The sequence below is a fragment of the Arachis hypogaea genome, chromosome 16, assembly GCF_003086295.3.
Source record: "Arachis hypogaea cultivar Tifrunner chromosome 16, arahy.Tifrunner.gnm2.J5K5, whole genome shotgun sequence".
NCBI classification, from domain to species: domain Eukaryota; kingdom Viridiplantae; phylum Streptophyta; class Magnoliopsida; order Fabales; family Fabaceae; genus Arachis; species Arachis hypogaea.
Window position 1 is genome coordinate 24,557,387 of NC_092051.1, and position 72,089 is coordinate 24,629,475.

At 37.6% G+C, this 72,089-nt stretch overlaps 4 protein-coding genes across 9 annotated transcripts; 3 read left to right on the forward strand and 1 right to left on the reverse strand.

Annotated features, from left to right (window-relative positions):
* Positions 1-23,900: 23,900 nt before the first annotated feature.
* Positions 23,901-25,754, reverse strand: LOC112756879 (uncharacterized). Its single transcript, XM_025805491.1, has 6 exons — positions 25,654-25,754; positions 25,344-25,548; positions 24,743-25,244; positions 24,636-24,649; positions 24,406-24,548; positions 23,901-24,276 (listed from the first exon to the last, which is right to left on the reverse strand). Exons 1-6 carry the CDS (start codon positions 25,752-25,754, stop codon positions 23,901-23,903), a joined length of 1,341 nt encoding a protein of 446 aa, XP_025661276.1.
* Positions 25,755-28,069: 2,315 nt separating this feature from the next.
* Positions 28,070-33,220, forward strand: LOC112758562 (two-component response regulator-like APRR9). 6 transcript variants are annotated; one of them, XM_072220067.1, is made up of 9 exons: positions 28,070-28,637; positions 28,785-29,042; positions 29,763-29,924; positions 30,013-30,143; positions 30,276-30,425; positions 30,744-30,852; positions 30,939-31,344; positions 31,808-32,586; positions 32,773-33,220. In XM_072220067.1, exons 2-9 carry the CDS (start codon positions 28,865-28,867, stop codon positions 32,814-32,816), a joined length of 1,959 nt encoding a protein of 652 aa, XP_072076168.1. In that variant the 5' UTR covers positions 28,070-28,637; positions 28,785-28,864; the 3' UTR covers positions 32,817-33,220. The 6 variants fall into 6 exon arrangements, with proteins under 6 accessions (XP_072076168.1, XP_025663052.1, XP_025663051.1 ...); XM_025807267.3 differs by having other exon boundaries at positions 28,075-28,637; positions 30,744-30,855; XM_025807266.3 differs by having other exon boundaries at positions 28,121-28,637; positions 30,744-30,855; positions 31,808-32,604.
* Positions 33,221-34,388: 1,168 nt separating this feature from the next.
* On the forward strand, positions 34,389-35,315 carry LOC112758563 (NDR1/HIN1-like protein 12). The gene has a single exon (XM_025807268.3). It carries the CDS (start codon positions 34,389-34,391, stop codon positions 35,142-35,144), a length of 756 nt encoding a protein of 251 aa, XP_025663053.1. The 3' UTR covers positions 35,145-35,315.
* Positions 35,316-42,022: 6,707 nt separating this feature from the next.
* LOC112758923 (metal tolerance protein 1-like) lies at positions 42,023-43,957 on the forward strand. The gene is made up of 2 exons (XM_025807717.3): positions 42,023-42,197; positions 42,531-43,957. The coding sequence occupies exon 2, from the start codon at positions 42,604-42,606 to the stop codon at positions 43,669-43,671; it is 1,068 nt and encodes a 355-aa protein (XP_025663502.1). The 5' UTR covers positions 42,023-42,197; positions 42,531-42,603; the 3' UTR covers positions 43,672-43,957.
* The last annotated feature ends 28,132 nt before the right edge of the window (positions 43,958-72,089 follow it).

A 72,089-nucleotide genomic window follows, 5' to 3' on the forward strand; every position in this document is an offset into this window, starting at 1 on the left:
ATCTTCTCTCCCTTTCTGGTAATACTCCTGCTACTTTTTCGACTCCTCTAGGTAATTCTAAATGGTATTTTGACTCCGGTGGCTTTAATCACATGTCTCCTTTGCGTCATCTTTTCTCGTCTTTGTCTACCACTACAAATGGACCTTTTGCAATACTGCTAATGGTTCCCTCTTGCACGCGATTCCCATATTAAACTTTAATCTTATTTCTATTGGTCAACTTGTTGATATCGATTTTGATGTCAATTTTTCTATTTCTGGTTGTCATGTATAGGATCATCCTACGGGACATATCATCGGGACTGGACGTAAGGTCGAAAAGTTGTTTGAACTCGAGAATCTTCATATTCCTTCTATGTCAAATATATGTGCTGCTTTTTCTCCATCTACCCTTTCCTTATGGAATAAATGTCTTGTCCACAGCTCCTTGGAAAAATTGCGTCCTCTTGTGTCTCAGGGTATTTTGGATCAGGTTAATAATGAGCTTTTTAATTATATTTCTTGTCAAACAGCCAAACAACCTGCTTTATCTTTTCATAATAATTCCTTTCTTGCTTGCTCTCCTTTTGATCTTATCCACTCTGATGTTTGGAGCCCCGCTCTTATCGCTTCAATGGGAGGAGCTCGATACTTTATCATTTTCATTGATGATTATTTACGCTTTACTTGGATTTATTTGATGACTAATCACCATGAGTTATCTCAGATTTATATTAACTTTGCCACTATGATTAAAACTCAATTTTCCAAGGTCATTAAGGTTTTTCGACGTGATAATGCTATGGAATAGCGTGATTTCAAACTTTTAACTTTTCTTGTAGAACAGGGTACTTTGTCTGAGTTTTCTTGCCTTGGTACGTCTCAACAAAATGGACGAGCTGAACGTAAACACTGTCACATTCTTGACTCTGTTCGTGAAATGATTCTTTCTTCTTCGTGTCCGAAGCATACTTAGGGTGAAGCTATTCTTACTGTTGTTCATGTTATCAATAGACTTCCTTCTTCTGTTTTGGTAATTTTACTCCCTTTGAGCGTCTTTATCATACCTCTCCAAACTATAGTTCTCTTCAAATTTTTTGTTGTGTCTATTTTATTCTTTTTCAGCCTCATGAACATAGTAAACTTGAACCTCAGGCTCGCATGTGTTGTTTCCTTGGTTATGGCACTGAACACAAGGGTTATTGTTGTTGGATCCTCTCTCTAGAAGTATTCGTATATCTCGTCATGTTGTCTTTTGGGAGCATCACATGTTTTCTCGGTTCTTCTCCTTTGAGTCCATTCCTCCTACTCAGTCACCTTTTTTCACTAATCCCAATGTTGATCTTTTTCCTAGTGATGATTCTAAATGTTCTATCTCGAGTCACCCTCTACAGCCTCCTACTCTTCTGCCTTCTCCATCTCCCGATGACTCCAGACCAAACGACGATCTTGCTCCTACCGTCATGCTTCCTCCTTCTACTCATTCTTCTAGGGTAAGAAATCTACCTCCTCATCTTCTTGATTATCATTATTTTTCTACTATTCTTCATCAACATGAACCTAAGTCATTCAGAGAAGCCTCCACAAATCCAAATTGGCAACAAAGAATGCAGGAAGAAATACAAGCACTTGAAAAAGCACACACTTGGAATTTGGTTGATCTTCCTTCTAATCAGGAAGTTGTGGGCAGTCGATGGATATATAAGATCAAGACTCGCTCTGATGGCTTTATTGATCGTTATAAGGAACGATTGGTTGCTCAAGGTTGTACGCAAGAGTATGGTATTGATTATTAAGAGACTTTTGCTCCTGTTGCTCGTCTCACATATGTTCGAGCTCTTCTTACCATTGCTGCGGTCAAAAAATGGTCTCTTAGTAAGATGGACGTGAAGAATGAATTTTTTAATGGAGATTTGAAAAAGAAGGTCTATATGAAACCACCTCCGGGTTATTCTTATCCTTCTAGCAAAGTCTTTCTCCTTCGTAAGGCACTTTATGGTCTTAAGCAAGCTCCTCGTGAATGATTTGACAAGTTCAGCACCACTATATACAATCTCGATTTCACTTGCAGCCTTCATGAGAATGCTCTTTTTATTCGTAAAAGTGAATGTGGAGTTGTTCTTCTGCTTTTGTATGTTGATGACATGATTATTACTGGAGATGATGTTGATAATATCTCTGATCTCAAAGCCTCCCTTCATCGTACTTTTGAGATGAAAGATCTTGGTTCTCTCAGTTATTTTCTTGGTCTCGAGATCATATCCACAGATGATGGCATCTATCTCTCTCAAGCTAAGTATGCTTCAGATCTTCTTGCTCGTGCCGGGATTACAGATAGTCGCACTGAGTCTACTCCCCTTGAGCCTAATGTTCTATTTACCTCTATGGATGACACTATTTTGGATAATCATACTCTTTATCGACAGTTAGTTGGAGATCTCGTCTACTTGACTGTCACCCGACCAGACGTCGCCTATCCAGTTTATGTACTTAGCTAGTTCTTGTCAGCTCCTCGTACTACTCACTATGCGACAGTTCTTTGCATTCTTCGCTACATCAAAGGCACCCTATTTCATGGCCTTTATTTTTCTTCTCATTTATCTTTGTCCCTTCAGGCATACTCAGATGCTGATTGGGCTGATGATCCCACTGATCATCGTTCTACTACTGGTTATTGTTTGTTTCTTGGCGATGGTCTCATTAATTGGCGAGTTAAGAAGCAAACGTTCACTGCTCGATCAAGCACAGAAGCTAAATATTGTGCTCTTGCTAACACCACTACTGAGGTTGTCTCAATTCGTTGGCTTCTTGCAGATTTGGGTGCTCTTCAGTCATCCCCAACCGATGTTTTTTGTGACAATCGCAGTGCTATTCAGATTGCGCATAATGACGTGTTTCATGAACACGCCAAACACATTGAGATTGATTGTCACTGTTTGCCTCGTCACTGTTGGAACTCTGGATTAGACTGCTGATATCTTCGCGAAGGCTCATCATCCTACTCGTTTCCGAACTCTAGTATCCAAACTCAAGATGGTAGCTCCCACTTGAGTTTGAGGAGAAATGTTAAAGAATAAATTAGAATCAATTTAGATCAATTAGTATCATTTATATTTATATAGAATATCTGTATATTAATTATAGGATTGTATGCTTTTATTACTTTGATTCTTCTAGCACTTATATATACTCCTATGTATTGTACCTTTCAACTCACTTAATAATACACTTTTCAGATTATTCTCTTGTTTCTAACACTTAGAATATTTTTCTTTAAATTCATGATAGAATTTCTCAAAAAGGTTAAAAAAGGTTCTCTTTGGACTACCTCGAAAAGAGATAAATTGGCGATCTTAAAAGTTGAAAGCATGGTTAAAATAAAAAAATTGAAAAAGACTCTAATAGTGACATCTAAATTGAGAAAAGAGCAAAAAGTTCAAAACTTCATATGATGGTCTATTTATTTGGATGAAATTGGAAAGGGACACATCCAAAAAATTTTAAAACATTTTTTTGAAACTCAGTAAAAAAATTTAAAGAGAACTCTATCAATTTAAAGAGAACTCTATCAATTTCTAGAAAACTAAAAAAAGACAAAAAAAATTAATTAGCACTATTTAAATGAGGGAAAACTAAAATAGTAATCCTCCTACTACATTTGTCTAATCAAAATTACTATGATAGTGGGCAAAAGATGAAAAATTCTATCAAAATACATGCTAAAGTAGCAATAATTTGGAATCTAAAATAAAGAGTAAGATTCATAAAGGAGAGACTGAGTAACAATCATGAAGAAATAAAAAGTAATAGTCGTGATAAAAGTAAAAAGGAAATGATGAGATTCTTACTTAAATTTGGTTGAAAATTAATGATTTGTTGGCTTAAAATTTGGAGAAAGGCGAAGAACCTGCTGCTTCAGGATGCAAGGATGCGAAGAAGACAATGAAAGAGAAAGTTGTAGAACTCTTTTAAATAAAGAGGAGTTTTAAAAACGCATTTTATTTTTATTATGGAGAGGGCCTTGGGGTAGGACCGGTATATGGATAGTGTATGTGCTTTACCATGGTGTGGGATCAGATGTGAACAAATCACACGGTCCGAAATCTTCTTGACAAATCGGAGGGTGCGTATTGCTTCAACAGATCGGTGGGTCCGATCTCTTCCTCCCCCGCCACGTGTTGAATAGCCGTTGTTCCCAGAACGGTGCCCCACTAACCCCAACTTCCCTTCACTGCATGTATTCGAGCCATCTGAGTTGAGCTCATTCTTCCTCCCAACAGCAACCTTTCTCCCATTCCCTTTGTAAGACCCGGTTAATTAATGGCCAATTAATCCATAAATGAGAATTTATTCTAGAAAGCCAAAAAATGTGATTTTTATGGCTAAATATGATAGAAGAGATTGAGACGAGAATTTTGGTACCAATTTTATAGAAATCGGACCAAGATTGGACCGAACGGGCCAAACCAGGCCAACCGGACCCAAAGTGGGCCCTTGGCCCAACTAAACTAAATCTAATACACTCATTTCAGCACTCTCTCTCCTCACTACACTCAAGAAACACGCTGAAATGGAGGCCATGGAGGGAAGAACACTCTCTTAAGTTCTTTCTTTCATTTGATCTTCAAACCACCATAACTTTTGATCTAGAGCTCCGATTATCGCACCGTTTATGGCCACGCGTTCACCACGGAGAGCTCTACAAAACCCATACAATCAATCTTGAGGTAAGCCACGTTTTTCTCTTCGAATGTCCAGCTTTGATTTCGAGTTTCATGAGAAAAAATGTTGAGATTTTGGGCTCTTTGATGTTATAGGACCCAACTCTCTTGAAGAAGAAGGTTAATCTTGTCTTCTTGGACCTTGGGTGTGGTAAGATTCTAAACCCTAGTGTAATTTGTTGTTCTATAATGTTTGGGTATTGAGATGTTGTGTATAGATATGATGATTGTGGCTTAGGTTGTGTATATATGAATATTGGGGCTTGATTGAGACCTTGGAAAGCTTGAAAAGGGATTTTTGGTGGTAAAAATCTGTTCTTGGAGGTGTTGAGACCTAGAGGACTTGTGGACAAGTGGTTTGGAAGTGCTCCGGTTGAGCTTGAGAAATCGGCTAAGGTATAGTCTCGATTTCCCGTATCTAATATGTAATGTGGTAGGAAATACTTAGGCTAGAGGCCCTAAGATAGGCATTGAATTGATGATGTTGTTGAATGGTTGAGATATATGATGTGATCATATATGTGATTATGAATATTGATGCCTTGATTGTGTGATATATGAGAAACTGCATGTTGTGATATATGCTTGATGAATGATTGAGGTTGAATTGGTGGGTGGTACCATGTTGATGGTGAGTATGATGATGATTATGTATAATGATGTTTGATTTGGAAATGGTATTATCGGAAATTGGGATGAGGTAGGATGTGTGATATGATATTGTGTTTTCCCTGTAGCCATTTGATTGAGAAGTGTTAAAATGGTTGGACGGTGGTTTTGGGAATTTTGGTAAAGTGTCAATGTGTGAGTTGAGGATGGATTGATGTTGATTTTGGTACATTTTGATTGATTTTGAAAAAGGCAAAATTGGCATTTTTGGTTGATTTTGAAAAGAGTTGAAAATGGTTTGTTTTGAAAATGGCACCTTGTGGTTTTGTATGAAAACATGGTTTTTGGGCATGTTTTAACGGGACATAACTTGGACTACGGATCCCCATTTTGTACCAAACTTGTTTAGAAATGAAATTGGATCCGGGATGTCCATGCCGCTGGAAGAACGGGGAAAACGATTTAAAATGAGAAAGTTATGTCCGTCGGAAGATTGGGGGTTGAATCTGTGAATTTTGCAGCTTTTAACTTAGAAAATTTTTAGCAGAATGTCCCACTGCGCGTAGGCGCACTTGGCGTGTACGCGCCGTTCTTCAAGAAAGCACCATCTACGCGTGCGCGTGGTGTGCGCAAACGCGTCGATGCGCTGCACCAAATGCCCAGCTATTTTTTCGAGAGTTGTGCCAGAGTTGTGCCAGTTTTGTGCCAGGGGCGCAAGAGCACCCACGCGTACGCGTGGCTGACGCTTATGCGTCGTTTGGCTATTTTTTAATCCGCACGTATGACGCTTGCGCGTCAATGAGTTTTGTGGCCATCCACGCGTGCGCGTGGAGTGTGCGTACGCGTGGCCTTGTTTTTATCCCAAAGTTGATTTTTGAGTTTTAAAGGCCAAATTTCATACTTCTAAGCCTCCGATCTCACCACTTATGTCTTAAATCATTACGATATGCCTAGCAATGAGACAAGGAGCTAGTCACTACAAGATTTTTATTCATTTGTGGCAGTTTTTTCTCTTATTTGTGGAGGTTTATAACCCCCACCAAATGGTTTGTGGATGTTTCTAAAACCCCCAAAATTTGAGGTGCCACGAGGTCTTTTGTGGGGGTTTTTAAAAACCTCCACAATCTATTCAGTGGAGGTTTTGTGTGTGTTTAGTGGAGGTTTTATATTGGTCTTTTGTGGCAGTTTTTGGTCAATGTTTATGGCGGTTTAAAACCCCCACAAAAAGACTTTTCATTTTAAAAATAATAGCTATTCTATGGAGGTTTCAAACCTGTCAATATAATTTTTAAAAATTAATCTACACTGTTATTACACTACTAATCATTTATTATTAAAAAGAAATATTTAAACAAGACATTAAAAATGTAGAAGAAAATTAAAATAAAAGAAATACATTAAAACAAAATATAGCATTGTACCACTATTTTCCAATCACATTAATTACAACTACAAAGTATTAAAAATACCAATCACATTAATTACAACTAGAAAATATTAAAAATAACATGATAAAATACAAACTTATGTCCAAACTCCCGAACAATGAACATAATTAGATAAATGTATTTGCAATATCATTATCATCTAGAAATAATGACAAACTAACAATGTAGTTAACAAGTCCTAATGCTTACACTAGCTGTTTCAGTAGCTGTTAAAGCTAAAACAGAAGTATTTAGGAATTTCTATTACAATGAGGAGCCTTTCTTTTAATCTCTATAGCCATTACTCCAAACAACAATTTCTGTTCATGTTCAATGCATCATATCAAATCTCAGGCTTACTTCACTTTCTAAATTCCAAAATTTAGGAGGATTGAAATTTGAAAAAGAAGAAAATAAAAAAACAGCAGCATGCAGAGAATATATTTAATGTAATATAAGATTCATGCCTGAATTATTGCTCCACTAGCATACCAGAAAAGACCACTGACCCTATATTCCCAAGCAACATTTGAGCTTTGCAAGATTGTAGCATGTCCACTACACCACCAATTCATAGCAATAATTAACAACACATGTTAATTATATACGTGACATTTCTCTTCTCCAACCATATCTGATCCATAAGAATCAAGGTTTCTATCAATAATTTCAGCTTGATGAAAAATTAAAGATACACATGAATAATTATATATGTAAGCGATAATTAGATAATAGGTTAACTAATAATATAGCATGTTTATATATAGCTTAACTATGCTTGGATGATTTCTTCAGCCAGTGTTTAAGAAAGAAGTATATTCTCCGTCAAGTGGGAATGGAATTGCCTTTGCGGTCATCACATCTTCAATTTTTTGGCTAAGATTGTCATACATATCCTGCAAATTAAAATACACACAAAGAGACATATCATTTTTTTATTCACTATATACATGTTCTTATCTAATAGTATTGTATTGTAGTATTAGTATACCTGCATTTTTTAGCGTTCTTGTGTGAATTCATGTGAGCAATAAAGTCAATTTTAATACCTAAAAGTGCAAATACGTGGTACTGTGGGTCTCTTAGGACCATAAAGTCAATTTTAATCTTAGAAATTTGTACACCGCCAAGCCTGGCGCAATGTACCAAATGGACAGCAGCCTCTGACCTATAAGTCATGCTAACAATAATTTGTATGACTTCAACGCTCATTAGAAGATAGTTCTTTATTATGTATATCATAGTGTAATGCAATACATAGTTAGTTCTTGTTTGAACTCACATGTTAGCACCAGAAAATATTAACCTCAAATTATGTTCACTTACAAGGTCTGGAAACTTATCCTTGAGCAAACGTATTGACCGAGGCACTAAACCATTATCATTGTATGCTTCATTCCCTGTGGAAGACTATAAGGAAAAATGCTTCATTCCCTGTGGAAGACTATAAGAAAAAAATCTGTCATACAGGACTGAAATCACACTACAGAAAATCTACAGTATGTAAGTAACAGAATAGAACCTTCAAGGCATCTGGAATTTTAGGAAAAAGTACCACACTATTAATACTATAAAATAACATGATAAAATTCAGGACAGGAAGTAGAATACCCAAACAAAACTAGCCAAGTTCTTTCCAGCCTAGATATTTAAAGAAACAATTAAATCTATCTAAACGTCTTGAACATATTTAAACAGCTTCAAAGTTCTGATAAGTAACTCAAATAAATGAATAATACTAGAAAACATTAAAGCCAATCCATAAAAAGGGAATTAATCAAGTGTAATGCTAAGGAGGATTACTAGAGCACTTTTAGTAGGAGATACAGAAACAAGAGTAAATAACAACCTCTTGCACAAGTCCATGCCTCCATCCAAGCCTGTAGCATCCCGGCATAGCCCCAGTTGGAGTGTCCTCCTCACCTGCAAGTTCAATTGCTACGAATCAAAACAGATCCAGCATAGCATATTACACTACCTCCACTACACATGAACAATGCATAAAACAAGTAAAAACAAGACCAACCTTCATGAATGAAAATTGGATACACGAAATTCGCAGGCGATATTGTTGTCTCCTGAAAAGCTTCCCTCAGCGCGCGGCATCCTCCAGTTGTGTCGAGGACGCCTGTTAAGTGGCTGATACAAAATCAAATCAAATCAATTGCTTAACTCAACAAGTTTTTCTAAATCATCAGCAAGAATGCGCAAGGCTAAAGTCAACACATTTGGTTCCTATTCAAAAATTGAATCGGAGACTCACAAGTGAAGGGACGACGGGAGTTCCAACCAGAGAAGCTGGTTTAGGGGGAATCGGAGGTGCCTCCGGGACGTTACTGGCAACAACGGCGGCTTCGCATTCTGCGTCGGAGAGGCCAAGCTTGTGGAGTAGACCTGCATGGTTACCGTTGTGGGAATCACTTGCTCTAACGGCAAAGAGGTGGAGAGGGCGAGGAAGGCCCTGTTGCATAACTACTCTCTTCTATTTTTGAATTGGACTTCACAGTCTCTATACAATACTGAAACAATATAATATGTATTAATACACTCAACAAGCTTGCGTGATATCTTTCCCTCTTCTCTAAAGAAAGAAACCAAGATAGGACATTTTATATCTTAGAAGCAATGATGACTCTCTTGGGGGTAATCTTCCAGATGTTATACAACTTATTCTAATTCTGGCAAAAAATTGAGAATGCCACCCATTAGCAAACTGAAAATTGAACTAACAGGAAGAAAGGAATGAAATGATTGTTTATATGACATGATAGTACTTAACATTGACAATTAGAGAGCTTGAAATCTTTCAAAGCAGAGAAATTAGTGTCGATGATAACATTGAAAACAAGAATACTCACCTCAAAAGATGAACCAAAATATGTGATTTCATTGTTAGCACTGGTCCACCTATGCTTTCTAGTAACATCAGTACCTGTCCAACAATGTTGTAAAGAAAAGTTCTTAAGTTGTAATATTCAATCTACTAAATCAAAACTATAAACAAGAATAACAAACAAAACTTCCTATATATACTATAACACTACAAGAACCTGAAAAGATCACAATATACTCAGGGAATTGAACTTGAATAGATCAAACAAAAAATTCATTACAATGAACTACTAAATTCATTGCTCGTAAATATATAGTGGCCAAATATATAGTATAGTTGCTGCCACTTGCAGTATGACACGAAATAGGGGAAATGCTATTATCAGGAGAGTCTAATTATGATATGATCATATTTAATTTACAGTGAGCAAATAAGACACAGTATCGGTTCACCGAACAATAATTAATACAATGATTAAGAGAATAAACAATTCATCAAACACTTGGAGTGCTTGCGAATTTGAAACAATGTTTATCAATTAAGAGATAATAAAACTCATTGAATGTTATATCATATAGCAAAGCATTCAGAATCTGAAAATGAAAAATAAAGAAATGAATAAAAAGGAAAAAGAGAAAGAGAACCGAAAATTGAGAATGAGTGGAACGAAGAAGAGCATGCAGAAGCGAGAGAATGCCGATGGAGAACACGAGAGTCATTTGCGGAGGAGAGTTGACAGAAGAGGTGCTTTCTCAAGATCTAGAAACGCGTTGATAAAGGAGGCGTCTTGGCTCGATCTCAGTGGCAACAGCATAAAGGAGATGAACTTTAGTAGTGACGACGGCAGCAATGGCGGAGGAGGCGGCGACGGCGGCGGAGATGGCGGTGGTGATGGCTATCGCAATCTTAGGGTTTCAGTGAGCTCTCATGCTCTGTTCTTTCTCTTCTCTTCAAGTTTTTTTTTGGATTTTGAGAAGAGTTTTAATTATATGATAATTTAAGTGATAACAATGGGTTTTATTGTTAGTTATTTTGTGGGAGTTTATAAAAAATGTCATAGATAAAATATATTAGGGAGGTTTTAAAAACTCTCACTAAAAAACACCCACAAATATATATAAATTTTGTAGTGAGTGAATGTGGTAACTTGCGAGTGAAGCAAGGGAAAAATGAATGATCAATGAGGATCAAAGATGATTGTGTGAGATGCGGAGGATGGCGGTGGAAGTGCTTGTTATGCCATGGGCCGAAGGGCCGTAATTGTTAATGAATTGGCTGGTTATGGATTTAACCATGAGCCGGATGACTGGATCATTGCCGTGTTACGGTGGAGCCATGATTATGGCTAAGTATAAATGCATATATGCTGTTGAATTAATTGTGAATGTTTGCATTTCCACTATCGGAGATGAGGGTTTCCCTAGGAGGAAGTAGTGGCTAGCCACTATGTGCGCCAAGTTGAGACTCGAAGCTCTTTTGACCCTATGTCGTCAGGGTGGCCAGGTATTGTGAAAGCCCCGGATGAGCTCACCCCCATAAATATTCACCAGTGAGGGTGATGGATATGGATCATGATTATGATCACGATTTGTTGAGTATAACTCAAGTTAGGGAGACACGACAGAGGGACAGTCCAATGGTTAGCTACCAGGACTTGTCGGGTTGGCTCTATAATTGACAGATGATATCATCAGCCACTAGGGACATGCATTCATCATATGCATACTATATGAATTATTTGAGATTGCCTATTTGACTGCATATTACTTGCTAATTGTCTAAATGCCTTATCTGTTCCTATTTGTATATCTCTTGTTTGATTTAGCTGTGTTTGCTACATTATACTCCTGTTGATGGTTGGGAGGTCTGAAGGAATTGGAAAGGGAAGTATTAGTTAGACTGAAGGATCTTTAGTCAGTTGCCACTTATGGTTTAGCTTGTTTATAAGCTTTGATATTATCTGGAGGAAGTCCTAGGATTGCCTTCAGCTTTCCTCTATTATTACATGTTATATATGGGGAACTGTTACCACGCTGGGGACCTCTGGTTCTCACCCATGCGGATTTTGTGGTTTTCAGATGCAGGACGCGAGGCTTCTTGTTGAGGCATGCTGGAGATTTCTGGATTAGCGAAGATCCTTGTTCTCGGGACTCTGTTTTTATTTTATGATTTCTCTTAGATACTTTTATCTCCATTGAATAATACAAACTGTGATGACTCCTCTTAGAGGAGATTTTGGAGACTAGGTTCTCTGATTTTGTGTCCCTTTGGGTTTCCTTTGGGGTTTCCTTATTTTATTATATGTATATATTGCTATGCTCGGACCGGTTATCTTCGCATCCGGATTTGAGTTTTGATATTCCCGTTTTTGACACTCTTTTGTATATATATAATCTCGCGTTAGCTTATCCCTGTTCGTTACGTTATCGATCGGAGTGTTGCGCATTCGAGTTACGGTTTTTGTTTACCACTTTTTCTACAAAAGCTCCTTGTTATAATCAATCATTCATACTACTATACGTACTAAATTTTAATTCTAGAGGTCATAATACCTTGCCATCTCGGAATTATGACTTAAGCATAAGACCCTGTATGGTAGGGTGTTACATATGGTATCAGAGCAGTTCATTCCTGTAGAGCCTGAGGGACGGACTGACTATGCTTCTGTGCATTCTCTGTATGTGTGTTATGTGCTGTTAGTATATCTACTTGATATAATTGGCATAAACATTCATGAGCATACATTTGGGACTTTGAAGCACTAGACTTCCGATATTGAGACTGATCAACTTAATATCGAATGTTTGGTGTGTATAGGAACCAGATGGCGCCTCGTGGACGTGGTAGAGGCCGTGGGAGAGGTCATACGAATGCTCATGCGCCAGAGATTAACCCTAACGACCCGGTGAACTTTATGACTGCGTTGGAGAACATGGCTGCTGCTATGCAAGCCACTGCTGAGGCTCTTGGTCAATAGATGAACAACCATGGCAACGACGGAAATGGAGCTCAGGGACCAATGAAGATCAGAACTTTTGCTGTGTTGGTGAACAAGTGTAGGGTTGCTGAGGAGTGTGTGAAGAAAGCAGCTGCTGAGAGAGTCACAAAGGATCATTCCCACGGAACCGAGGGAAGAGCTTTGCACCTAGAGGTCCACCTTTCAAGAAGGGGGGTTCTTTTAGGAGGCCCAACAACAACAACTTCCGAGAGAAAAGGTTTGGAAAGCAGCCTCAGAATGAGCAAGCTTGTGCTAGGTGTGGAAGTCACCATCCGGGAGCCCCGTGCAAGGCCGGGTGGGGCTTGTGCTATTACTATGGTAAGGCTGGACATAAGGTCCCAAACTATCCGGAGAAGCAGAAACAAGGTGCCGGGAAGGCGCAGCAGACTGGTCGGGTGTTCACCACTTCAACTATAGGTGCTGTGGGATCTGAGGCACTTATCCGAGGTAACTGTGAAATGGCTGGTCAAACTTTGAATGCTTTATTTGATTCGGGAGCATCGCATTCATTCATTGCATTTGAGAAAGCCCATGAGTTAGGATTGAAGATCGTAGCTTTAGGTTATGACCTAAAAGTGTATAATGCTACCCATGAAGCCATGGTAACTAGGCTAGGATGCCCAAAAGTTTCGTTTAGGTTCAAGCAGCGTGATTTTGTCCATAATTTAATCTGCTTACCGATGATCGGTCTTGATCTTATCTTGGGATTGGACTGGTTATCTGAGAACCATATCCTGCTTGATTGTTCTACAAAGTCGATGTACGTTATGCCGGAAGATACAGAAGGCCGATCGTGGTGAATAATTGTTACTTGAATTCGATGATGGTGAACTGCTCTGGAATCGAATGTCAGGGTATCCTGTTGTTAACCGCGGGTGTTTCGGGTAATGATCAAAGGTTGGAAAAGATTCCGGTGGTGTGTGAGTTTCCGAAAGTGTTTCCCGATGACATTAATGAATTTCCACCTAACCGAGAGGTCGAGTTTGCTATTGAATTGGTGCCTGGGGCGGGACCAATCTCAAGTGCTCCTTATAGAATGTCACTATTAGAGATGGCCAAGCTAAAGTCTCAGTTAGAGGATCTGTTGGGTAAGAATTTTATTCAACCAAGTGTTTCACCGTGGGGTGTGCCAGTGTTACTGGTAAAGAAGAGGGACGGGAGTATGCGGCTCTGTGTGGATTACAGGCAGTTGAACAAGGTCACGATAACGAATAAGTACCCGTTGCCGAGGATTGATGATCTCATGGATCAGTTACAAGGAGCTGGGGTTTTCTCCAAGATTGATTTGCGATCCGGTTATCACCAGATAAGGGTGAGGGGAGAGGATATCCCTAAGACCGCTTTCAGGACTCGTTATTATCATTGCGAGTACACTGTAATATCTTTTGGATTGACAAACGCTCCTGCAGTATTCATGGATTATATGAACAGAGTGTTCCGTCTGTTTCTGGATAAATTCGTTGTTGTCTTCATTGACGACATACTAATTTATTCCAAGACTGAATAAGAGCATGCGGAACACTTGAGGATCGTGTTGCAGATCCCAAAGGAGAAGAAACTCTATGCGAAACTGTCTAAGTGTGAGTTTTGGAAGAGTGAGGTGAAATTTTTGGGTCACGTGGTGAGTAAGAAGGGGATAGCTGTAGATCCAGCTAAGGTGGAGGCTGTGATAGATTGGAAGCAACCAACCACAGTAACTAAGATAAGGAGTTTTCTGGGCTTAGCTGGCTATTATCGAAGGTTCATCAAAGGCTTTTCACAATTAGCCTTGCCGTTGACAAAGTTAACCCGCAAAGACACTCCGTTTGTTTGGACTCCTGAGTGCGAGGAGAGCTTTCAGGCATTGAAGAAAAAGTTGACCACTGTACCTGTGTTAGTGTTACCTGAGCCGAACGAGCCTTTTGAGGTGTACTGTGATGCCTCATTAAAGGGTCTAGGGTGCGTGCTGATGCAGCATCATAATGTGGTGGCGTATGCCTCACGACAGTTGAGACCTCATGAAGTTAGTTACCCTACGCACGATTTAGAACTCGCTGCGGTCGTGTTTGCCTTGAAGGTGTGGAGGCATTATCTCTATGGGGTTAAGTTCCAAGTCTTCTCCGATCACAAGAGCTTGAAATATCTCTTTGATCAGAAAGAGCTTAATATGAGGCAGAGAAGGTGGATGGAATTATTGAAGGACTACGATTTTGAGTTGAATTACCATCCGGGAAAGGCGAATGTAGTGGCGGATGCGTTAAGTCGGAAGTCGTTATATGCGGCTTGGATGATGCTTCAAGAGGAGAAGTTGCTCAAGGGATTCGAGAGTCTAAAAATTGGTGTTCAAGAAGTATCTGGAACTTTGTGTTTGAGCCGATTAGAAATCTCAAGTGACTTTAAGTCCGAACTCCTAAAGGCCCATGAGAATGATGAAGCGTTATGGAAGGTGTTACCAGCTATTGAGCAAGGGAAACAGTGGAGAGTGTCGGAAGAAAAAGATGGGTTATGGAGATTCAAGGGTAAGATCATTGTGCCGGATATTGGCACTTTGAGGCAAGATATCTTAAAGGAGGCACACAAAAGCGGATTCTCTATTCACCCGGGAAGTACTAAGATGTACCATGATTTAAAGGCGATGTTTTGGTGGCCGGGTATGAAGAATGATGCGGCGGAATATGTTTCAAAGTGCTTAACCTGTCAAAAGGTAAAGATTGAACATCAAAGACCTTCCGGAATGTTGCAACCTTTAGAGGTTCCGCAATGGAAGTGGGAAAGTATTGCAATGGACTTTGTGTCATGATTGCCAAGGACTAGGACTGATTTCGATGCTATCTGGGTGATTGTGGACCGATTGACGAAATCAGCCCACTTTTTACCCATTTGGATTGACTTACACCCTTGAGGAACTAGCACGGTTGTACATAAAGGAGATTGTGAGACTTCATGGTGTACCGGCTACTATAATCTCTGATAGAGATCCTCGCTTCACTTCGAGGTTTTGGGGTGCATTTCAGAAAGCTTTCGGAACCCGACTAAGCTTGAGTACGGCTTATCCTCCTCAAACAGATGGTCAATCCGAAAGGACGATCCAAACACTAGAGAATATGTTGAGAGCTTGTGTTCTGGACCAGCCGGCGAGTTGGGATTGATATATGCCATTAGTGGAGTTTGCATACAATAATAGTTACCATGCGAGTATCGGAATGGCTCCGTATAAGGCTTTGTATGGGAGAAAATGTCAATCTCCGCTATGTTGGTATGAAGCTAGAGAGAAAGGCTTGTTGGGGCCGGAGATGATAGCTGAGACCACCGAACAAGTTAAGAAAATCTTAGATAGGATGCTTACGGCGCAGATTCGCCAGGAGAGTTACGCCGATCAGAGGCGGAAGCCCTTGGAATTTGTGGAAGGAGATCATGTTTTTCTTAAGGTTACTCCAACCACAGGAGTAGGTAGGGCAATTAAAGCGAAGAAGTTGAATCCTCGATACATTGGTCCATTTCAGATCTTAGAGAGGATTGGACCGGTGGCATATCGGATGGCTCTACCGCCTCATCTTTCGAACCTGCATGACGTGTTTCATGTGTCACAGCTTCGGAAGTATACTCCTGATGCTAGCCATGTGTTAGAACCGGAATCGGTTCAGTTAAGAGAAGATTTGACGCTTTCAGTGGCTCCAGTCAGAATTGATGATACTAGTATCAAACGGTTGCGTGGAAGAGAGGTTTCATTAGTCAAAGTGGCTTGGAGTCGAGACGGTGTTGAGGAACACACTTGGGAACTTGAGTCGGAGGTGCGAACAGATTATCCGCACTTATTCTCAAGTAATTGAATTTAAATTTTGTGGGCAAAATTCCCAATTAGGTGGGTAGAATGTAAAACCCGGTTAATTAATGGCCAATTAACCCATAAATGAGAATTTATTCTAGAAAGCCAAAAAATGTGATTTTTATGGCTAAATATGATAGAGGAGATTGAGACGAGAATTTCGGTACCAATTTTATAGAAATCGGACCAAGATTGGACCGAACGGGCCAAACCGGGCCAACCGGACCCAAAGTGGGCCCTTAGCCCAACTAAACTAAACCTAATACACTCATTTCAGCACTCTCTCTCATCACTACACTCAAGAAACATGCTGAAATGGAGGTCATGGAGGGAAGAACACTCTCTCAAGTTCTTTCTTTCATTTGTTCTTCAAACCACCATAACTTTTGATCTAGAGCTCTGATTGCTGCACCGTTTGCGGCCACGCGTTCACCACGAAGAGCTCTACAAAACCCATACAATCAATCTTGAGGTAAGCCACGTTTTGCTCTTCGAATTTCCAGCTTTGATTTCGAGTTTCATGAGCAAAAATGTTGAGATTTTGGGCTCTTTGATGTTATAGGACCCAACTCTCTTAAAGGAGAAGGTTAATCTTGTCTCCTTGGACCTTGGGTATGGTAAGATTCTCAACCCTAGTGTAATTTGTTGTTCTATGATGTTTGGGTATTGAGATGTTGTGTATGGGTATGATGATTGTGGCTTAGGTTGTGTATATGTGAATATTGGGGCTTGATTGAGACCTTGGAAAGCTTGAAAAGGGATTTTTGGTGGTAAAAATCTGTTCTTGGAGGTGTTGAGAACTAGAGGACTTGTGGACAAGTGGTTTGGAAGTGCTCCGGTTGAGCTTGGGAAATCGGCTAAGGTATGGTCTCGGTTTCTCGTATCTAATATGTAATATGGTAGGAAATACTTAGGCTAGAGGCCCTAAGATAGACATTGAATTGATGATGTTGTTGAATGGTTGAGATATATCATGTGATCATATATGTGATTATGAATATTGATGCCTTGATTGTGTGATATATGAGAAACTGCATGTTGTGATATATGTTTGATGAATGATTGAGGTTGAATTGGTGGGTGGTACCATGTTGATGGTGAGTATGATGATGATTATGTATAATGATGTTTGATTTGGAAATGGTATTATCGGAAATTGGGATAAGGTAGGATGTGTGATATGATATTGTGTTTGCCCTGTAGCCATTTGATTGAGAAGTGTTAAAATGGTTGGACGGTGGTTTTGGGAATTTTGGTAAAGTGTCAATGTGTGAGTTGAGGATGGATTGATGTTGATTTTGGTACATTTTGATTGATTTCAAAAAAGGCAAAATTGGCATTTTTGGTTGATTTTGAAAAGAGTTGAAAATGGTTTGTTTTGAATGGCACATTGTGATTTTGTATGAAAACATGGTTTTCGGGCATGTTTTGATGAGACATAACTTAGACTATGGATCCCCATTTTGTACCAAACTTGTTTAGAAATGAAATTGGATCCGGGATGTCCACGCCGCTGGAAGAACGGGCGGAAAACGATTTAAAATGAGAAAGTTATGTCCGTCGAAAGATTAGGGTTGAATCTGTGAATTCTGCAGCTTTTAACTTAGAAAATTTTTAGCAGAATGACCCTCCGCACGTAGGCGCACTTGGCGCGTACGCGCCGTTCTTCAAGAAAGTACCATCCATGCGTGCGCGTGGTGTTCGCGGGCGCGTCAATACACTGCACCAAATGCCCAGCTATTTTCCGAGAATTGTGCCAAAGTTGTGCCAGTTTTGTGCCTGGGGCGCAAGAGCACCCACGCGTACGCGTGGCTGACGCTTGCGCGTCGTTTGGCAATTTTTCAATCCACGCATCCGCACGTATGACGCTTGCGCGTCAATGAGTTTTGTGGCCATCCACGCGTGCGCGTGGAGTGCGCGTACGCGTGGCCCTGTTTTCATCCCAAAGTTGATTTTTGAGTTTTAAAGGCCAAATTTCATACTTCTAAGCCTCCGATCTCACCACTTATGTCTTAAATCATTACGATATGCCTAGCAATGAGACAAGGAGCTAGTGAATGTGGTAACTTACGAGTGAAGCAAGGGAAAAATGAATGATCAATGAGGATCAAAGATGATTATGTGAGATGTGGAGGATGGCGGTGGAAGTGCTTGTTATACCGTGGGCCGAAGGGCCGTAATTGTTAATGAATTGGCTGGTTATGGATTTAACAGTGAGCCGGATGGCTGGATCATTGCCGTGTTACGGCAGAGCCATGATTATGGCTAAGTATAAATGCATATATGCTGTTGAATGAATTGTGAATGTTTGCATACTATCGGAGATGAGGGTTTCCCTGGGAGGAAGCAGTGGCTAGCTACTATGTGCGCCAAGTTGAGACTCGAAGCTCTTTTGACCCTATGTCGTCAGGGTGGCCAGGTACTGTGAAAGCCCCGGATGAGCTCACCCCCATAAATATTCACCAGTGAGGGTGATGGATATAGATCATGATTATAATCACGATTTGTTGAGTATAACTCGAGTTGAGGAGACACGACAGAGGGACAGTCCAATGGTTAGCTACCAGGACTTGTCGGGTTGGCTCTATAACCGACAGATGATATCATCAGTCACTAGGGACAGGCATTCATCATATGCATACTATATGAATTGTTTGAGATTGCCTATTTGACTGCATATTACTTGCTAATTGTCTAAATGCCTTATCTGTTCCTATTTGTATATCTCTTGTTTGATTTAGCTGTGTTTGCTACATTATACTCCTACTGGTGGTTGGGAGGTCTGAAGGAATTGGAAAGGGAAGTATTAGTTAGACTGAAGGATCTTTAGTCAGTTGCCACTTATGGTTTAGCTTGTTTATAAGCTTTAATATTATCTGGAGGAAGTCCTAGGATTGCCTTCGGCTTTCCTCTATTATTACATGTTATATATGGGGAACTGTTACTATGCTGGGGACCTCTGGTTCTCACCCATGCGGATTTTGTGGTTTTTAGATGCAGGACGCGAGGCTTCTCGTTGAGGCATGCTGGAGACTTCTGGATTAGCGAAGATCCTTGTTCTCGGGACTCTGTTTTGATTTTATGATTTCTCTTAGATACTTTTATCTCCATTGAATAATACAAACTGTGATGACTCCTCTTAGAGGGGATTTTGGAGACTAGGTTCTCTGTTTTTGTGTCCCTTTGGGTTTCCTTTGGGGTTTCCTTATTTTATTATATGTATATATTGCTATGCTCGGACCGGTTATCTTCGCATCCGGATTTGAGTTTTGATATTCCCGTTTTTGACACTCTTTTGTATATATATAATCTCGCGTTAGCTTATCCCTGTTCGTTACGTTATCGATCGGAGTGTTGCGCTTTCGAGTTACGATTTTTGTTTACCCCTTTTTCTATAAAGGCTCCTAGTTATAATCAATCATTCATACTACTATACGTACTAAATTTTAATTCTAGAGGTCGTAATACCTTGCCATCTCGCAATTATGACTTAAGCATAAGACCCTGTATGGTAGGGTGTTACACCCTTCCTCCTCCAGATCTTCTTCTTCTTCCCAAAGTGAGTAAAAAAAAAAATTATAATGTCAAAAAAACTAAAATCTAAAGATATTGATCGTCCTGAGCTTCATATTATAAAATATCTCAGCCATCCCGATGATGTAAGTTTGTTAATTAATTTATTTTTTAATTTTTTAAAAAATATAAATAATATTATTAGAAACTTAATTATAGGTATTATTGTTAGTAGCTCAAGTTAAGAACATATTAGTGATATTATTATTATTATTATTATTATTATTATTATTTGAGAGTTATAATAATTGTTGCTGCTGTTACTAGCTCAACGTTCCTATGAAAATGTTATTACTATTATTATTACGATGATTAATTAATTTTATTGTTATTATTAATTTAGAATTATAATTATTGTTGTTAATTTAGTTATATTATAATTATTCTTGTTAGGTCAATTTGAAAAACATATCTCAGTGATAACATTATTATTATTATTATTATTATTATTATTATTATTATTATTATTATTACCGTCATTGACCCTAAATTTAAACTACTAACAACCTATAATTAAACCCTAAATTTAAACTACTAACAACCTATAATTAAATTTTTAATAATAATAATAATAATAATAATAATAATAATAATAATAATAATAATAATATATTATTATTATTATTATTATTATTATTATTATTATTATTAGTAATTTAGAATTATAGTTATTATTAGTATTAAAAATTTAATCATAGGTTGTTAGTAGTTTAAATTTAGGGTCAGTGACGGTGATATTATTATTATTATTATTATTATTATTATTAATTTAATCATAGGTTGTTAGTGGTTTAAATTTAGGGCCAATAACGGTGATATTATTATTATTATTATTATTATTATTATTATTATTATTATTATTATTAGTAGTAGTAGTAGTAGTAGTTTAAAATATAATAATGTAATGTGTTTGCTTTTTGATAGTAATTATTTGTTTACCGCTATGTTTTTAATTGAGTTAAGTATGTTGTTGTATTTAGTAGTAATGATTTGTTGATAATATTGGTTGTTCTAGTTTTTTTTTATTATAATTTATGTTTTTGTAGAGTTTACGGATGTTAACGTGTGATCATCCTATCCCTCCGGATCGGTACGATGATATGGTGGAGGAGCATTTACGTTTTATTGGTTTTTATCATGCATCTCAAATTTAGTTCAGTGTCAAAAAGCACTTGTAAATGCTTTAGTCGAACGGTGGCATCCAGATACACATACCTTTCACCTTCCGATTGGTGAATGTGCTATGACACTTGAAGATGTGGCTATGATTCTTGGTCTTCTGACGGACGGTCTTCCAGTAACAGGGATGACTATCAGCAGTGTTGAAGCTTTAGATGCGGAGTGTTTGCACCAATTTGGGGCTGCACCGAGAAGGTCAGAATGTAGAGGAAGCGGTATAAAGCTAACGTGGCTCCGGGATCTAAAAGAACGGTTACAGTTGACTGACAAAGAAAATAAACAGAGGTACGTGAAGTGCCACATTATGCTATTGCTCGATACGATATTGTTGGGAGACAAGTCGGGGTCATCTGTGCACTAAAAATTTCTGCCTTTACTTCGTGACTTTGGCAGTATCGCACAGTTCAGTTGGGGATAGGCTTGCCTCGCACATCTATACAGGGCGTTATGCAGGGCATCTCGTTTTGACTATAAGAAGATCGACAGTTCGCTAACACTACTTCTCGTTTGGGCTTGGATTCGGTTGCCATTTCTAGCGCCGGTTCCTAGGGAACCTCGTAGTTTTCTGCTTGCAAACAGGTAACTAAATCTTACATTTACTCCGTATCTTCATATTTATAATCCAATCCTGTTAATTAATTAAGCGATATTAGGTGGCGTAACTGGGAGTGTGGCGACCGACGCTTTAGGTATATAAAACTTGCTCACTTTAGGAAGGCCAGGTATATTTTCATTAAAGAATTATTCGGTTTGGGGTTGCAGTGTTATTGTTATTCCGATTGTAATACACAATTTAGTTTATTTTTCACAGTTTGTGTGGGTTGCTTATGTTGTGGATCGAGTGGATCCGGACATAATTTCTGCAGACATCTACATGCACTCAGTTGTGTGGAGTGCTACGGTTCTGTTGGTATCTTTTGAATGCATTGAGTGGCATGCAACCGATCGGTGTAAGCGACAGTTTGGTTTTGTGCAGGGAGTTCCTCATCAAGAACGAAGTCTAGACAAGGCACACGGAGAAGTCCTGACTGGCCCTAAGAATCTTAACTAGGCCACAGCCACGAGTCATTCATTTTGGGTGATGCAGTGGACAAAAAGGTATAATCACGTTCCGACTGAGGTTGATGGTCCACAGCATCCGTTAGATATTTACATGCACTGGTACCGAACAAAATATGGCAACCATTTGAACTTGTCCGATCTTGTGGTTCAAGAGAATGACGAGGATGACCAGGGTATGGATGATGTGGATCAAGAGAATGAAGAGGTTGAGGAGCAGGAGCCAAACTCACCGCCACCTCCACCTCCGCCTCTACCTCCACAGGAACAACCTCAGTAGTCTAGCCAATATGTGCCACAGACACAATTTACCCTGTCAAACCCAATGCATCAGCAGTATTGGACTGTGCCACAGTTTGACTCAGGAGACGGTGGTTCTTTTAGCCAGTTGCTTGGGTTCATGGTTGCAGATGCAGGCCAATCACAATATGATCAGCAGCCTGATATCATAGCTACAGATGCAGGGCAGTCACATTATGGCCATTAGGCTGACTTCATGCCGGGTAGGTATTCATTGGATGCAAGGATTGGTTACCGCACTTCGTCATGTGCTTCTGGAGGGTTGGTATCTGGTGACTTTAGTAGGAGTGACGGTGGTCGAGGGGTTCTGAATAGTCAAAATCCTAATCGTGTTTCCATGACTCTGATTGAAGAAAATACCAACACACTTGAGAAAGAGACTGATGAGTATCTGGTTGATGAACCAGATGACGAGGACGATGATGATGAGGAAGATGAGGAAATGGACGAGGACCTCGAATCCCGTAATGATTCACCTGATGATGGTGATGATGCAGGTTCTTTTTTTGCTTTACTAGCCAATCACTTGTTTATAATATGTTCATATGTAATATCAAGGATTGAGTGGATTATATTATAGGACTTGTTTGGTCAATTGATTATACTATGTTCATATGTGGTATCTATTTTTAGTTGATTATATTATAGGACTTGTTTGGTCAATTGATTATAATATGTTCATATGTGGTCTCTATGTTTAGTTGATTATATTATAGGACTTGTTAGGTCAATGGATTATAACATGTTTGTGTTTGATGTTAATATAATCATGTTAAGATGGTCTGTCTAATTATGTTGGTTCTAGGTGAGGGACGCACTCTAGATGACACAGGAAAAGGGTACAATCTCAGGGTTGATCTGCCTCGTCGTAGTGCTAATCGATTCACTCCGTCCGTGTTCAAAAAGGCCGCGAAGAAATGCAAGAGTTTCGTGAAAGATGTAAAGTGGGCAATGAGAAAATAGATGTTGTGTACTTTATATTTCATTTCACTTTTCTATGTATGAATTAACTTAATTATATATCAAGTACGATTTATGTAGTGCTCACATTAGACTGAGATATAGCAGCAAATTACTATTTTTGCGAGAACCGTTTTTTGCTGGTACAGTTTTTACAGCACAACCAACCGACCAGATGATCGGTCTCTGGTTAAACCGATTGAACTGACCGGTCCGGTTCGGTTTTCATAACAATGCTAAACTCACATTTGCCATTGAATAGATTGATACATAAATCTAAATTCACATTTCAAACAACATAATATATAATTCTAAATACACGCATATCTTAGAGTAGATTCATATAAGATATAAGGTTTCAAATATCCTAATATATATAGTTCTACTGAGCATTATCCCCGCCACTTGCACCAACTGACTGACGACATCTACTACAATTGTGTCCCTCGGCCCCACATTACCTACATCGCCTTGGACGACGCAGCATTCGCGTGTCCATCTCGTTCAAGAAGCGCATCATCCTGGGGCGACCTTTCGTTACGCGCTGGAGGTACGGATTCGGTACGAATCGCGGCCCGTTGTATGCAGGCCACGTAGTTGGGTTCCCCAGTGGCCTAAACCTAGCTCGGTAAACCCGTCGAACTTGGTCCATCTTATACACATCATGAACGTACACTTGCCAATCCAATCTTTGATTTGCACAATATGCAAACACATGCCGACACGGAATCCGGTTCACCTGGAACTCACCACAGTCACATCGGTGCCGACGAAGGTCAACGGCATACTCCAACCCACTTGGCATCTCACGCACTTCAAAGACCTCATTCTGCCTGTCGAAGCAATTAACCTAGATGTTCCCTGATGCAAGTTGGTTTGCATGCAATTTTGAGGTCACAAGTTCAGAAAAAATATGACCAGCACTAATCCGAGCCTCCGCCTCAGATCTTTTTCTAGTGAACAACTCATTAAGCCTGTAGAATGTTGCTTTGACAAGTGCAGTGATGGGGAGATTGCGTGCACCCTTCAAGACTGAGTTGATGCATTCTACTAAATTCGTCGTCATGTGACCCCATCGGTAGCCACCATCAAATGCTAATGCATACTGTTCCCGGGGGATTCGATTTAACCAGTTAGTGTAAGTCTCACCCCGTTCTCATAACCGCTGATAATGCACTTCGTACTCGCGCACCGTCCTCGAATACCCTGCATAATGGCGACCAATAAAAAATAAATGGGTTACGAAACACTTATTGAAGGTATCCCTTTTGATAACAAACTTTGAAATACACAATTTACCTATATTAATGACAAGTTTTTGTAGGTACGGTGCTTTGAATTTTCTCAGTAAATTTGACTCTATATGCCTGATGCAAAACATGTGGAAAGCTCGAGGAGGTGACCATGCTCCGTTACTGCGAACCACAGCTGCATTGATGGATTCGTGTCGGTCGGATATCAGCCCTACACCATCCCGAGTCACAACATGTTGTCGCATGTTACTAAGGAAAAAGTGCCACGCATCAGAAGTCTCTCCCTCCACAATAGCAAATGAAATTGGGACGATATTGTTGTTACCATCCTGTGACACTGCCACTAACAAACAACCCTTATACTTTCCGTACAAGTGAGTCCCATCCACCTGGACAACTGGCTTACAATGTCTAAATGCTCTAATGCAGGGGTAATAACTCCAAAAGACTCGATGCAACACCCGGATATCATTTACCAAGGCATCGCCTTGGTATGCAGGCATAGTCTCAAAATGGACGATAACTGATGGCTCCTTATGACACATGGCCTTAAACCAAATCGGCAAAGCTTCGTAAGATGCTTCCTAACCTCCAAATATTTTTTCTACTGACTTTTGCTTAGCCAACCATGCTTTCCGATAACTGACAGTGTAATTGAACTTCGATTGCACTTCTGCAATAACTGATTTTACCTTTAAGGAGGGGTCAGCCTCAACCAACGGCTTTATTGCTTCTGCAATTGTGTTAGAATCCAGCTTCAAATGATCCTGAGAAATGGTGGCTTTGGTACAAGTGTGACTACCATTATACCTCCTAATAATCCAATAGTACTTTCTGCTGATCATGCTAACCCTGATAAGCCAATCACACCCATCCCCTTACTGTGTACACTTGGCATAAAAGGTCATCGGCTCTGACTCATACACCCGATAGTTTACACTTCTCCAGATGGCATACTCTTTCATCGCCCTAATAACAGCTTCCCTTGAACTGAATTCTATCCCCACAGCAAATTCACCATCTGCAACAAGAGGGACTTCTGCCATGACGGCAGCCATACGAAAATTTAATAACCGAAATTAAAGGTAAGTCAAACACTCAATACATTTATGGTCATATTATTAAACTCTACATCAGGTTATTATCTCAATCTTAACAAAATAATAAATAAAATACATAAATACATAAATAAATATTGTTTAACAAATAGTAAATAATATTTAACTACATCAATGACTAACCAAAAATTTTTATTGCCCTACATTTAACTACATAAACACCTGCACAAGTGCTAATTGAATATATTCTCACATGTCACTTAACTATTTGCTCCATTAATAACTAACATACAATATTATTATTCTACACTTAACTTATTCAACACATAAACAAATGCTAATTAAATATACTTTCACATGTCACTTAACTATTTGCTCTATCACTGAATATAATTTATTACGGAATTCTAATTCGTCTTATAATAATAGGCAATTACGTACCGGCGCTCATGTAATCTGAAAATTCCGGAGCATGCATGGCTTCCAAATCCAACACTCGCATGAAAGATGGCTCCTCGAACAGCACTTCATTTGCTAGTGCATTTGCCACGTCTGTCACATTTGGAGCCGTGGTGCCATCACCTTGATCTTCATCTCCATTTGGATCCACAGCTTCATAATTGCTTTCGAACTCTTCCTCACTGTCACTATTGTAATCTTCTCGTATAATATTTCAGTCAGCCTCAGATTGTTCGAATTCAATGTACAGCTCGATGAACGACATCTGGCCACGACTTTCAATATACATTGAAAACATCTCTTGCATACTCGCTTCATCGGTTATATATTTGGTTTGAAATTGAACGAATCCACCAAATACTGTGATGGGATATCTGTATAAAATACATGATATATTCCTTGACATCGCAGAATCTATCTTCTCATATATGACACCTTTCAGCTCTTCAAATGAGATTGTGAAGGGAATAACAACATCTAATGGATTTTCACAAATAAATTTTACTCCTTCAAATATTTCTAACAAAATCTGACTAAAATAATATACTCTTAAAAGAACTCTATCATTCATTTTCCTCAACAACCTAAACAAAAACAGAACCCTCACAATCAATTTTTTTTAACCTCATAAGAAAGAAAAAGAACCAGAAGAAGTATAAAAACACAGAAGAACACACGGTGTGGGGAAGAAGACGCTCTCTGCCTTATCTATGAGTTACACATTTTTATATACATATAACCCCACAGATCGGACCCTACGAGTTGTTCAAATTCGTTCAAAAAATTCTTATAATAATCAAATCGGACCCTACGATTTGATTTTCCTATTTATTAAAAAAAAAAACAAAACGGACGGTTCGAATTGCACCATCTAAAATTCAAATTTTCCCTTCTAAAAAATCGGACCGTCCGATTTGCACCATATATTTTATTCATAGCAATTCGTATGGTCCGAATTGCTCCTGTCTAATGTCACATAAAGCTGCCCCACATTATGGTGAAGCACACCATACCCCATAATAGATGACTACACACTCATATTTTCCATTACCATAAAAATCAGCCTTTTAAAAATGTGAAAATTTTCTGAAAAGAAAAAGTGATATATAAAATAACATTGATTGATAGAACCGTCATTAAAGCAACTGAGATTGTTCATTACAATCACCTTGAGAACACTACTTAATTTAGGCATTAGAGTATTTTCGCATATTGCCCTTTTAGCCTAATATCAACGTTGCTCAAATAATCAAATTAAAATCTTTGAATTTATCAGCTCGTAACCTCTGCAAAAAGATACGAACAATAGTCATTAAGTTAATATATGTACGACTAAAAAATATAAGGATGTTTTTAATATCCAAACTGTTTTTTACCTAACAATTTGTCTGGTTCATAAACCTTAACGGGACCACTTCAATTGTTCAAAAGTATAAGTGGAGTCAATTTCAACAGAAATAGATGATCGGTGTTACCGATGTCGTACAATTTAAACTTGTAGTGGAGCAACGAAAATAGAAAACGTGAGAAAGAAAAACGAGTGGTGGAAAGGAAATCGAAAGCGAAAGAAAAATAAATATTGATAATCAATAAAATGAACAGGATGCACACTGCACCGGGGCTGCTGGCTAGTGGCTGCTGAGAACGAGACAGTAATTCGGAAGAACCACACAACTTTCTGGAAGGTTCCATTCGGCGTCCCACGTGTCTGAGTCCCTACCACATGATTTCTCACAATCCAAAAGAAAGTGTGGTGGCACGGCGCTTACGTGGCATTCTTACCCCAAAAATATCTCTCTTCACCTAGCACCGAAATTACTTTATTATATCCTCACATTATTGTATTCTTCTGGTTCGTATGGTCTAAAAAATTGAAGTGTAGGTATTGATAAACAAACCTATGACATATGTTTATTATAACGAATGAAAAGATAAAATAAAATAAAATAATGAATGGAGCATATTGGAAGCTTGGTAAATTGGGAAGAATAAAATAGTGCGGGAAAAGAAGAGAAGGTGGGAGAGAGTGACACGTGCGGAGAGGGTGGAGCCCATGGATGTGAATGAAAAAATCAGGAAGGAATGGTGGAGAAGAAGGCACGTCAGCGGACAGCCCCCAATGGCGGCCCACGTTTTGATTCAACAAGAACAAAGCGGGTGGATGGATGGAGTGACTCACAAGTAAGAAAAGAAAAAAGGAAAGATATTTGTTGTGATTTTCGCGGTGCTAAACCAACGCTGTGGTGTCTCGTCCACTCTAACTGTGTTGTGTTGAACTCTCTCTCTCTCTCTCTCTCTCTCTCTCGTTTTGCCTCCACTCGATTTGGCGGACTTTTCAGATATTTTCACGTCTCTTGCTCTACAGCTACACAAACTCCTCAACACTTGAGAAAATTAAAGCCTCTAAATTAATTTAAGGATGAGGTTCATTTTCCTTTCATCCTCCTCCTTCGTCTTCTTCAGCTGCTCCTGCTTCTTTTACTTTCTGCTTTTGTCTCTGTCTTTGTCTTTTAGGGTTTTTCTGTTTGATGCGGATTTTGTTTCTTTGGTCTCTGAATTTGACCATGGCAGCACGCTGTTTGAGAATGGATGAATGACGTGTCACTGGCGTTGAGTGCTGACAAGGGAAGTTGAATTTGAAGCTGATTCAGATGCAAATGCAGGAGGAGCAGATCAAGAAGCTGAAGGACGAGAATGCGCCACCGGGGGACGTGGTGGTTAGGTGGGAGAGGTTTCTCCCTCGGATGGCGCTCAGAGTGTTGCTTGTTGAAGCCGATGATTCTACTCGCCAGATCATATCCGCCCTTCTCCGAAAATGCAGTTACAAAGGTACTTCTTCTTCCTACTTAAATCCTGTTCTAAATTACTCCATCCTTTTACCTGTATTTATTTATTATGATCATAATTTGACTCCCTAAACTATTAAAGGAGATATTTAAGGATCTGAGATGGTATCAACTTCAACTTCATTTTCAGCACTCTTGTATGCTCCAAGAAAAATTATACTCAAACTAATAGAAATAAAAAGAGGAAAAGTAAAATTAAGCACAGAAGGCTTTGAATCATGCATCCCTAACACGATCAAGTCAATTCTAGAGTCAGGAATAAAGACAATTCTTTCATTAGTGAGGGAACGAATCAGTGCTGTGGGTCAATTCATCTATGGATCCACCGATCCACTGTCTTCCTTAGCTTTATGGTTACACTTGCATCTTTTAATCTGATTATTCGGTTCCCATATATCCATAGCTTGTTGGCTGAGGGATGGATTGGTTTATCTTGTTATGAGGAAATCAATTTCTAAAATGCTCAATGGATCGAGCGTCTGGCTTTAAAAGCTTTATCTGAGTGCTACATAAACTAATCAAAACTCAATGTGTTGATAAACATAATTCTTACAAACTTCAATCATACAGAGAGTAGTTTCATGTTGTATTCTAAATTTGTAGGCACCAGTAATGCTATATCCTTCAAGCTTCAGCGTTGAAGTTGTATGTTTTCCTTTAAGTATAACACACAGGATCTTCTAATTTTAGTTTTCACATACAGTTGCTGCAGTTCCTGATGGCCTAAAGGCATGGGAGACATTGAAGAGCAAAGCACCTGAGATTGATCTTATATTAACAGAAGTGGAGTTGCCGTCAATATCTGGATTTTCACTTCTCACGTTGATAATGGAGCATGACATCTGCAAAACCATTCCTGTCATAAGTATGTTGTCGTCATACGTTACTAAATCTTGTTTAATTCAACTGGATAGTGATCTCAGGTGTATTTTCTATTTCTCATTGTTTTGCAGTGATGTCTACTAATGATTCAATTAGCATGGTATTCAAATGCATGCTGAAAGGTGCGGCTGATTTTCTTATAAAACCCATTCGAAGGAATGAGCTACGGAACTTATGGCAGCACGTATGGAGAAGGCATGCTGTATGTTAAATTCTTCGATATTCTTCTAGCAACATTTTGTGCATATCTTATCTTTTATTGGGGGCTTAGTAAATCGACTTTTATTTGCTTAATTTTTTCCCTCTAATTTCAATCATTAATTTATTTATTCAGATTAGCCGGTCCCATCAGAGTTTAACATTGCCGCAGAATAAATTTGAAGTTGCTGCAGAAAACAATGCTACGAGCAATAATTCTAGTGGTTCTGTGGCTTCCCCACAGAAAAATAAAGAGTACAGTGGTGAGAAAGCAAGTGATGCTCAAGTAAGTGTTCCCTTATCCCCCTATAGTTTTCAATGTGTTAGGAAACTGTGAAACCACCCCCCTTTTCCCCTTGTCCCTCCTTTTTTTTTTTATATTTTAAATGGGATAAAACTGCTTTTGACTCTTAACCATGCTAATTATATACCTGAAGTTCTATTAGACTTGTGCAATGCATATATGAAGCTATCACAGCTCAATGAAATTTCCCTTCTAGAGTAGGCTGGCTTCATGAAATTGCATGTACTGTCAAGTTTTGTGCAGAGCACTTGTGCTTCACCGTTATTGGAAGCTGAGAATGCATCTATGAAAAATATGCAGGTTACGTCCCCGTTGAAAAGTTCCTCGAAGTTGATTGATATTGACACAGTGAAGCATGAAGAGGCTACCAAATTTGAAAGGGAATCAGCTACGCACTATAGTGAATCCGGTGGTTTGTAATTTTCTTGTATTGTCCACTTTTGTTCAAATTTTTGCCCTCATTTTCTGATATTTTATAGTTCATATTTATTGCAGAGAAATCAAATATGTTTGTATCCGATGCTACAAGGTGCTACAAAACTCTTAATGCGACAGGTGTAAGGCTAGATCAAGGCTTTGATTGTGATGAAACAGAAAATGAAGATGAAGTTTTAAGAACAGAATTAAGCAAAGCCCATCCTCATATTAATACCGAGATCAACAAATGCAATGATACACTGGTAGAACCTTCTACAGGGGCAATTGACTTGATTGCTACATTTGAGAATTCTCCAAAGAGCACGGGTGAAATTTGTAGTTTCAATGCTGACAACGCATTCAAGTCAGTTTTTGATACACAATTGGGACTTTCTTTAAGAAGAGATTCTCCTAGTAGCTCATGTAAGCCTGCACTGGAAGAAAGGAAAATATTGAACCATTCAACTGCATCGGCCTTTTCTTGGTGAGTATGTTATTTGCCTGTGATTTTGAGTACGTGACTGAAATCAAATAACTAAGAGAGACTTAATAATTCTTCTTTTTTATTTATGTATTGGGTGCTAGCAAAGAAACAAATTTTATTAAGAAAAGAAAAATGAAGTTTATATGGTGGATAGGACAAACATCTTTGAGAGCATGGATTTATAGTCGAAGCTCACAAATGATGGTAATTTTTGCCATGCTTTAGAGAGATAGTAGTAATAGGGGTGTGCTTTATCCTCAGCAACTTGAAGAATTGTTTGAATTAACTAAATTTGAATGCCTTGATTTATTATTTGCAAACTGTACATGATTGAATTTTTGTAACCCAAAATATAGTATTCCCTTAGATTCCGGAGCATGTGTCCCATTCATCTGTTGGAACAAAATAGTAAAGTACATTATAGAATTTCTAATAAAATGTGTGATACAATACCCATGTGCAGGTATAGCAGCAGTAAGTTGTTGCAGCCCCTTTTCCCATCTCAATCAATTACTTCTGCTAAACTATCAAGTGTCAGTTGTAATTCTCATGAATCCCATAAGTCATCTGAAAATACACATACTCATCATCAGCACGGTGATAAAATTCAAGATAAACAGAACATGACCACTTTGGTCACTCAGACTGGCCAAATTGAACCAAAATCACCAAACAATGAACTTGGATTCTCTTGTGCTACTGGTGTTTCTTCTGATCATAACTCTATGAGGCATGCCAATGCTTTCCCTCGTATGCCCTGTGCACAATCAGCTGTGCATCCCATATGGACTCCGAAACCAGTGTCCAAGAAAGAAAATTCTCCATTTCCCACTAGTGCTGCTTCTCATTCCAACCCTGAAACTGACAATTCAGAATGTCATCAATGCTCGGATGATGCCACCTACACTTCTGATCAAAATGGAAATGATCAAAGCAAGTTGGATTGTGTTAGGCATGACTCTGTTGCTGCTGGTGGTCAGAGTGCAAGTACTAGTTTTTACCTTGAAAATCATAATAGCAGCGGTGCATATGGAAGCATAGGCAGCGGAAGTGATGCAAATGCTACTTCAGCTGTTGTAACTAAGAACAACCCTGAAAGTTTTGCTGATAGTAGTCAACATAGTCATGATGGATTCAGAGGGACAGATTCTCATCGGAGCAGCCAAAGAGAAGCAGCTCTAACAAAGTTTCGGCTGAAGAGGAAGGAGAGATGCTACGAGAAGAAGGTACTGCAACCATGCTGTGAGTGCAGTTGTAGCCGTATGTTCTTGAGATCACCATACATTAGCATTTCAAACTGACGTTATTTTATCATTGATGCAATCAATTGTTTGAGCTAGTTTTGAACTTCCAATTGAATGTTTTTCACTTTTCACTAAATGCCATAGATGCAAACTTTTCTGATGCTTATTGCTCATTTTTGTGTAGGTTCGATATCAGAGCCGGAAAAGACTGGCAGAGCAGCGCCCTAGGGTGAAAGGGCAGTTCGTTCGCCAGGTGCAAAATGATCATCCAGTAGCAGGTGTAGGTGGCTCCTGAAATTTGTTCGTTTTAAAGTTACCTTCATTATTGACTTCAAATACTGATTTGCCTCAAGAAGGGTTAACTGTAGGTTGATAAAGTTCGTGTCTTGTGTATCCTGTTTGATATTAGCATTCTTAGTGGTTTCTTCTTGCTTGTTACATTGACTTCCTATTAGATATTTAGGATTGTAATTATTTAGTGGTATTGATCTAAAGTTTTGGTTTGGTTATTGTTGGATGAAGAATTAGGCTGTAGTTGTATAGGTAGTATGCTTCTGTATGAATAGGTTGAAACCTTATGCCTCGGCAAGCGTTCAGTCGTATAATGGTATAATCATATCTTTTCAAACTCATTTCTCTTATTTTTCCCATCAAATTTAACGTAAATATTTTGATTGCTGGAGATACATTAGCATTCATCACATGCAGCAGTAAGAAGTTTGGGCGTATTGAAGAGTTGGATGAGTTTTGTTTAGCAATAATATTACTGACGTGTAGAAATTGTATGCGATATATGGTTACCACCTGTGGGATGCAGAGCATGTTAGGGAGCTGTTGGATCTGACGACGCATGCCAAACGGAAACGGGTGTATCATTGAAGTGAAAACACATAAGCACTTGAAACTGTTCATTTTTCCAAACGTCGAAGCTTATCCCCTTGTCGGTGAAAGGGCCTAAAAACAGCCACATCGCCTTCTTTGGCTCTTTTTTCCATCCCAGCTCGTCCACTTCCGCTTTTGTTTCTTTTTTAATAATACAAATAGTACACGTCTACCTATTTGCTTCATATCTTATCTTATGGTTCTTAAATGGAGAGAAAAAAAATAGTAATTCTTGATGTTTATAAACACAATAAAAATGGACGTACTTAAGCAGACGGTGACCTGGTCTTTTAATTTTCAGCTGTGGGCCTTGACTAAGGAGCATAAAATAAAGGAGTCAAAAGTCAGTTGTGAAAGTAAAAAAAAAAAGCCAGTTGTGACACTACTTAGTACTTACAACTCAAGTGAAGAAATTAAAAATTTAAAATAATGACTACAAATACATTTAGTACGTATTGGTTTCTACATTTTTCTGAATTCATGATAAATTTTCATCCCACGTTAATAATGCTCTACATTTTTGCATTTCACTAGGAGACTAATAAAAGCAAAATAAGAAAAAGAAAATAGAATAAATGAGCGAGGTAAAACGGTAAAACATAGAAAGCAGCAAGACATAAGTCCTAATTCTTTTTCACACGGTCTGAGGTTAAAGGAGTGATCACTGCTGGCTGGAACATTGATCTAAATTAGAAGGATAAACTGGGGTCTAGGGTCATGCACTTTAATTCCAAAGTGATTCAATTCCCATTTCCACCCTCCTTTAGTCCTTTTATAACTTTTTTTGTGGTCCATTAAGTCCTGCTGGAGCCAAAGCTTGACTTTCCTCTCCACACTTCTCTTTCTCGTTGTATGTCTTTGTCAAACTTGGTATTCATTCATTTTTTCTTTAACTAGAGACAGCACGCACTCACTCCCATGGCAGCAGAAGAGTGCCGCCCTCCTCCAACTCGAGCACCAACCCCTCCACCCCCACAGCTACCTCCACAGCCACAGCCACAGCCACCGTACCAACATCACCATCTTCCTCCTCTCAAAGACACCGAACAAGACTACTACACGGACAAACCCCCCATGGGGTCTCCCCACAAGAACGATTCTTCAGCCGCCAAACGCTCTATGTGCGCCTTCCTCACCATCTTCCTCCTCCTTGCTGGCATCACTCTCCTCGTTCTCTGGCTCGTCTACCGTCCCTACAAACCCCGCTTCAAAGTGGTGGGCGCCGCCATCTACTCCCTCAACACAACCACCCCGCCATTCATGTCCACCACCATGCAGTTCACCCTCCTCATTCGGAACCCAAACAGGCGCGTCTCCCTCTACCTGGACAGGTTCTCCGCCTTCGTGTCCTACAGGAACCAGGCCATCACGCAGCAGGTCATGCTGCCCCCCCTCCACCAGGACAAGCACAGCACCGTCTCTGTGGCCCCCGTCATCGGAGGCACCCCGGTTCCCGTCTCTGCGGAGGTTTCCAATGGTCTAATGGTGGACCAGGCATATGGAGTTGTGGGCCTGAGAGTGGTGCTCCTTGGCAGGCTGAGGTGGAAGGCTGGTGCCATTAAGACCGCTCACTACGGCCTCTATGTGAGGTGCGACCTTGTCATGGGTTTGAAGAAAGGCTTTGTTGGTCAGGTTCCTCTTCTTGGTGCTCCACCTTGCCATGTCGATGTCTGAACAACTAGCCGCTATACAATATGCCATGCAATGCCCTCCTCTTTCGACTTTTTTTAACTGTAATAAAGTTAGTTTTATATATGTCTTATTTCTCTTCTTCCTGTTCTTTCAGTTCTTTTGTTATTTCTTTCCCAACCAGAAATTATTATAGAGATAAACAGTTTGTGAGAATTTCTTGGTTACTGTCTTGTGTGCACTTCAAGCTAAGCTAAGGTAAAGTAAGGTCATTTTATGAATTTAGATAAACTAAACCGGAATATATAATTAATGACGAGACTCTGTTTCTTCTTCTTTCTGCTAATCCAAACTCTTTTGGTTCTGTGAATGACGTAGAATTTCGAATGTAATTTAGTAATTTAGTTGTCTGCTTGGACCGTTGTCAGACGAGAATAAAAAATTGCAAGTTTGAACGCATGGCACTTATTGATGCAGCAAATGACTTTATCATTCTCCTCTAAAAGTATAAAGTGCTATGCTTTTGTAAAGCCAAAGGGATTCATGCCTAACAATATATGCCATTTCGGCTCCTATCTTTATATCTTTCAATTGGAAAGATGAACTTTATCTTGTATGGTAAGAAACGGAATAAATGTAGGGTATAAATTTTTCTTCCGGACTTATTTGCATTTGTAGAACTAAGAAAAGAGAAAGGAGTGGGGGGAAATAATTTTAAGAAAAGTATAAGTAACCAACAAAATTTTTGAACAATGTGTAAATAATGTGAATTAATAGGGTTAAAAGGGTAAATTTGATTAGTAGCATTAAATTAGAATGTAGTGTATTTTTATTTAATTGGTAGTTGTTCTTATTCAAAATTTTCATTGTTTCCTTAGCACTCTCCATAATTTTATCTCTTTTGTTAATCGTTTGTCTTAATAAAAATAGTTAGAATTTATTTTATTTAATATTTATTAATTATTTTTATAATTTTTTTTTGTTTTTGATTATTTTTTTGTTATTAAATATTTTTTATAATTTTTGTTATTATAATTGACATTTATGACTCGAGTTTAAATGTTATTTCTGTAATTTGATGTTTGATAACTGGTTAGTGCATAATTTAATTTTACTACTAGTAGTGAATTAGGAAAATGAAAATGGTTAGTAAACAAAAAATTAGTTAAAAATAATTAAAATTTTTATAATATTATTAAAATTAATAAATATAAAATAAAATAAAATTAAAATTGTTTTATTTTTCTAATATTACCGCTATCAAAAAATGTGCTTGATTTTTTAGATGCGGTTGGTCCTAGTTAAGACAAGGGAGTGACAAGTGCTGTCTTGGAAATTGGAATGGGTCCACAAATATATATAGGAGATAATCATATTACGGACAAAGAATAAAATTATTAGAGGCAGAATGATGGGCATCGCATCCATGAAATTCGTCACTATCGGATGTTGATTTTGAATGCGAAGCTTGTGCTCAGGGTATCGGGTTCCTGCATTTGTTATGTTAGTGGAATAACGAAGAAGCTGCCTAATATAATAAGTAAGATTGTAAGAATAAGGTTCGCTTTTGGAAAATTCCAAAAGTTATTTTTTTTTTTTAGTTTTTGACTTATAAAAAGTTATATTAATAGTGTTTGGTATAATTTTTTAGATAAATTTTTAATTTTTTAAAAAATTATTTAAGAGTTTTTGAAGAAATTAAAAAATGTGATTTCTCTTATTTTTAAAAGTTATTTTATTACTTCTATTTAATGCACAACTTTAAAACAAGGACTTTTATAATAACTTTTTAAATACAAAATAACTTATTTAAAAATTATTATAATAAAAGTCTTTATATTTTAAACTCTTTTTTCAAAAGAACTTATTTAAAAAGTTTAACCAAACTAGCCCTAAGTGAGTTAGCTTTTGACAAGTCCTTCAAAACCCTAAAAACCCTAACCATTGGGTAAAGTTAATGGAATCACTTTTGGATGTGAACTACTGTGAATAGGACTTGCAATGAATAGAGTAGGTAGAGTTTGGACTCTATCCTAACTCTACCTGCAGGTTGAGAATCTCTCAATCCTAACTCTACCTACACCCTAAAGTTCTAAACCCTATCCTATTCTATTCTATCCGTAGAAATATCAATTTTTTTTAAAGTAAATATAAAATTCAATCATTTTTAATTTTATACATATTAATAACATAAAAAATAAAAAATTAGTGCTTTAAATTACTAAATTAACTAACTAGTTTAGTGATTGTTTACTTATTATAAGTCATTACATAAAAAAGATTGTGGGTTCAACTCTCACTTCCTTAATAAAATATATGTTATATATGAGGTGCGGGTAGAATAGAATAGGGTACACCTTCTACCCTAACTGTGAAGGCTAAAATGTATTAACATTAGTTTATTGCTCACAAGTTATAGCACTGAATTAGAGGGACATTAACATAGAAAAATGTTATATCTATTATCTTTTTATGTATTTTTTTATATTTTTTTATGTTAAAAGTTATTTATAAGAAATGAAAAAAGTTAAAATATTTTTTTTATATATCTAAAAAAATCTACAAAAGAAAATATGTACATAAAGCTGTGCAAACATTAACATAAATAATTTGCAACAGCAAATCATGGTGTGAAAGTCATTAAAAGAAGGCAGAATGTGGTGGCAAAACAGAAACTTAGATTGAATTGAGAATAGGCCTCAAGTTTATTAGATGGGCTCTATTATTCCAATAAAGTCTGGGCCGTGGTATCAAGGGAATAAAGTTCACAGCACCACAACAACCAAATAAAAAAAAAAATTAACCAACTTGGATTAGTTGAGTGGTTAGTTTACTCATCCGCTTAAACAAGTGTCGATGGTTTAAATCTTGCCTTATGTACACAGTAATCCATTGGCTAGCGACAAATCTTTAAATAAAGTTCAGATCCACAATAAATTAATCCTTGATCTATCAGGCTGAGGGATTAAAGTTGAATATGCGCTTGCTAGAATTCTTTTTAGAGTAAAACCCCTCCCCGGTCCTTAACCATTTACGAAATTGACCTGGCGCCCCCTCACCATTGGAAATTAACAACGCGGTCCTTAACCATTCTCTCCGTGTGACCAAAAGGACCCTCTTACCGGTACTTCCGGTTAAGAAGGACCTTTCGGTCACACGGAAAGAATGGTTAAGGACCGCGTTGTTATTTTCTAATGGTGAGGGGACCGGGGAGGGATTTTACTTAAAATTAGAAAATAAATAAAAAAAAGCATTGTTTTAAGTTTTGCATCTAATGCATTCTCCCATATTTTACATGTGGAGGTAGAGCAAACAACGTTAAATTTAATAGATAGTACGAAATCATTAACAACAAGACTTAACACAAAAGTGATAATTATTTGGGTTGATTAAGCATTATTATGTCTTGGATTTAGGGTTTTAAGAACGACATGTATGTTCTATATTGTTGAACTTAAAAAAAAAAGTTAGTTCAAGAGTATTATTTCATACACCTTTTCCTAAAAAAATTAAACTGCTTTTTTTATTAGTGGAATTAAATTCATCAACCATAATTTTAATAGTAGGGTTACACGTAGAGAATAAATATTCTTTTTAGATTTTTAGAAGTGATATTTGTTTTATCCAAATGTTCGTAATATGACGAATTAATTTTAATTTAATTTTACGTATTTTAATTTTGTTTATTTAGTTACTAATTTAAATTTTATGTCAGAGGATTTAGAGTTTTCTTTATTTAACCTAAAGTTGAGTGAGTTTTTTCGATTTAATTTTCAAATCAGTGAACAAATTATATTGAGGTATTTCTTTCTTGTTGCATCAAGAAATTGAATACAAAAAGAATCAGTTAATTTTTTATTCAATTTCTTGATGCAACAAGAAAGAAATACCTCAATCTAATTTGTTCACTGGTTTAGAAATTAAATCGAAGAAACTCACTCAACTTTAGGTTAAATAAAGAAAACTCTAAACCCTCTGACATAAAATTCCAATTAGTAACTAAATAAACAAAATTTAAATACGTAAAATTAAATTAAAATTAATTCGTCATATCACGAACATTTGAATGAAACAAATATCACTTCTAAAAATCTAAAAAGAATATTTAGTCTCTACGTGCAACCCTACTATTAAAATATTTAGTCCCTAACTATCTAGAAAAAGACCTGGTGTCCTCTGACCATTAGAAAATAATAATACGGTCCTTATCCATTTTCTCGTGTGACAGGAAGGACCCTCTTGCCGGTTTTCGGGTAAAAAGTAACCGGAAGTACCGGTAAGAGGGTCCTTTTGGTCACACGGAGAGAATGGTTAAGGACCGCGTTGTTAATTTCCAATGATAAGGGGGCGCCAGGTCAATTTCATAAATAGTTAGGGACCGGAGAAGGGTTTTACTCTTCTTTTTATTACTATTTATGATTATAGATTATAACTACCAAACTAACTCAAGACCCAACAAAAAAAATTACCAAATTAATTTGAATTGTTGAATATCTCTTTTCCACTCACGCAAGTGTCTGATTCAAATCTTGCTTTATGTATACAATAATTCATTAGTAAATAATAAATTTTTAAATGTAATTTAAATTTGCAACAGATTAATTGTTGGTCTATTAGATTAAAAGATTTTGTGGGCAGTAAAAAAAATATTATAGCTACCACATTAATTAGAGAAAATATTTGGCAGAAATTATTTTTAATATGAAGATAAAAATAATATTTTGGTTGAATATTGATATTTAAAGTGTATTCAGTATTGTAAATGTGCAGAAAATAAGGATACAACATGCAAGGAGGTGTTGTTACAGCTTGACATGTGTTATACACACCGTGCATATTAACTTGTAAAATTTACCCACCTATAATTACACTAAATAATCCTATTTTGAATAAAAACCCTAATATTTTTTTGGACAAATCATAATAATAAGTCAAGGGGAGCAAAATTTTATACTAATAAGTCAAAACGAAAACTGCTTCATGAATCCACCAATACACGTTTATATGTAGTTCGAACCAACTAAATTCGAACTCCATTTCTACATAATTAGAACCAGCTAGGTTCGAAATTATATACAAATACACGCACACACTAATTCGAACCAGCTAGGTTCGAATTACACACAGTAATTTGTGATCTATCAATTCGAATTCCATACAATACTCTTTTGTCCATTTTTAATAGCTCATGAATATTTTTTAATAAATTTTTTTAAATTATATTACAAAAAATATTTTATCCTATGCAAAATAATTTAAAAAAATGGCTTAAAAAATGTTAGGAGTACTATAAAAATTTGTAATGTTCTAATAACTTAGGTAAATACATGCATGTACTCAAATTTTAAATAAAATACTTTACATAGTCAATAATAATTTAGAAATGAAAGAAAATATTTTATTCCATACAAAATAATTAAAAAATATATTTTATTCTAATACAAAATAATTTTTAAAAAATGGCTTAAAAGATGTTATGAGTACTATAAAAATTTGTAATATTTTAGTGATTTAGGTAAATATATAATAAAAATATTTTTTTTAATTTCTAAATTATTATTGATTATGTAGAGTATTTCTTTAATGTCATAAGTCATTAGGATATTACAAATTTTTATAGTACTCCTAAATTATATGGTGATTCGAATTATACTCTACATAAAAATTTATAATATCTTAATGACTTAGGACATTAAAGAAATACTCTACATAGTTAATAATAATTTAGAAATTAAAAAAAAATATTTTTATCATGTATTTACCTAAATCACTATAATATTACAAACTTTTATAGTACTCATAACATCTTTTAAGCTATTTTTTTAAAATTATTTTGTATTAGAATAAAATATATTTTTTAGGTATTTTGTATGGAATAAAATATTTTCTTTCATTTCTAAATTATTATTGACTATGTAGTGTATTTTATTTAAAATTTGAGTACATGCATGTATTTACCTAAGTTATTAGAACATTACAAATTTTTATAGTGCTCCTAACAGTTTTGTAGCCATTTTTTTAAATTGTTTTGCATAGGATAAAATATTTTTTGTAGTATAATTTAAATAAATTTATTAAAAAAATTTATTAAAAAATATTCATGAGCTATTAAAAATGGACAAAAGAGTATTGTATGGAATTCGAATTGATAGATCACAAATATTTTAAAGAAGTCTCATAATTAAATATTTTGTTAACTTTTTTTAATGTATGAAATAAAATATATATTTTTTTAATTTTTAAATTATTAATTTTTTAATAAATTTTTTTAATAAACTATTAATTTCGTGGGTGTAGGAATTACTGTGTTTAATTCGAACCTAACTGGTTCGAATTAGCGTGTGTTTGTGTATAATTCAAACCCATCTGGTCCGAATTAGTGTGTGCGTATGTTTGTGTATAATTCGAACCCAACTAATTCAAATTATATAGAAATGAAGTTCAAATTTAGCTGATTCGAACTACATATAATATAAATGAAACAGTTTTTGTCTTGGCTGATTGGTGTAAAATTTTGCTCCCTTGACTTATTATTATAATTTGCCCTATTTTTTTCATATAAAAAAAATTAGACATATTTTGGAGTAGGAAAACTTGGAGCGAACAAGTGGAGATTCACGTGTTTTGGGAAATTGACAACAGTCATTCAATCTGGTTCGGAGTTGTGAAGTCAAAAGAGTGAACATCCTTCAATGGACCACCAGTTACCAGTCCCAACTACATAGCATATTAACAGTGTCTTTCTTGTTTCTATAAATAAATCGCTAAACAAATTAAGCAGACGCCATTTCTTAATCTGTCTCATTCATTCCTTTTGCCTTCTTCTCCTCCTTTTCTGTCTTCTCTCTTACGGGTTTTCACTTTTGATTAAAAAAAAAAATTCTTGGTCCCTTTTCCTTACCTGGGTTACTGGGTATAATAACCAAATAATGGGAATCGTATATTCCCCAATGATGGGAAGAGAACCTGTGTCCAGTGCTACTGCTACGCTCTGATTTTTCTTATTTCTTGTCTCTTTGCCAACCGTTGTGAATTGGCAATGCTTGAACCTAGGTCCCTGTCTTGAAGAACCAAGCTCAAGCTGAAGCTCAAATCCTTGTAAGTTCCAGTAGCAAAGTAGCAGTGGATACAGGAACTTCTTTTTCATCACTATCAATTAATCAATAAATATATCAGCCAAACCAAACTTCTGTGCTTGCTGTTTTGTTTGAGGTATTCTCTTATGATGAGAGAAAACGTCACAATCTACTAGGCTGGAAAGGGCTTATAGGAGGTTGTTTTATTTTTTTATAAGAAAAAAATGTTGTCAACAGAACAGGACTTGCATAAATTTCCATAATACAGTGTTTATTGTTGCCTAGCCTTATGATTTTGACGGATCATCAGTGTCATAATGTGCAGTCATTTGATTCTTATTGTATCTTTTTATAGGGTATTTATTCACTTGGAGACTCAAAATTTATAGTCATATTCATTCACACACACACACACCTCATCAGCACCTATGGAAGCACAAAGCCCTCGCCATTCACAAGTCATTGAAATCAGTGGAGATCTTCCTGACTTAGGAAGGAGGAACGGAGGAGTAAGTAGAAAAATTTGTGGGGAAGCAGCATGTGGGTTCTCTAAGGATTCCGAAGAGAGATCAGCTTCGATGCGAAAGCTTTTAATAGCAGTGGTGCTTTGTGTTATTTTCATGAGCGTTGAAGTAGTTGGAGGGATCAAAGCAAATAGTCTGGCAATATTAACTGATGCAGCACATTTGCTTTCAGATGTTGCAGCATTCGCAATCTCTTTGTTTTCTTTATGGGCTGCTGGATGGGAATCCAATCCTCGCCAATCATACGGGTTTTTCAGGATAGAGATTCTCGGTGCTCTGCTTTCTATCCAGTTGATATGGTTGCTTGCTGGGATTCTAGTGTATGAAGCCATTCAGAGAATTATTTCAGGGACTCGTGAGGTCAATGGCTTCTTAATGTTCCTTGTTGCTGCATTTGGTTTAGTTGTTAACATCATTATGGCTTTCTTATTGGGTCATGATCACGGCCATAGCCACAACCATGCACATGGTAGTGATCATGATCATCATGGCACAAAACACACAAAAAAGGATTCTACACCGCTTCTTGGGGAATCCAAAAATGTGAATGTGCAGGGGGCTTATCTGCATGTACTTGGAGATTCTATCCAGAGTGTGGGGGTAATGATTGGTGGAGCAATCATATGGTGGAAGCCGGAGTGGCAAATAGTTGACTTAATTTGCACTCTAGTATTTTCGGTAATTGTTTTGGGGACAACTATAAACATGCTGAGGAACATTCTGGAAGTTCTGATGGAGAGCACGCCGCGTGAAATAGACGCGGCGGAGGTCCAAAGGGGGCTGCTGGAGATGGAAGAAGTGTTGGCTGTTCATGAGTTGCATATTTGGGCCATCACTGTTGGGAAGGTTTTGCTGGCTTGCCATGTTATAGTTAGGCCAGAAGTGAATGCAGACATAGTGCTGGACAAGGTTATTGACTATATCACAAGAGTTTATAATATTAGTCATGTCACTATACAGATAGAGCGCTAGACGCTAGTTCTCTCTATCATAATAATTTTTCTAGTAATCTTTATAGATATGATTGTACTCGTGGGAAACAGAAAGAGAGTACCTAGATACCTGCCATGGTATTCTGTTTTGGAGTTTGTACTTGTCAAAATTTGTGTTACGGCAGTGTCATGGGACCACTCTTTGAAAGTTAATGCAAAATTGGTACGTACTTGGAGTGTCACGGACTTACAGTCCATGTGTAGTCAAAAATGTAAATTCACCTATGGGTAAATAAGTGATCACAGAAGAGTAACTTATTTCTGTCTATTCCCTCCAAAATTTATCACTTTACCACTTCTTTTAAAACAATTACATCAAAATTAATTACTAATATAAAATATATATTAAAATACATAATTTATATTAAAAATAAATTAAATAATATATATTTGTATCAAGATAATAAACTCGTAGTTTTTATTTTAACTCGGTCGACTATGATAAAATCGTAATTCGTAAAATCATAAGACGAAACGTAAACATAACTCGTAAATTATAAAAAAATATAAAAATATGTAAAAAAGATTAACGAATAAAATGAATTTTATAACTAATTCTTAAATTAATTTTAACAAAAAATAATTTAATAATTCATATATATATATATATATATATATATATATATATATATATATGCCATAAGCCCAAAACACCACTTGGACTTGGACAAAAAAATTTGACTAGGCTCATCTAACTAAAAGCAGTAAAACAAATAGTAAATAAAGGATATAAAAAAAATCAATAGGAGATATTCATAAAAAAAACCGATTTCAAAAAGAAAAGAACGAGGAAAAAAAGTTTAAAGTTTTCAAAAGAAAAATAAAATAAAAATAAATCAATTTCATTAATCATTTCAGTTCAATCGCCATTCTTTTTTCGATTGCCCTCTTTCATCTTTACTTTTCTTCAAATTTTTCATTTCTCACAACACCATTTCAACTCTTTACTTCTTCTTATTGTTTATGTTCAAAATAATAAATTTTTTCCAAACATATCCTTATCCTCTTTTAATAGAATAACTCCTATTGAAGTAAAGAAATAGAAAAAAAAGACATAGTGGGTTACACACATCAGAAGCAAAGACTGAGAAGGAAAAATGGAGGAAAATCGAAGGTTCTAACACCTTCTCAGCACATTATGCTTGAGATTCAAGTTGAGTTCTGTATTGCACAGCAAATCAAATTTTGGTCTAACTTTTTTCTCCAACCGTAGATTGCTTGCAAAATTGCGATTCTGACAACTCTGCGATTTTTTCTGGCGTTTCTGTGCATAATCAACTCCAATGACTCGAGTAGTAGAAGCGTGACGGAAAGAGAAAAAAAACGTAAACTCGTACGTTTTCGCGAGTCAACTCGCGATTCTGTCTACCTTGATTTGTATACAAATATATAATAATTAATTTTAGTAGTTAATTTTAATATATAAATAAAATTTTTAATTATTATTATATATAATATGTGTATTTTGGATTAAATATGTGCTAGTATATTAGACACAAAAGAATTATATGGCAATAACTTAGGATGTATAATTTGCATTGTAATATAAGTAGTAGCATGTAGCGTTTAAAAAAAATAAAAAATAAAACGGTATAAATACATAATTAAAAATGTAATAAAAGTGTAATTAAAAAATGTAATAAAAGTGTAATTAAGATGAGTTGGACTAAAATAAGAATAATAAACTAGTCCATGTAAAAGTGGCTCAAGTAAAATAAAATTATAATTGACTTTTAGTTTTATCAAATATTATCGAACAAGTTTAAAATATCAAAATTTTAAAGTATGTAATTGAATATTAACTTTTATATAATGTAATTATTGATTTGATATATATGTTATAAATTATATTTTGTTAATTTTTATTATATTATATTTTAATTTATTTTACATTTAATTTAGTCCATTTTTATAAATTTTTTAGTTCTGCCATTGTTCCAAAATATTTTGGCAGCGTTAGTTTTTAGAGACTGGAATTAAGCATTGAGACTTAATATTATGTTTGGTGGCCAAAGACTGGAATTAAAATTTCAATTCAAACAAAAAAGTTCAATTTCTTCAGTACTTTTAAAAAATGGGGACACATGAAATGAAATTTATAGGGATGAAGACTGAAACTTTAATAACATTTATTTTCGAAAATACTCATTCAACTTTTCAAATTCTCATTCTACCCCTTCCACCATTTTCACCTCTCTAACTAACCTTCCCCTACCTTATTTCTGGCGACATTTTTGATAACAGATGTGGTAGCTCTGCACACTCAGGCAGATGATCTTGATGACGACGCTTGGGATAGAAGACGCAGCAATGCTGGCTCCTTCTTGCTCCAGTCGCATTCTCCCTCTCCATTCTCACTTTCAAGTATGTCGGTTGACTTCAAAAGCAGCAATGACAGTTCGGTGGCAGCGCAAGTGCAAAGGCGGCAGCTTTCTTCAACCACAATGGCGTCAGCGAGTTCCAACAACAGCAGCGGTCTTGACGACGATGACCTTCTCCCTCCTTATTTCTCATTTTCACTGGAACTCTCTCTCTTAGATTCGGCCTCCTTTCTCTCCGATTTTTGTGTGGAAACGCCATTTCTCGCTCCCTTTCCCTCTTCTTTCTTTCCTTGTTCTTCTTTCCTAGTTTTTTCTCCCTCTCTATTTTCTTTATTTCTTTTCCAACTTCTCTCTTTCTCTTTTTTTTTTTATCTTTAATTTTTTATTTAACAAAGGTATTTAAGTAATTTTATTTGTTTCAATCTTTATATTTTTCTTAAACCAAATAGAATATTGAAATATAACACAATCATATATATTTTATACCAAACACAATACAAAAACTTAATTTAGTCTGCCTTTCTTAATCTCTGTCTCTCTGTCTCAATTTTTCTTCTAAATACAGCTTTTACATTTTTTCTTGTTCACAAATACTTAGTGATATACATTTACGAGTGTAATGATCTAATTTTGATTAAAGATTTCTTCTTTCTTATTTAGAAGGATCAATTACTTAGTGATATACATTTACGAGATTTCTTAATGGCACTTACAATATCATTTTAGAAAGAAAATCCATCAACAACTTCTACGCAGTGGTCTTCACAAAGTTCCTGATAATGAAGTTTTGGACGGACGAGGGAAACATAGGTGTAACACCCTACCACACAGAACTTTACGCTATAATCGTAAATTAAAGGTGGTGACACATTATGACACCTAAAAGATATATATTTTGAAAAAATATTATATACTAGGAGCTCGTGAAGAAGAGATAACAGAACAAAAATTGCATCACACTTGAAAACGTCAACAATATATAAAAACAACATATATATATATGAGATTCAAAAGGAGATACATAACAATACTAGTCTCGATCTGCAAAGACAAGGCCAACTAGAAAGTATAATACAACTCAGAAGTAAATAAAATATAGCTTGTTTCTCTATAAACCAGCCTCTAAGAGGGATATACATATGTGATGCGTGAGCATCTTTACTATCTTTTTCTAGTGAATTTACATTCAATTTATTGAGTTTAATCAAGAATTAACTGTCTTTTAGTCACTATGGATGCTACTTTGAGTCATGTGCAATTTTGTTTATTTTAGGTAGCATTCGGCTGGATTTGATGGAGTTTCTGCAGAAAAAGAGAAGAAGACGAATGATGCTGTTAACCCTGACCTCTCTGCACTCAAACCTCAATAACTCGAGTTACAGAAGTCTAATGGACGTGATTTTAGTGGCGTTGGAAAGCTAACTTCCAGAGCTTTCCAACGATGTATAATAGTCCATACTTCTTTGCCACTAAGTCAGCAAGGGTGGCACCTAACTTGACGTTTCTCAAGTTAGGCGCCAAGATCAACTAACTCCATATACCAAGCGGCCAAGGTGGCGCCTAACTTGAGAAAGTTAGGCACCAGGATGAGAGAGAGGCGTCCAAGACACACTGCCAAGGCTGCGCCTAACTTGAGAAATTTCAAGTTAGGCGCAAGGCACAACAACAACACGCTACATTGGTTTTGCACTCTTCAAGTAAGGCGCAGCCTCTCCTCAAGTTAGACACAGCACTCAAGCCTTCCACGCCATTCCTCACTGCACCATTCAAGTTAGGCGCAACCCTTTACCAAGTTAGGCCTGGACATTAATGAGACAAGTGGTCCCCATTCGTCCTCAAGGATCACACGGATTGTTTACTTTTAATTCTGATTAAACCGTATTTTATTTAAAAATAGGAAAAGATATTATTTAGTTTTAGAAAATATAATTTACATTAAGTAGGATTAGATATAAAAAGGAAAAAGAATCAGCCCTTCAGGTTCATCTCTTCTACCTTCTTCTACCTTATTCCGCAATTTACAGTTTTACAGAATCCTAGTTTTCTCTTTGAACCATGAGCAACTAAACCTCCACTGTTAAGGTTAGGAGCTCTGTCTATTGTATGGATTGATACTATTATTTTTCTATTTTAATTCATGTACTGATTTCTATTTCAAGAATTATTTTCGTTCTTTATCTTATGAATCTGGGTGGAACGAAAGTATGACCATTGTTCTAATTGAGTTCTTGTATAACTTGGAAAAGCTCTTTACTTGAACAATAGCTTGAAAACAATTTCTCCTAAATTTCTAATTATCTGGACTTAACGGGATACGTGACATATAATCCTCTTATATTTGGGTAATTAGAGTTTTTGTGGCATATAACTAGAATTGAACTTCACCCTCTAATTGGAATCAAATGACCAAGGAATTGGCGGTTGATGAAGGTTAGGGGAGACTAAAAAGGAGGGTTTAGTCACATATAGTTTGTCATGAATTGAATCTTGCATGATTAAAATAGTTAGTAAGAAAAGTCAATCCGGAAGATAGATATCTCTGAAGCCTTAACTGTTTCTCCATATATATTTCACAACTTGTTTACTGTCTGTTTTCTAATTCTCTGAATTACTGTTTGATGCAATTGAACTCTCAACACTCTTTTCTGTTTGTCTAACTAAGTAAATCACTTAACCATTGTTGCTTAATCCATCAATCCTCGTGGGATCGACCCTAATTCACTTGAGGTACTACTTGGTACGATCCGGTGCACTTGCCGGTTAGTTTGTGGTTACAAATTCCGCACCAAGTTTTTGGCGCCGTTGCCGGAGATTGACTGTGATTGACAACTACTGGTTGTTTGATTTCTTAGATTAGGCGTTTTCGCTTTAATTTCATTTAACTTATTTCTTTAAATTTAAAAAAAAAATATTTTGATTTATTTTATTTAAATTTTTTCTCTTAATTTCTGAAATTAAGTTTGGTGTCCCCTTAGTTATTTTATTTTTCCTAGTTATTTTATTTATTGAGTTTAAATTTTATACTCCTTTTTGCTTATTAGTTATTTTATTTTCTTAATTATTCAGTTTATTTTCTTTATTTTATTTTTCTTTTATTTTTGTTTTCTTTTATATTTTGTTTTATTTTCCTTTATGTTCTTTCTTCTTTGCTTGTCTGTTTACCACATGGTGCGTTTAATTCTGTTTGGTGCTTTGTGCTAAGAAAAAATAATGGAGAGAGATCACATGGGTTATTACTCACACCCAAGGAGTGATTCTTATTATTGTGGATGGAGGAACTCCCCGAATTTTGGTTGGCAAAGTCAAAACCAAAGAAATTTCAGTGCTCCATGTTCCAACTATCAAGAACCATTATCTCCATATTCATACCAAGAACCACCACCTCTATATCCAAATCAAGAACCATCATCTTTCTACCCATATCAAGAGCCACCGTCTCCCTATTCATACCAAGAACTGATAAACCACTATTTTATGGTTTATCTTGTGCTAATTTGAGTGGTGTTTATCAAGTCTTTGCACACTTATTCATACAATTTGCATGATTTTTATAATTCCTTTCCAATTTTGTTCTATGGTTGAAAACTTGCTTCCTAAACCTTTAAATTGTGTATTTTAATTCCCCTTTATACCATTCGATGCCGTGATCTGTGTGCTAAGTGTTTTCAGGCTATATAGGGTAGGAATGGCTTAAAGGATGGAGAGGAAGCTTGCAAAAATAGAAGGAGCACAAGAAATAAAGGAGATAACCAGCGAGGATCGATGCGTGCGCGTACCTGACGCGTGCGCGTGATTTGGAGATTTTCACAGCGACGCGTGCGCGTACCTGACGCGTATGCGTGACAAGTGAGATTGCACAGCGACGCGTGCACGTACCTGACGCGTACGCATGACACGCGAAGAAGACCATCGACGCGTACGCGTGACTGACGCGTACGCGTGACGTGCGCCACGTGCAGAAATCGCAAAAAACGCTAGGGGCAATTTTGGGCTGAGTTTGGACCCAGTTTTCGGCCCAGAAACGTAGACTAGAGCCAGGGGACAAGCAGAGACTCAACACACATTCACATTTACACAATTTTAGTTTTTAGTTTTGAATCTTAGAGAGAAAATACTACTTCCTCTAGGGTTCTTCACATTCATAGTTTGAGTTTTATGCTTTTGATTTGGATATTGAGAAGAGTTACTACCTCCATTGAAGTTTCCGTCATTCTAGTTTGTTTCCTTATTTCCTTACTCTTTTAATCACCCATTAACCCTCTTTTAATCACCCGTTAACTCTTTTATGAATACTCAAGTGTTGATTTTAATTGGAAGTTGTTGACCAACTCTCTAGTCACTAACGCTAATCCTTCCATAGGAGAGGATTAGGACTTGTGAATCAGAGTTGGCTCAATTACTTGACTTTCCTTTATTCGGTAAGGGTTAACTAAGTAAAAACAACAACCTCTTACTATTATACTTGAGAGAATCCAACAAGGATAGAACTTCCAATTAATCTTCTCCCGGTCAAGGTTTTTATTTTAATTATATAAATTCTCTCGTTAATTTTTATTGTTTTAATTTATAATCATTTATTTTTCCATTCTCAAACTCTTTAAAATTTCTCGAAAAATTCCTGACTAATAAAATAACATCCTTTTGTCAACTCGTTGGGAGACGACCTGGGAATTCTACTCCCAGTATTTTATTCTTAAATTATGACAAATCTTTCTAAATTGATAAGCAGAATTTTCGTCGGTTAAGAACTGTACTTGTAACGCTGTTCTTATTATAAATTCTTAATTGGCAATTTTTCGCATGTCAATTTTTGGCGCCGTTGCCGGGGAGTAGCAACAGTGTGCTAAATTATTGGTTGGTGTAAATATTTTTAATTTTACATATTTGCATATTTTATTTTATTTTATTACCATGAGCTGTATGTTTCTTTCATTGAATGACGCGTTCACTACCTGATCCGAGCTTAGCCGCGTTTGTCCTGAAATTGAAAGAACTATTTCACGTATTAGGCGAGTCCGGCGTCAGTTAGCCTCTGAGGATGGTGAAGTGGTTACTACCAATTCACCAGTCTTATCTGAGAGCGAATCTGAAGTGCCATTTGAGGAAGAAACAAGCTCCTCTTCTTCTGATTCTGTTGATTTACGTGTAGGTAATATGGCAGAGCCCAGAAGGATTACTCTCCAGGAAGCAGGAGCTCCAGACTTTACACTGCAACCGTATCAAGCGCGTCATCCAAATCTATCTGTAGATTTTGAACTGAAGACTGCGCTAATCTACCTAATACCCAAGTTTCATGGCTTACCTGCTCAAGAGACTATCAAGCACCTTAGAGATTTTCAGACAGCCTGCTTAACTGCTAGGCGTCATGGTGCGGATGAGACTACTATTTGGCTATATGCCTTCCCGTTCTCTCTTGAGGAAAAGGCAAGGGAGTGGTTCTACACTCAACCTGAAGAAGTCGTTAACAATTGGGATCTGCTCAGAAGGGAGCTCCTAGACAAATACTTTCCAGCTAAAGTTACAGATAGACTGAGGAAAGAAATTTCCTTCATTATCCAAGGCGAGTCAGAGACTCTCTACGAGTATTTGGAACGTTTCAGGAATCTCCTAGACTCATGTTCCCACCACAAGATTGACCAGTTGGTGTTGATTAGCTATTTCACACAAGGCATGAAGCCTCAAGACATGAGTACATTAGATGCTGCGAGTAATGGCTCTCTGAAGGTACAAGATGGCGACAGAAGCGTGGCAACTGATCACCGATCTAGCTAAGTTTACCCAGAATGCAAAGCACAGGAACAACCGTCCCAAGGCTATTGCGAAGGTTTCCTCTAGTAGTGAGACTCTGGGAGAGATGACCAACATATTGAAGCAGCTACAGCTGAATCAACAACAACCTCAGCCTCCCCCACAACAACAGTGTCAACAGCTGGTTCCTCAGAGAGTGTGTGGAATATGTGCCTTCTATACTCATTACACTGATGAGTGTCCGCAGCTCCAACAAGAAGACAACACCTTGGCAGCTACCCATAATTTCTACGACCACCCGAATCAAGGATGCTATCAACAAGGCAGCAACTATAACCAAGGTGGGAACTACAATCAAGGTTGGCAAGACAACTCCAATCAGGGATGGAGAGATAATTCCAACAAAGGGTGGAGAGACAACTCTAACCAAGGATAGATGGACAACTACAACCGAGGAGGCAGAGACAATGGTGGAAATCAGAGGTGGAACGACAACAACAGACAGCAGAACCAAAACCAGCCTTATCGAGCACCTCACCAAAGGCAGTCCCAAGCGCCTCAGAACAACCAACAGCAGGCCCCTCAAATCACTTACCCCCCTTCTTTCTCAAATGATGAGATGCTTCGCTCTATTACTCAAGGACAACAAGACATTCAGAATACAATTAACTCTTCCATAAATGGTCTTAGCTCCACCATACAAGCTCTCATCTCCCGGATGGAATCACTAACTACCCCCCAACAATCAACCTTCAAGCTCCAGTGCACTTCCTTCTCAACCCTTACTTAACCCAAAGGGTGGAATCAATGCCATTACTTTGAGGTCCGGAACCACACTGCGAGATGAAGTTGCAAGAGAAGCCATTCCCATTCCTTTTCCACACCTTGCTAGGAAATCCAGAAAGCAGATGGAGCTAGACCCCAACATGGTGGAGATCTTCAAAAAGGTTGAGGTAACGATTCCCCTTTTTGATGCCATTCACCAAGTACCTAAGTATGCTAAGTTTCTAAAAGATTTATGCATGAATAAAGATAAAATACATGATTTAGAAACTATTCCTCTAGGTAGCTTTATTTCTGCTTTAATGGGTACTGTACCGGAAAAATGTAGTGATCCGGTCCCATGCATGGTTACCATTACTATTGAGTGTATACAATTTTTTGACTTTATGTGTGATCTAGGTGCATGTGTTAGTATTATGCCATTATCTGTATATGATGCCTTGAGGCTCCCTCCTTTAAAAAGGTCGGCAGCACGTTTTGTTTTGGAAGATAAAAGCATAATCTCGGTGGTTGGATTTGCTAAGGACGTGCTGGTGAGCATTAAGGGGCTAACATTTCCTATTGACTTCTACATCTTGGAGATGTCCCCTAATGACTCAGGAAGACCATCATCCATCCTGCTTGGAAGGCCATTTCTAAAGACTTCAAGGTTCAAATTGGATGCCTTCTCAGGAACTTACTCTTTTGAGATAGATGGCAGAGTAGTGAGCTTCAACCTGGATGAAGCCATGAAGCACCCTCTGGAAGATCACTCCATCTTCCAGTGTGACATCATTGATGAAACTGTAGCTGAAGTTCACCAAGAAGAAGTAGAAGAGATACACATGGAGCAAGGTGCAAGTGTGGGAAAGCCCTCTGAACAAAATGAAGACACCTTGCCACCACCACTAGCTCCAGATGACCAAGTGCCTAGCCATGAGCAGAAAATGGAGTTGAATCCCCTTCCACCCCACCTCAAGTATGCTTACCTTGAGGATAATCAGAAGCTCCCAGTTATTATTGCAAGGGAACTCACTTCCCAACAAGAGGAGCAACTGCTTAGTGTGCTGAGAAGACACAAGAAAGTAATTGGGTGGAGCTTGGCGGATATAATAGGCATCAGCCCTCAAATTTGTGAGCACCGGATATTTTTAGAAGAGGGAACAAGGCCTGTCCGTCAACCTCAAAGGTGGTTGAACCCCACCATCTTAGAAATTGTCAAGAAGGAAGTGACTAAATTGCTTGAAGCTGATATCATCTATCCAATATCAGATAGTGAATGGGTTAGCCCAGTACAAGTGGTGCCCAAGAAGTCTGGAGTCACAACAGTAAGGAAGGAGCATGGAGAGCTCCTGACAACTAGAGTGCAGAACTCCTAGAGGGTGTGCATTGATTACAGGCACCTCAACCAGGCTACTCGCAAGGATCACTACCCCCTGCCCTTTATCGATCAGATGCTTGATCGCCTGTCAGGTAAATCACACTACTATTTTCTAGATGGTTACACTGGCTATTTTCAAATTCATATAGCTCCTGAAGATCAGGAGAAGACTACTTTTACATGTCTTTTTGGAACGTAAGCATACAAGAAGATGCCTTTTGGCTTATGTAATGCACCGGTTACTTTCCAAAGATGCATGATGAGTATTTTTTCCGATCTTATTGAGAGCTGTATAGAAGTTTTCATGGATGACTTTAGTGTGTATGGTGATTCTTTTAACCTTTGCTTGGATAGTTTAGCTAGAGTATTAGACAGATGTGTTAGTTTAAACCTTGTATTAAATTTTGAAAAATGTCATTTTATGGTAAAACAAGGTATTGTTCTAGGACATGTTGTTTCTAATATTGGTATTTCTATAGATCCAGCAAAGGTAGATATGATTTCTAGTTTACCTTACCCCTCCTCCGTGAGGGAAGTCCGTTTGTTCCTTAGTTATGCAGGTTTCTACCGGAAATTTATTAAGGACTTCAGCAAGGTAGCATTGCCTTTATCCAGACTGCTGCAGAAGGATGTTGAGTTCGAGCTGAGTGAAGACTGCATGGAAGCGTTTGATAAGCTGAATATCGCCTTGACTCAAGCTCCGATTGTGAGAGGACCAGACTGGAGCCAGCCTTTTGAGATTATGTGTGATGCCTCCAACCATGCAGTAGGAGCGGCGCTGACTCAGCGCGAAGGTAAGGACCCTTTTATAATTGCTTATGCTTCTAAGACTTTAGACGCTGCTCAGTCTAATTATACTACCACTGAAAAAGAGCTTCTGGCTATTGTTTTTGCTCTGGATAAATTTTGAGCCTATTTACTTGGTACTAAAGTGGTGGTATACTCAGATCATGCAGCTCTAAAATATTTATTAGCTAAAAAAGAGTCCAAATCAAGGTTAATACGTTGGATATTATTGTTGCAAGAATTTGATTTAGAAATCAAAGATAGGAGTGGTTCCCAGAATTTAGTGGCGGACCACTTGAGTCTCCTAGAGCACATTAAGAATGACTCCACTCCTATCAATGATGCTTTTCCATTTGATAACTTGCACACAATATCTGAAGTAGTTCCTTGGTACGCACCTATAGCTAATTATCTGGTTAGTCGTACCTTCCCTCCTAATTTTACTAAGCATCAAAGGAACAATCTGAAAAGTGAGTCCAAATATTATATATGGGATGACCCATATTTATGGAGGTATGGTGCTGACCAGATAATTAGAAGGTGTGTGCCTCAATTAGAATTCCAGTCAATTTTAGAGGCTTGCCACTCTTCTGAGAGTGGTGGACATTTTGGCCCTCAAAGAACAGCTAGAAAAATTTTAGACTGTGGATTCTGGTGGCCCACTCTTTTTCAGAATGCTACTGCCTTCTGTAAATCTTGCCCCTATGCCAAAGGTTTGGGAATATATCTAAGAGGGATGAGATGCCCCAACAGCTTATGTTGTTCTGTGAAATTTTTTATGTTTGGGGCATTGACTTCATGAGTCCATTTCCAAACTCTAGTGGTTTCTTATACATATTGTTAGCTGTAGATTATGTTTCTAAATGGGTGGAAGCAATTCCTACCCGTACTGATGATGCTAACGTTGTTGTCTCCTTTGTTAAAAATCATATTATCTGTCGCTTTGGATCACCACGAGCAATCGTGAGTGATCAATGCACTCACTTTTGTAACAGGAGATTAACAGGTCTACTGAAGAAACATGGCATTGTTCACAAGGTAGCAACAGCTTACCATCCTCAGACTAATGGGCAAGCCGAGGTGTCTAACAGAGAGATAAAGTGCATACTGGAGAAGATTGTCAAGCCTCATAGGAAGGACTGGAGCACCAGGCTTGTAGACGCGCTTTAGGCTTATCAGATAGCATACAAGACACCAATCGAAATGAGTCCCTTTTGCCTAGTATACGGAAAGGCTTGTCACCTTCCAGTGGAGGTGGAACACAAGAATTTCTGGGTTGTAAGGGATTGCAACATGGGATTTGAGAAAGTCGGTGCTGAAAGAAAGCTACAACTAGCAGAACTAGAGATCCTTCGACTCGAAGCATATGACAACTCCAGGCTATACAAAGAGAGAGTGAAGGCTGTGCACGACAAGCATATCAAGAGAAGAGAGTTCAGACCTGGGGAGCTAGTTCTCCTTTACAACTCAAGGTTGAGGCTCATGCCAAGCAAGCTGCGATCAAGATGGGAAGCCCATATAGAGTAGAGAAGGCAGAGCCATACATAGTCTTCCACCTGAGTCATCCCTCAAGCTCCAAATTCATCAAAGTCAATAGCCACCGCTTGAAGCTGTATCATGGTGAGAAAATGAAGGACAATAAAGAGCTAGAGGTCTTCCTTTTGGAGGATCCACCAGCAAAAGAAGATTGAGCTTGTGGACCGTCCAACTTAAGGACGTAAAAGTAAAGTGCTGGGTGGGAGACAACCCACCATGGTATGATCGTCCCTTTTCATTCTTAGTTTTATTTTATTTTGTTTTTATCAGTATTCATTCATAATTTCTGCATAATCACCTACATTCTACATAAAAAAAAACGCATTCGACGTGCGAGCGTCCACGACGTGTACGCGTCATATGTGAATGCGAGAATAATAGGAATTGAACAGAGAGTTGGGCAGGAGTGGCACTGGAAGCGTGCTTTGTGCACAAGCAAGCCCACGCGCCTGACGTGTGCGCATCGCTTGCGCTTTCAGCAGCCCACGCGTAAGCGTCCTTGACGCGTACGCGTGACCGTGGAAATCAGCGTAAATCGCGTGCTGAACAGAGAGTTGTGATGGTTTGGGGCTGGAATTGTGCTAGAAGCACAAACCCTATCACGCATACGCGTGCCTGACGCGTGCGCGTGCCTGACGCGTGCGCGTGCCTGACGCGTGCACATGCCTGACGTGCACGCGTCGTATGCAATTTTGGCCCAGCCCAGACTGAACAGAGAGTTGTGCGTGTGCGGGACTGCCTTCGCGCGCTTGGCACAAGCCATGTCACGCGTATGCGTCCCAGACGCTTACGCGTCGCTTGAATTTTACGCGAACCACGCGTATGCGTGTTGTACGCGTACGCGTCTCATGCGCCGCATGGTTAAACCAGTACGCCGCCTGATTTAAATTATTCACTCTCCCAAATCCTACTTCTTTTTCATTCCTCATTCTTTCTTCTTTCTTTCTTCTTCCTTCTTTCTTCATTATTCCTTCTTACTATCTACTACTTTCTTCCTCCCTTTTTTTTTCATCTTCTACCTCAGGTTCTTTTCTTCCTCTCCTTTACTCTTTCCCTTCTTCTTTCAATTATTGCATTTACTTCTTTTCCTTTCTTCTCAATTTTTCTTTTAGCTTAGTTATATATGGTTTCTTTTTCTTTCTTTTATCATGCATTTTTTTATGTTGGTATTGGAGCTTTATTTGGATAGTACCTTATTATTATTGAGCTTGTGTCTCTTATGAGGAGTGATTTGATAACTGACATGTAAATTTAGCTCTCATATACATTTGGATTCATTATTTTCATACCTATTTTAACTTACACACCAAGTGTTTGTGAAAAAGCTCTTATGGCATTTTGAATCCTATTTTCTTTTACTCTTTCACTTGAATGCCTCTTTTTTCACAACATTTGTAATCCACATGTATTTGGGATTATCATTTACAATTGTCATCTTACAAGTGCTCTTTAATTTGGCATATTTAATCGTTGATGCTTGAGTTATGCTTCTCATGCCTCTTTCTACATGCCATAAACCCTCTTGCATCTAATTATTCTGAATTGCCTTCTTGACCTTAATTGATGTCTTACCTACATATTGTAGCTACCATGTATTTAAGCTATTATCTTCTCTTTGGAATTCATTATCACTTGGAATTTTCTCCCTCCTATTTTTAGTTTTATATATATATATATATATATATATATATAACAATCTTCCTCTTTCTTTCTTCCTTAGGAATGAGTACCATGAAAGGCAAAGAGAAGGCCATTGATAAGACACCGGCAAGGAGAGGAACCAAGAGAGCTCCGGCTAAGGCACCACCATCTACCAGCGTCAAGCCGCCAACAAAGTGGGTGAAGAGGATCATTAAAGTTGATGAAGCAGAAAAAGCCTTTCCCGCAAGGGACTCCACATGGTTCACTAACCGTTATTGCGAACAGATATTTCCCATCCTAGCCGAGAGGAACTACAACAATGAGCATCTACTCATTGTCCCAACACACTTTGTTGATTTTGTGGAGCCCCGACTTGAGAGGAGACAGTGGGGATTCTTGAGGAGGCAGCCGCGAGAGGTCAACTTATCATGGGTAGTTAAATTCTACTCCAACTTCTACTCGCCTACTCTGCAGGCTGTCTACGTTTCTCAACAGCAAGTCCTTGTCTTCAAGCATGCCATACAGAGAGTACTGGATCTTCCACCTAGCCCAGAGGGATTGGATGCATATCAAGAAGCCTCTCTTAAGCGCCAGATGTATCAGTTTGACTGGGATAGCGTCCTTGGAGTTATAGCCCAACCTGGCAGCACCTGGATCTACAGGCAGCATCGATCAAAATCCAAGAGCATCTCAGCCCAGTCACTCACCTTGGAGGCTCACGTGTGGGCACAGATTATGTCCCACTATATCTTTCCGAGCACTCACGAGTCTACTTTCACAGCGGACATGGCTGTTCTCATCTGGTGCATCCTAACAGAGCAACCTCTCCACCTGCCCCGACTCATCCGGTAGGCAATGGGATATGTACAGATTTCGGGTAACATACCTTTCCCCGCCTTGGTTTCAGATTTAGTCTCTGCAGCAGGTGTTTCCTATCGGGCTGGAGATACGAAGGTCATGATCCCTAGGGCCGACCAATATGTCCTGAATGGGAAGTACATCAGGCCACCAGTTCCCTCTGTGAGCCGGCCTGCAGGCCCATCTTTAGATACTCCTCCTTCTTCTACTCCACCATCATCCATACCACAAGCACCATCCATCCATCAGATGTTCCTTCAGATCCTTAAGAGGTTCGACCGGCAAGACCGGCGGATGGAGAAATTGGAGCACCGCAACAAGTGCGGATACAACTATCTGAAGGACCTCATAGTTGGTACCCACCCACCTCCGGAACAGAAGGACACCCCAGATTCCCCTTCATCCAGTAGCACAGGGAGCCATGGCGAACCAGACAACAGAGGCGATGCTTCCAGCCCTACCTTGCTCCTTACTGATGGCACGGAGGACCGTGCCAAGCCTTAAGTGTGGGAAGGTCAGTCCTTGACTTCCGAAGGTAATCTCTCTCTCTTAACACCAACATTTTAGTTTTTGTTTTGTTAGGTAGGATAGATTGCATGTATGTTTTGCTTGGTTGAAGTAACAAATTTCTTTTCAATACCCTATTTTATAATATTTCACTAATTTAAATTAAAAATTTGTGTTAAACTTGTTTGAAGATTTTAATTTGGAACATGAATTATAGCTAAGAACACACAACTTGTGAGATTTTGAGCTTAATTATATGGTTACATTATTTAACCATAATATTTTATTCTTGTGTGTTTTCTTCCCTATGATTACAATCTATAGTTTGTTCCATTCTATATGTCCATTGTTTAGTGTATTTGCATGCGTACATATGATTGAGGCCATCATTTGTTATTAGCTCACTTATCCCAAATAGCCTACCATTTCAATTACCATTGTTTGCCACTTTGAGCCTTTTAATCCCCATTTGTTCTTTATATTACCACATCACTAGCCTTAAGTGGAAAAATAATTAATTACCTGATTTGAATCTTTGGTTAGCTTAAGATAGTGTGTTAACTAAGTGTGGGGAATTGTGAGAACCTGGGTTAATGGGAATGTATTATGTTTCTACTTTATTTGAATATTGAAAATTTGGGTTCCTACTCATATGAGACCAGAAAAATTATGTGCATTAATATGTTATGTTTGCTTTCATGTTCATTAAAAAAAATAATAAAAAAAATAAAAAAATAAAAAAATAAAAAATAAATTACAATATAAATAAATAAATAAATAAATAAATAAATAAATAAATAAGGGGACAAAATTACCCCAATGTTAAGTTTAATAAAAGATCAATGTATATGTGGTGAAATTAAAGAAAATTTGATATATGAGTATGTGAAATATACAAAAGTGAGATTATGGGTAGCTAGGAATAATTTCATATATATAGAGTGTGTGTATGTTAGGTGAGAACTTAGGTTAGTCAAAGATTCATATTATAGCTCACTTGGCCATACATATATCATCACCCTTACCTTAGCCCCATTACAACCTTGAAAAGACCTCATGATGTTTGCATTGGTATACTAAATATTTGTTGATTGGTTAGATGAAGAACAAAGTTTTAGAAAGCATGACTAGAAAAGAGTAGAGTGGATTAACCCTAAACACTTGAGCGATTAGAGTGCATATACACTACCAGTGAGGGTTCAATGCTTGATTCTATGTTCCCTGCTTTCATGAGCTATCTTCTTACAAGTTTACCTGTCTTTATTGTGTGATTTGAATTAGTGGAATCTGATTTACATTTGTCTTGGAGAACTTGTTTACTTTTAACCAAGTAGATAGAAACATCTTAGCATATAGTTGCATTCACATACATAGGTTGCATCTCATGAGTCTTACTTTCCCCCATTCATTCCTTTTGTCTCCTTGAGGTTAGCATGAGGACATGCTAATGTTTAAGTGTGGGGAGATTGATAAACCACTATTTTATAGTTTATATTGTGCTAATTTGAGTGGTTTTTATCAAGTCTTTGCACATTTATTCATACAATTTGCATGATTTTTACAATTCCTTCCCAATTTTTTTCTATGGTCGAAAACTTGCTTCCTAAGCCTTTAAATTATGTATTTTAATTCCCCTTTATACCATTTGATGCCGTGATCTGTGTGCTAAGTGTTTTCAGGCTATATAAGGCAGGAATGACTTAAAGGATGGAGAGGAAGCTTGCAAAAATGGAAGGAGCACAAGAAATAAAGGAGATAACCAGCGAGGATCGACGCGTGCACGTACCTGACGCGTGCACGTGATTTGGAGATTTTCACAGCGACGCGTGCGTGTACCTGACGCGTACGCGTGACAAGCGAGATTGCACAACGACGCGTGCATGTACCTGACGCGTACGCGTGACACACGAAGAAGACCATCGACGCGTACGCGTGACTGACGCGTACGCGTGACGTGCGCCACGTACAGAAATCGCAAAAAACGCTGAGGGCAATTTTGAGCTGAGTTTGGACCCAGTTTTCGGCCCAGAAATACAGACTAGAGCCAAGGGACAAGCAGAGACTCAACACACATTAACATTTACACAGTTTTAGTTTTTAGTTTTGAATCTTAGAGAGAAAATACTACTTCCTCTAGGGTTCTTCACATTCATAGTTTTAGAGTTTTATGCTTTTGATTTGGATATTGAGAAGAGTTACTACCTCCCTTGAATTTTCCGTCATTCTAGTTTGTTTCCTTATTTCCTTACTCTTTTAATCACCTATTAACCCTGTTCAGATGTTACATATGGATATCTATGGTTTTGGAATTTATTAATGCAAATAATTATTTTTACCTTTAATTAATTTTCTGTTATTATTTTATTTGAATTTCCATGTCTTCTTTTCTTCCCCTTTTATCGTTTATGAAAATGGCATTCATGTTAATGGAGTAGACTCCCAACTTGACTTGGGAGTTGATTAAAAGGAGACCCTTGAGTTGGAATACTCAAGTGTTGATTTTAATTGGAAGTTGTTGGCCAACTCTCTAGTCACTAATGCTAATCCTTCCATAGGAGAGGATTAGGACTTGTGAATCAGAGTTGGCTCAATTACTTGACTTTCCTTTATTCGGTAAGGGTTAACTAAGTAAAAACAACAACCTCTTACTATTATACTTGAGAGAATCCAACAAAGATAGAACTTCCAATTAATCTTCTCCCGGTCAAGGCTTTTATTTTAATTATATAAATTCTCTCGTTAATTTTCATTGCTTTAATTTATAATCATTTGTTTTTCTGTTCTCCAACTCTTAAAATTTCTCGAAAAATTCCTGACTAATAAAATAGCACTCTTTTGTCAACTCGTTGGGAGACGACTTGGGAATTCTACTCCCAGTATTTTATTCTTAAATTGTGACAACTCTTTCTAAATTGATAAGCGGAATTTTCGTCGGTTAAGAACTTTACTTGCAACGCTGTTCTTATTATAAATTCTTAATTGGCAATTTTCCGCACGTCAAGAACCATTCTCTTTTTACTCTTATCAAGAACCATCGTCTCCTTTTCATTCATATCAAGAGCCACCATTTCCTTATTCATATCAAGAACCATCATCTCTTGAACTTCTCATGAAAGAATTCATACATGATATGAAGATGAGTGTAAAAAATATAGAGAAATATGTGGAGTTGTTTATCAAACCCCAGGAAGAGGAACAAGCAAATTCCTTCCCAAGAGATGCAATGCAATATCCTATGGAAGAAAGTGAGAAAATCAATAAAAGCAGTTCATATTCCAGTGAATTAGAGAACTCTCCACCCTCACACATGGAAGAAGAGGAAGATACAAAAATAAAGGAGGAAGCTGCACAAACAAAGGAGGATGATACACAAACAAAAGAGGAAGCCATACAAGTCCCTATAATTCTATGCATGCAAGGTCTTGAGAAGAAAATCTAAATGCACTGCCCACATTTGAATTAAAGTCTTCTCCCCCAACACTTGAATATGATTTCCTTGGTCCTAATGAAGCAGAGAGTGGCATAGAGGGTGAGTTTATTGAACTACCAATTCAAGAAATTCTTGATGAAGGGTACACTCCAACCATCACACAACACCCAAATTTTAAAATTAAAGAAGTGAAGGAAATCAAGGAAAGCACAAAAAAGGGGATTTTGACCAAGAAACAGAAGAAAATATCCATGAAAAAGAGAAGGTCAGCAAAAAATAATCCAACCTCTACCCCAACAAGCAAGGTGAATCAAGTTAACCACAATAAAAGAAAGCTTGTTAGGAGAAATTTATATCAGGGGGAACTAATTTTCACCTCCCCCCTTAGAGACATTTCTTCTAACCAACCGGAAGAAGAGGAAGAAAATTCAACAATCAAATGTCAAGCTAGTGACATTAAAGAAGCGTTTGTCGGGAGGCAACCCGATGTCTTCATATCCTTAAGTTTGAATTTTATCTTGATTTTTTTATTTTTATTTCATTAGTTTTGTTTGAGTTTCTACTATTTTTCTTTTGTTTTACGTGTGTTTGGATCATGCAGAGTAATTAGAACAGAAACAGGTTCCTGAATACAGAATTTTGGACACCCTGGAGTATATTGGTTCGGATTGGGTGGCGCCTAACTTCAAAATCTCAAGTTAGGTGCCACATGCAAGCTAATTGTGAAGATGCTCTCTAGAGGGGAGATGCCTAACTTGAAGTTTCTCAAGTTAGGCGCCACATGAAGCGTGCAAGAGAAATTTCGCTCTGCCTGGTCTGTGCCTAACTTAAAGTTTCTCAAGTTAGGCGCCAGGTGTGAAGGACGCAGGGAAGTTAGGCACCATAAGTATGGAGTTAGGCGCCAAGAAGGTCCCCAACAAGCAAGTTAGGCGCCAGCCCATACTTTGTCTCATTCAATGGTCCTACTTAATACAAGAATCCTATCAATTCCAAACCATATCATTCATCCTGATTTGATTCAACACAAAACCCCTTCCCCCTAAGATTTGATTCCAATCACCACTTCCTACTTCCACTTTCTTGTATTCCATTCGAATAATCCCTTATATATATACGTCCCCCTTTATATATAATATATATATATACACACACACACACACACGTTCCCCCCTTCTTTTATATATATATAATTACAAAATAACAAAAAATATATATTTTAATTATTTTAACCTCTCTTGTTCTTTTATTCTTTTATTCTTTTATTCTTTTTTTATAATAATATTTGTTTTTACTCCTCCGTACGTCTTTTATGTCCCTCCCTGTTTCAGTCTCTCTTTGCTTGAGGACAAGCAAATTTTTAAGTTTGGTATTGTCGCTTCGCTTGTGGCTTTTCTGTTTGTTTTAATGGCACCAAAGGGAGGTGAATCATCTTCACGGAGGATCATAACCTGAAGAATGAGACGGCCACTAGGATAACTGAGGTGGTTGAGTTCCTTTCATTCTATATTTTCTTCCATTCTTATTATGTTATGTTCCTGTTTTCTGCTATTTTACTTGGTTTCTGCATGATCCTTTGTTATTTCAATTCCTAGGTTCCAGTTTATTTTGCTATTTTTATTCTGTTATTTACTTTTAATTCTGAAAAGTGTCTCATGCATTGCTCATTGAGCTTGAATTCAAAAGAAAAATAAAAAGATGTATTGCATGAGAAATAGAGTGTATAACAAAGAATAGTCTTATTTACTTAAATGTGGTGGTATTCTCTGTGATTCTGAATGCATGATATGAACAGTGCATATTTGAATTTGAATCAAAGGATATTGATGTATAAGGAACAGGAATTTAGAGAACTATTATGAATTCTCTGAAGTAAGTGAAAGCTTAATCCTTAAAGCAAAGGAAACAGCAAAAGAAAAATAAAAGCAAGGTCCAAGGCTCTGAGCATCAATGACTAGGGAGGTCAGACATGATTAAAGGCTCAAAGAATTGTTTCCCTAGTCATATGCTTGTGGTGTGAATGTGTCAAGTAATCCTTGAGATAGATCACTAAGAGTCGAGATCAAATGCATTTAACAGAGTATGCCAAGGCTTTGAGCACCACTTGCTGGGAGTAACTGAAAGAAAAAATCAAAACTTAAAGAGAGTTTCCCAGTTAAGTACTTGTGGTATTTTTTTGTATCAAGTAAAGCTTGAGACAGAACATTTAAAGTCATGGCAAGGCTCAAGGTGCAAAGCATGAAAGAAAAGAGAATTAAAGAAAATTTGTTGTGTTCAACGATTAAACTGAAGTGTAAAAGATTGGAGAATTCATAATATTATTCGAATTCTAATTCCGAATGACAGTGACATTCCTCTGATTTAAAGGAGAGTGAGATGCCAAAACTATTCAGGATTGCAAGTTGTAAACCCCATTTCAAGAAGAGACATGAGATTAATTGAACTCTCACTCTCATGCAAATTCACATCCTAAGCCTATGCTAGTTTTAGTTGCTTGAGGACAAGCAACAATTCAAGTTTGGTGTTGTGATGCGTGAGCATCTTTCCTATCTTTTCATAGTAAATTTGCATTCAATTTATTGAGTTTAATCAAGAATTAATTATCTTTTAGCCACAATCGATGCTACTTTAAGTCGTGTGTAATTCTGTTTATTTTAGGAAGCATTCAGCTGGATTTGATGGAGTTTCCGCAGAAAAAGAGCAGAAGGCAAATGATGCTGTCAACCCTAACCTCTCTGCACTCAAACCTGAATAACTCGAGCTATAGAGGTCCAATGGACGTATTTTTAGTGGCGTTGGATAGCTAACTTTCAGAGATTTCCAACGATGTATAATAATCTATATTTCTTCTCCACCAAGTCTGCAAGGGTGGCGCCTAACTTGAGAAATCTCAAGTTAGGCACCAGGATGAGAGAGAGGCGTCCAAGACACACTGCCAAGGCTGCGCCTAACTTGAGAAATTTCAAGTTAGGTGCAATACACAACAACAACATTCAACCTTAGTTTTGCACTCTTCAAGTAAGGCGCAACCTCTCCTCAAGTTAGGCACAGCACTCAAGCCTTCCACGCCATTCCTCACTGCACCATTCAAGTTAGGCGCAGCCTTTTACCAAGTTAGGTGTGGACATTAATGAGACAAGTGGTTCCCATTCGTCCTCAAGGCTCACACGGATTGTTTACTTTTAATTCTGATTAAACCGTATTTTATTTAAAAATAGGAAAAGATATTATTTAGTTTTAGAAAATATAATTTACATTAATTAGGATTAGATATAAAAAGGGAAAAGAATCAACCCTTCGGGTTCATCTCTTCTCTTCTCTTCTACCTCATTCCGCAATTTAACAGTTTTACAGAATCCTATTTTTCTCTCTGAACCATGAGCAACTAAACCTCCACTATTAAGGTTAGGAGCTCTGTCTATTATATGGATTGATACTATTATTTTTTTTTATTTTAATTCATGTACTGATTTCTATTTCAAGAATTATTTTCGTTTTTTATCTTATGAATCTGAGTGGAATGGAAGTATGACCCTTGTTTTAATTGAGTTCTTGTATAACTTGGAAAAGCTCTTTACTTGAACAACAGCTTGAAAACAATTTCTCCAAAATTTCTAATTATCTGGACTTAACGAGATACGTGACATATAATCCTCTTATATGGGTAATTAGGGTTTTTGTGGCATATAACTAGAATTGAACTTCACCCTCTAATTGGAATCAAGTGACCAAGGAATTGGCGGTTGATGAAGGTTAGGGGAGACTAAAAAGGTCTAAGGAATTAGAGTTTAGTCACATATAGTTTGTCATGAATTGAATCTTGCATGATTAAAATAGTTAGTAAGAAAAGTCAATCCGGAAGATAGATATCTCTGAAGCCTTAACTGTTTCTCCATATATATTTCACAACTTGTTTACTGTCTGTTTTCTGATTTTCTAAATTACTGTTTGATGCAATTGAACTCTCAACACTCTTTTTTGTTTGTCTAACTAAGTAAATTACTTAACCATTATTGTTTAATCCATCAATCCTCGTGGGATCGACCCTCATTCACTTGAGGTACTACTTGGTACGACTCGGTGCACTTGCCAGTTAGTTTGTGGTTACAAATTCCACACCAAGTTTTTGGCGCCGTTGCCGGGAATTGACTGTGATTGACAACTACTAGTTGTTTGATTTCTTAGATTAGGCATTTTTGCTTTAATTTCATTTAACACTAAGCTATTAACTCTCTCAATATCATTATTATTCATTTTAGTATTAAACCCTTCCAATTTTATAGTCTCTATCAATTATTATTAGCAACATTCAGCCTCAATATAAGTTACCAGTTATACTAGTACTCTTAATTTTTCAAACCCGAAGCAAGTGGGGCGAACCACGTCCATTGCATTTACCCGGGGAGCTTAGATATCAATTAATACTCAATTAGCATCATCCGATCATTCAATCATTAACATTTCATCCAGAACATCCCTCAGCGTCACCATCATCAGCATAAGGGACCTCTCAGTTATTCAAACACAGACAAGACAATATAAGGAATACACAGATAAGAAGAACATATACATCAATTAGATCAAATAGCATATAGGTACAATTAAGCAAGAAGGCAAACCAAATACAAGATGCACACCAAAACAATACACACAAATGTAAATGATGCATACCTATCCTACTGAGCTCACGTATTGGTTAAACTGCCAGAATCCGACACATCCGATAGCTAACCCTGACATTGTATCTAGATTGCACATCTACCAGGAGAAAAAACATATTCCAGACTATAACAAGTCGGTCTCCTCTCAGAAGGAGGGTGCCCTGTCACCTTCTCACTGGAGGTATCATTCCGTCTCAGAGGGAGAGTGTCCTGTCACTTGTCTCAGAGAGAGAGTGTTCTGTCACTTTACAATCAGATAGAACGTGGCCAAAATAACCCAGCACATCCCCAAAAAGGAACATTCTCAGCTTGTCATAATCTGGTCTCAGAGGGAGAGTGCCCTGTCACTTGGCTCATTGGGGGTATCATTCAGTCTCAGAGAAAAAGCACCCTGTCACCTTCCCCAAGTCACCTGGAACCACAGAACAAGAAAAATTAACCACCGTCCTTACCTGGTGCAGGTGCCAACGCAATAACCAATCGATACGCAATTGGGATATCACACAAACCTTGCCAATACGGCCAATCAAGCCGTACTCAGTCATTAGCAGTGTCTTTTAGTAATTTCATAAGTTATTAAACTCATTAACCCCAATCTCTTTGTCAATTTATCAAACAATCAATTCATTAATCTCAACTCTTTATCAAGTAACTAATTATGTCTTCTCGTGAGTGAGATAGAACCTCCGTCCTCACCGTGGGAGGGATAAAACGACCATTCCCATAACTATGTCATCTGGTTTAACCAAACGTTTATCCGAAAATAATTCAATTTAATTCATTCCATATTCTTACACTCATTCAAGAACCCAAAAACAAGTTGTCGGACCTTAATTAGGGGTTACGAAAGTTTACAAGCTTGCTGGAAAAGCCAAACAGTTAAAACATAGTTTAAGTGTGAAAATAGAGCTTGTGCGTACGTATCACCTTTGTGCGTACGCACACACTCGAAAGGTTTCCCAGCTTATGCATATGCATGACTCCTGTGTGTACGCACAACTTACAAAATTCCTATGTATGCGTATGCATACCCCTCGTGCATACTCACGAGCATTTCCATCCATTATGTTTCGTGCGTGGGCACCATTGTGTGCATAAGCACACATACCAAAAATTCTGGTTTGCTGCATAATCACAAGATTCAGATTTTTAGACCGTTTTTCATTCGTTCATAACTTTCTCTATAAAATTTTGATTTCTTCCATCCATTTTAAAGATCTTTTCATTAGCTTCAATTTAAGATAGATTTTACGCAAATCTAAGCTTTGAGAACTAAGTTATGGCGCGACGAAGTTGGTCAAAAACTGATTTTTACCAAATTCACCAAATTACCAAGTTTCACCAAAACTCCATTCTATTCCTTTTCAAACCATTTCAAAGTCTCATCTATGCAGTTCAACACTCATTCATTACCTTATATCCATTCCATACTTAATCAAGAAAGTTCCAACATAGCTGTTCTAATTCCATAAGTTTTCTTTCAATAAACACATTATAATTCAATCACACAACTAAATCATCATTAATCCAATCATTAATTCAATTGTGGCAATTCATCACTTACCGCGACTTACCATATAGGGGATATCTCACCCTATCTCGGGCTCCAGCCCAATTTTCCACCTTCACTAGCTCAAACTCCATCAATGCCACACCAAAGCAATCTTCACTCAATTCTGCACCGAATTTGTACCAAACTAATCCATTCTGTATCAATGCAAACCAATCCAATTCAATTTCATCTAACCACATTCAATTTTTACAACATTCACACTATGATCATAACTCAAATTCATGAAAAATCAAAGAAAAAAGGTTCTTTACCTTATTTTTCATAGTCTTGGATTAAAATCTCGCTAGAACTCATGATGGAGCCTCCCCTAAACATAAAAAATTTGAGATTCCCTCAAAACCCAAACCAAAAATACAAAATTTTATAGAATGGAAAATTGGGAGAGATATAAATTTTTTACCCCTTTGTTCAAATATAATCGAAGAGAATTTTGAGACGAACGCATGGCTATAAACGGCTTGTCAATCGGAGCTCCGGATCAAAAGTTATGAGTGATTGAAGGTTGTGGTGAATAGTGAGTTAGGGTTCTCTCTCTCTCTCTCTCTCTCTCTCTCTCTCTCTATATATATATATATATATATATATATATATATGTAACTTCTGAATTTTGTGGCCTGTTAAGGATTATATGTGTGGGTTTGGGCCCAACATGGGCTCAGTTCACTAGTTTTAACCTGTCGGCCTAATTTTGGGCCAAAACCTTTAAGATTAGTGTTTTACTTCATAGTCTAATTATTTTCATTTTCTCAAATTACAAATTTTAATTTATTAATCCCTTTTGCTCATATTTAATTTATTAATTAAATTTTCATCATTTTTCTGGGTTTTACAATAGGAACCATTCATGGCGACTTTCAATCGGCAATAGCTTGCAACAACGCCAGCCTATCCCTGAGAAAGAAAATCGCGATGCCATGGGAATATTTTTCGCTGACCAAGATGCAAGGATTAAGGAGCGTGCCCGACCAGAACCAGAAAGAGACCTAAAGAAAGTGCAAATAGGTGACACTGTGAAAAAATACACATTCCTAAATCAGAACCTACCTTACGAGTTCAAGAGACCCCTCTCGACCCTCCTAAAAGAAAATAGAAATCTATTCGCATGGATGCCTACCGACATGCTGGGCTAGATCCAGGGTTCATGTCCCATAGTCTGTCCATAAAATCAAAGGCCAAACCAGTTGCACAGAAGAGGCAAAAAATGTCCGTTGACCGGGCAACCGAGGTCAAAAGGCAGACCACGAGTCTACTCCAGGCCGGGTTTATCCGAGAACTCACCTAATCAACCTGGTTATCCAACGTGGTCCTTGTCAAGAAACCTAATGGAAAATGGAGAATGTGCATGGATTATTTATATCTCAACAAGGCTTGCCCCAAAGAATCATTTCCGTTGCCTAGCATCGACAGCCTAGTCCACTCGACTTTCGAATACAGGTATCTAAGATTTATGGATGCTTACTCCGGGTATAATCAGATTCTGATGCACCAAACTAACGAGCCAAAAATAGCATTCATCTCGCCAGATGGCATCTACTGTTACATAGTTATGCCATTCATCCTGAAAAATGTCCGGGCCACATACCAATGGCTCATGACAAAGGTCTTTCGTGATCAAATCAGCAAGACGATAGAGGTATACATCTTCGATATGCTCATCAAAACCACATAAGCGGGGTCCCTGTTACAAGATTTGCAACTAGTGTTCGAATCCCTCTGCAAGCACGAAATGCAGCTAACCAGAAAAATGTGCTTTCGCCATGGAAGCAGAAAATTTCTCGGCTAACCCACCGTGGATGACCAGTCCTGGATCCATTAATAGATGTCCAGAGGTTAATAGGGCGATTCACTGCCCTCTTCCGATTTCTGGGAACTTCAGCTCAAAAGGCGTTGCCTTTTTTCAACCTGATGAGGAAGGGAATTGCATTCCAATGGACAGAAGAATGTGAGAAATCCTTCCTCCAATTCAAAAAACTCTTGTCGGAACCTCTGGTCTTGGCCAAATTGGTTTACGAGGAACTTTTATTCCTTTATCTGGTCATCACCGATGAAGCCATAGGAAGGGCTCTCATCAGAAAAGAGGATAAACAATAGTTTTCGATATACTTTAACAACAAAGTGTTCGAAAATGCGAAATTGCGATATTCGCGGCTCAAAAAGCTGGCCTTGGCCTTGATCATCTCTTAAAGGTGGTTAAGACAATACTTTCAGAGCTACCAAATCGTGGTTCACACAAACCAACCCATTAGAAAAGTACTCCAAAAATCCAACTTGGCGAGAAGAATGATGACATGGTATGTGGAACTATCACAATTCGACATTTCATACTAACCAAGGCACGCCATCAAGGCTCAAGCCATGGCGGACTTCTTGGCTGAAATAGCTCACCTAAACCTCATTCTCCTAGTGTAACAGTGGAAGCTCCACATCAACGAAGCATCCAACCAAACCTCTGGCAGTGCAGGAGTAATCCTAGAGAACTCTAATGGCCTCCTGTATGAGTAGTCTATCAAATATGAGTTTCCTGTATCCAATAACCAAGTGGAGTACAAAGCTATTATAGCTGGGCTCTCCTTGACCAAACTTGGGGTCAGAAATCTGGAAGTCAATAATGACTCACAAGTCATCACATTGAATGTCAACGGAATATGCCAAGCTCGGGATCCCTTGCTCCAAAAATACTTGGAAAATGCCAAAGAATTATGCACAGCCTTTAACGTGGTGATGATCCAGCATGTCCCCCAGGAAAAAAATACTAGAGCAGACTTACTGTCAAAGCTGGCCAACACCAAGTTCTCTAGAGGAAACCACTCCCTCATCCATGAGGCGATCAAAGAACCAACAATGATTAGGCTCCCAAGCCCAATTATCCCCCCTTGGCCTGAGAATCTGGAACCTACCGAATGGCCACAAATCCCTAACCGACATTCAAAATCAAATACGAATCATATCTTTTCCAAATTAGAAGATCGGACAAGGGAAAAACACTTATATAAGGGGAGTCTCAGACTCCCCCCAAATATGATACACATAACCCTAAATCTCTACTTCTTATATCTATTCTGAATTGAGTGTTGAAGTGTCTCTGTAGGTCACCCCTCCCTTTCTCACTTTGCCGGATTGAATATCGCGAAGCTCATCACCCTGCTTGGTCATGGATTCCATTGTTCAAGGTAACTCGCGAACAAGATCCATTGAGA

What these genes read in the sequence shown, in the direction of transcription:
- LOC112756879 (XM_025805491.1), bottom strand. Translation starts at nt 25,754, where the DNA reads ATGGCTGCCGTCATGGCAGAAGTCCCTCTTGTTGCAGATGGTGAATTT. An exon ending in GTTATTAGGGCGATGAAAGA is followed by an intron (nt 25,549 to 25,653) that starts GTATGCCATCTG and finishes TTGGCTTATCAG; the next exon opens with GGTTAGCATGATCAGCAGAA. An exon ending in TTCTACAGGCTTAATGAGTT is followed by an intron (nt 24,277 to 24,405) that starts GTTCACTAGAAA and finishes TTGCTTCGACAG; the next exon opens with GCAGAATGAGGTCTTTGAAG.
- LOC112758562 (XM_025807264.3), top strand. Translation starts at nt 28,865, where the DNA reads ATGCAAATGCAGGAGGAGCAGATCAAGAAGCTGAAGGACGAGAATGCG. An exon ending in CCGAAAATGCAGTTACAAAG is followed by an intron (nt 29,043 to 29,762) that starts GTACTTCTTCTT and finishes TTTCACATACAG; the next exon opens with TTGCTGCAGTTCCTGATGGC. An exon ending in CAAAACCATTCCTGTCATAA is followed by an intron (nt 29,925 to 30,012) that starts GTATGTTGTCGT and finishes ATTGTTTTGCAG; the next exon opens with TGATGTCTACTAATGATTCA.
- LOC112758563 (XM_025807268.3), top strand. Translation starts at nt 34,389, where the DNA reads ATGGCAGCAGAAGAGTGCCGCCCTCCTCCAACTCGAGCACCAACCCCT.
- LOC112758923 (XM_025807717.3), top strand. Translation starts at nt 42,604, where the DNA reads ATGGAAGCACAAAGCCCTCGCCATTCACAAGTCATTGAAATCAGTGGA.